Here is a 72,089-nt window from a genome sequence, read left to right on the forward strand (position 1 = left end):
GAGATGATTATTTCATTTTTTTCAATATGTTGTTAGGAGTGTAGAAGCATTTAGAGGAACAGTATTTACTTGTAGCTGTAGAATATGCTGTTTTCATTGGCTTCTGTTTTCTGGATCTGACTTCATTCATGGCATAAGCACAATGCAACCACGTAGGAATACAGACTTATCCAGTCCTGATGTGGGTCTTTTGAAAACTCTTGAACCGAATGAGTTATGAGTTCATGGTTATTAGAGTATTGCATTTTAACCTTCACATACAAATTAATAATCTCTAAGAAAAGGCATATAATAAATATAATTTTTTATGCCTGCTAAGACACATCTAAATATTAAGTATTAGTAATATGAAAAATGCACATTCATTAAATGGAAAACCTACTAATATTTATCTCTATGAAAGAGAAAGTTCAACAGAAAAAGAAAAAAATATTTAATACTGCGTTGGAATTCCAGGCAATAATATATTTATTTATTTTTTTTCCATATCCACAACATATTTGATTGCAAAGGTCTACATATCACAGAAAAAAAATAATAATACTGAGGTTACCTTAATTACATGTAATAGAAAACTGCCCATAGCAGTACCATGGTCATCATATTTCAGGCAATACACTCAGAACACATTAGCTCATACTGCTACATTTCTTGACAGAAGTCAATAGGAGCTGGATAACTAATTGAGTTTAGAATACTGAGAAACAGTTCGACTAGATCAACAGATGAAAGGGAGAACAATTTTATCTTCAGGCAATTAACATCTCAAATGGGCAGCAGAAAGTGCAGAGGAAATAGGAGACAGTGAGGAACAACATATATGTATCCCATAGTTTTAGTTGAAATTACAACGAATGTTTAGTTATTGAGCAGGTTTCCAGTAAGGCAGGCATTGTGTTGTGTTTTTTTTTGTTTGTTTGTTTGTTTTTTTATCCTCTTGATTCAAGTAAAATGCATGGTGTTGGGATATTTTGTGTTCCTTAAGAAAAGCAGATTTAATTTCAAGTGCAAATCATAAGGTCTTTCATGAAAACAAAGGAAGAAACATTGCTTTACAGTCACTTTAGCAGCCATAGCAACTTCTCTCCATAGCAACCATTTCATGATGCGGTGGTAAAAATGCTTACAGAATTATCAGCTCATTGAGCTCATCTTTCTGCTTGGTACATTAGGAAGATTCTGTTTCCTTTAGCATCCAAGCAGATAAAGAAAATCCTCCACTGGTATTTCAAGAGTTCCTTTTCCTACACCAAGGGAAAAGTTTTATTGGTTTTTATTTTAAGAATGACTGACTGGTGAGTGAAGTCAGTCCTTGTTAGGAAATCAGCCATTAAAAGGCTGAAGTTCTCTGATAGATCCCAAAAGGATTATACCACCTTCAGTAAGACAAAGAAAAGATGTGGAAAGGAGAATATGATAGAAAAGAAATAAATCCCATTATATGGGTGTCTCACCAGCTAGAGTTCCATTGTTCCTGAGCCCACATCACTCACCACTCAACAGCTCATCTTATAGTTCAGTCTGTATCTAGTAAGCAGAGGTACCCCTTGAGTATCTATTCATGCTATGAGAAATACAGATGAGAAAATGAAAACCAGGTTCTAAACAAAACAAGCAAATACACAAGATGTTCTCAGGAATAACACTTACTATGCTAAAAGATATGTTCTTATAAAAAATCCAGATAAAAAGAGATGTTGGAAGATAGTTGTGATGGTTAATGTTGTTTTCAATGTGCAAATCAAATTAGGAATTTTTGCTACCAGATTTTCATAGATGAGATGCAAAAATAGCATCTGCAAATTAAGTCAAAAATATGATATTTATCCCCAGAAAGATGAATATAGTCCTACCTCACTTGAAGGAGGAGTGGACCATGCTGACTCAGCCACCACCTCTTCACAGGATGCAGAAGTACCTCCTGATATGGTGAAAGCATATATTTTGTGAACTCTCACAGAAAATCTTCACCTTATGCCACATTTCCCAGGGCAAAATTGCAGCAGAAGGCTTGGCAGCTGATGGTGATCCATCAGAATATTTTAGCATGAGAAAGGAGAATAGTTGCTATGATTCTGATCCTGCTTCCTACCTATACAGCTCTGCACAGAAGAAAAGAGTTCAAGATACGGCAAGCATATACACATGGCTGCAGACAGATCTGAGTTTCTTTATGTGTGTACCAAGTAAGCTGGGCATAAATTTGTTCTGGCCTGGAAAGTGAAACAAAGATTGCTCCGTATGGACTAAGCCATTCCAAAACTCAGATGTCTAACTGAAAGAAAACAGGACTACTGTTTCATTAGGTGGGGCTTTGTGTTGTGTGTCTCAAGAAAAAATTCATATCATATGATTATGTCTTCATTGTCTGTTCTGCTTTTGTTAAAATACAGTGGCCTTACTGTTGCTGTGATAACGTGACACTGAATTGTTCTGATATGCTGGCATCACAGCTGTAGTTAGTTGGGCAAGCAAAAATTCTGTTCTTAAGACATGAGTGTGAATTTGAGGAGTTGAAGAATGCAGAATGCTGAGCAGAAAAACCAGTACTGAATCTTCTACATTGTTCATTTTTATATAAATTCCCCAGATTGAACAGTTAAAAGATTTTTAAACTAGTAATTGGAGATACTACATAAAAAGCATTGATCTTGGGGTAATCATGAAACTGGAAGTAATAACTAAGATAACTGACATTTACCCTATAACCTTAGGTTACAAAGCTAAAGACCTGAAGAGAACATCAGACACCTTTAAATACTACATTTTGAACTCTGTAGATTTGGGAATGCAAGGTCAGCAAGACAGATAGCTTTTCTACTATTCTAATTTGCAAAATTCTTTTTATTTCATGAGAAATGTAAAAGCGATTTTTCATGGAGAACTTTTCCTCCTTAAAAAGCTAAATTCTGGAGCAAATCTTTCCAACAAGGACTAGATCCTATATAATACACATGTCTGGAAATCAAATGGAAAGCTTAATTAATTAATGAGAGTTATGCTGGTAAGTTAAGAATGGATTTTATAGCGTACAAAAGACCAAAGTTAGAAACTTAAAGCACCGTGCAGCTGCTATTTTAATAAAATTAAAACTTTTTTGTTGTTGTTCTAGATATTTTAAAGAAGCAAGGTTTCAAAAAATAAATCCAAAAAATAAAAAAATAAAAAAAAATCCATTATAATCTTTGTACTTTAGAACCAAAATAACAGGTTAAATAGGTCAAATTCAGGCCGTCATTAGCATAAAATGCATGTGTCATCAGTTACAGATGAAAATCATCAAATGAAGAAGTGTTCTTTACTTGTCAAATTATAATATAAACTGTCAACACACATTGATGAGTTTTATGAACTTGCATGTAGCTCAAATTTTGTGGTATCAATAATACCACAACCATCAATAATACAGAGCATTTTCAAATGTGTGCATAAATCCTTTCAAAGGTACAATGTTCTGTTGCTGAGTCACAAGAGGTTTTTCCAAGTACTAATATAGAGCCCCAGGTTATGTGAGAAGAGGGTTTTTTTTTTTGTCATTGTTTTTTTTTTTTTTTTTTTTTTGTAATGGTGGCAAAGTACAGGCTGGATGATTAAACTGCTTTTAATCATTATTTGATTTGAATCATTGTTGGGAAGCACAGTTTAGAACTGAAGACTGACTCGTAAACATCTCCATCCATGTTGCTACAGAGCTTTAGCACTACTTCCAACGTTTTCATAGGGAGGAATATAATATCGTCCTCTCAGGTGGAGACTGATGGGGTGTCAGAGCCTGCCTTCTGCCCTCCTCAGCCATCAAGGTCCTTGTATAGTGTTATCTCCATCCAGGAAGAAATGGTATAATTATTGCTGTTATCCAGTAGCCCATACCGTCAGCAATCATCCCTTCTGAACTGATGAAAACAAAATAACAGAAATGCAAAAGAGAGGGTCAAAACAGGTGGGAACAATACAAATGTAGATACAAAGTATAGATCAGACAGACAAGATGAGGGCTGTATCATTTACTCTTTATATTTCTTTGAAATATAAATAACATAAAATCTTGTCAATAAGTAATTAGAGAGTCAAATGCTCTGAAATTCTAAAAAGCCGATCATTGATTAATAAATAAGAAGGTGACAGGTGATTTTCTAGGTCTAATATATCCATTTAGTTATTATACAGAAAGCTTGTGAACTTTGATAGGGGAAAGACTTCAGGCTAGGAAAGTATCTCTTTCCTCTCACCTCCCTGGTGGAAAAGGTGTTTAGCTTTCTCTGCACTATAAACTACAATTGCCCTTCTGTACATGCATTCCTGCTAAAGCAGAGACTAATCCTGAATGCTTTAACCTGATGAGTAAACGGCAACACAAAAACAGTGACACACCCATACACAGGGCACAGGAATTCCATTTCCCTCCCAGATGCTAAGGTCTTGTAAATTTAATTTAGTTCCCCATAACATTGGGGAAAACATATTCTTAGCCTTCCAACTGCTTTTCATTAAATGTAAATTTTAATAAATTACATAATCTTTACACAAAAGGCGCTTAACTGAGTGCTATGTTGGTTGAAAAGCTCAATTCTTAGGACATGACAGATTTACACTTCCTTAGACAATTGTAATTCCTTTGACATTGTGCTTGTGCAACACAACACTTCAGCTGCAAGACCACATATATTCACCACAGGGTGTTGTCTCACTCAGAACTAAAGCCACATAAGAAAATACAAGTACAATCCTTCAAGTGTTTGCCTTTGCAAAATTAATCTTTCTGGACATTTTCTTGTCATGTTTTTTCAGTATTCCTTTATACATATATTTTTGTAATTAACAGCAGAATATGTATATTATTTTTAGAATTTACACTCAGAATAAATTAAGCATCTTTGTTTTATTTGGTTTCACATAGTAATAACCTAGCACAAGCCTAGCAGCTGTGGGTCAAATTATTTTAATGTTTTTCTTAATGCCTCTAAAACTATGCCTGGGAACGGAACATATAATGCATTTAATAGAGTATAATCAGACCTAAAACATAGTCAGCACTCTGCTTGTGTTCTCTAAAACATGGCTTTCTTGAAATTTAAAGGTCATTTGAAAGAATTGTAAGAAAATCTGCCTGTACAAAAAATCCCTGTGACAATTCATTTCCAGCCATTTCATACTGCTTTCCATAGATCCAACAAAAATGTAAATAGTTAAAAACAGAAACAAAACCAAAAACTTCTCTGTGCTCACCAGGTAAAAAACTAAAATGATAAAATAGTTACAGTCATTAAGATGTTTTGATATTTCAGTGATGCTAGGGTATTCCTTTAACAGAATCAACAAGACTCAACAGTTGGTACTCAACAAGAAACTTTCCTTCCCAAGATATTAGAGTTATTAAAAGGTGCACAGGCTTATTGTTTGAAAACTAACATTACTATGTCAGAATATTTTTAGCATTTTTCTTCTTTCTTTGGAAAGAGGATATGTATGGAAATGTCATGATCTAACAGACAGATGCCAGCAGGAGTACCAATGAGAGCATTTACTATGAAATATCAAGATAACATTTACTTTCCTGAAGAATGTAGCAGAAAGCTGGGTCAAATTTGGGTCTGCTTCTGTGCATAATGAACTGCTGGTGCTATTATATTTTTCTGACCAAGGCAAGGATTATAAATTATTCTTGGGCATGTACTCTTACATTTGTCATTTGCATTCATTTTGGAAGTGTTTTGAACATTTATTATACCCATAACCTAATCTCCCTAAGCTGTTCATCCCCTGTTCATCGACTGATGGGAATAAAGAGCCTATGTAAAAGCAACAGAAGGAGTTTCTCTGTAATTGTACAGACTTTCAGCTGTACATCAATTGAGTTAGCTGTTTGCTTTATCTTCTCTATTTCCATAGCTTAAAGACTTTATGACTTAGTCACTTTTAATCTTCTTTCAGTTTACCATTTATATTTCTTCCCAGAGGCATTATCTTTTTGATGTTTGGATTTTTAAACATCAGATAATGGCTTACTCCCCCAATATTTTTTTTTTTTTTTTTCCTGAAATACATTCCTGCAATTCAGGCCAAAATTCTTCTAATCAGACATGGCTTGTAATTACCTTGATTTTTGAGTGCCTGTTTACGATTTTCTGAAGCACAAAATGTCATGACCCTGATAAATGCAATAGATGTTGTGGCAGAATGGTGCTCATTGACATCAGAGGCACACATGGCACTCTTATTGCAATGGGCCTTCATCCAGGACTCACTGCAGTTGGTTATCTAAAGATAACAAAGTGTTACTAAACACTTAGTTTATTAGTTTAAGATTAAGGTTTCATTGAGGTTTTCTCTCTCTCTCTCTCTCACACACACACACACTTTTCTGCTTGAAAAACAGTGTATAGTCCTAGCTGGTTTAAGATCTATCTACACTATGGCAAACAGATTGTACTGCAGGTATTTAGCTATTTGTCTTCCAGAGTATCTCTATGCTTACTGGTACAGCCTTCTGGATCACACCCAGGATAAGTCACATGTGACTCTGTAACCAGCCATTGCCAGGTTAGCATTTGCTAGCTAGTTTTTGGTGCAACATTGAACACTGCAGTTCCATTCCCCTTCAAAGTGGGGAACTAGCTTGAAGTTTTGCTTCATGCTAAGTGATTTTAAACATTTAGGTTTGGTCACTTTTTTTTTTTTTTTTCCATTTGTTTTAAATCCCCACATACTGCATTCAGCTCTGTCTCCCTCAGCAACCTGTTTGTGCAAGTAGGACATGTCAAGCATCAGTGTTTCACTGTGGGCATCACAGAGAGGATGCAGGAGAGGGAGGAAGGATGCCAGCTATCACCCATGTTAAATTAGGCATCTCAGAAACAGATAAAAATGTCTTGCAATTCTACTACTAAGCATTTATAAAAATAATTGTAGGGAGTTGCAGACAGAACAGAACTGTCTTTGCCTTGTGGAAGCTGCTGTTCTTATAATTTGCTCATAATTAAAAAAGGTCTCTAGAGAAACTGAGATAATATAGAGCAATCTGTACCTATACCTCCTTTTCTCCTTTGGTGGCTCTTCATTTAGTGAGGTTCATCCTACAAGCAGAAGGCAGATCTTCCCCTTAAAATTCAGTGCTTTCCTTCATGGCACATTTTGGGGAGGTCACCCAATGATTCTGGATACATTCACTGTCTATGACAGCAGGGTAGCCCAGAGTAGCCCTGATGAATATAAAAATGGGAGAAATAAACATTAACACCATATAAAAAAAAAAAAGAAAAAAAAAAAGAAAAAAAAAACAACGGGAAAAAAAAACACACAAATATAACAGAATTGATTAAAAAAAATGCTTATGAACCACAAAACAATGCAAAACAGTTCAGTGTACTCCTTACTTGTAGGTTTGTAGGTCTGAAATGCTTCCGAATTAGGATTTCCTTGACTGCTGCCTCAGGAGCAAAAAAGGCTGCATTAGAATTAACTGAAATTTGTGTTATATTTCAATGAAAAATGCTGGCCTTAGTAAAAGCATGAGATTTCAGGTTTATTTTGATGCACAATATTTTATCAATTGTGCAGGAAAAACAAATAATATTTTTCTGTTGTCCTTTTTATCTACCCCAGTTCTTCTCAATGATATGTAAAATAAAGCCAGATATTAAAGGTGAATTATTTCAAAACTCACAAATATAACTCATATGTAACAAAATTCAAGAGAGAGAAATAATTTTGAGTTTTGACATGATTCTTTGCCTCTATTTTCTGACTGAGACCTGAGACCGTATCTTTTAAATGCATTCTTCATTAAATGCATTCTTCATTTTAAAAATTTGGAGGTTTATAAACTTCTGTGAAAAGCACAGGAAAGGTAAATGGATAATGAATGTTAGAATCAAGTAGTATGTTAAATTGATTGTATAATTGCCTATACTAAAATACAGATAAGAATATTACATACTTATCAATACTTTCTCAAAGGCCTCTACTAACTCTCTCTACTGATGCATGAAACTATTTATGTGAATGCAAATCTTTACTACAACAAATTTGTGTGAAAAATCTTGGTTCCAAATATCATAAGTATTCAAGAAAATGAACATTTAAAGTCACCCAGCCAACATCATTCTGACAAGAACAGTTTACAGGACAAATCACAATACAGTATTTTGTGCCAATAATGCATTACATACTTCTTTGTAAAGACTCTAGATGTTTTACTGATGAGTAAGTCTATTACATATCCATTTGTGTTTGTTTATTCATTTTCTCTCTCTCTCTCTCTCTTTTTTTTTTTTTTTTTTTTTTTTTTCTGAATAGAATTTGAATACTTTTTGCATTGTCTGGTGTCTGTGGACATCTTGCAGTTTGTCCTGGTTGCTGGATTTCTGGAGATCCCAAATGAAAAGTGACATTAAAAGTGGATGTCACATCTACAGTAAAATAATGTTGACGCACTCAAGATCCTACTGAATTATTACAAATGTGCTATCCAGATGTTCTGACTGCTCAGTAAATCAGACATACTATATTCACTGTACTTAAATCACACCAGGTTTATACTTATTCTGTTATGGAAATCCTCATCATGAAAATGGAAATCATTATGTGCAACGAGAGGCATAGTGTACAAATGTGCTCCCTGCTCATCCCTTCACCTTCTGTGAACATGAGCAGTGATCCTGTTTCTCTGCTTTGGCTTGGTCAATATTACTGTACAGAGATATATGGAGTACTTTTGACACCTTAAGACTTGTTGAATATGAGAGAAACAATTACTAAAAATTTGCTTTTTTGTTTGTTTTGTTTGATTATTAATCTTTCCTAATAAATTACATTTCAATACACTATATCAAATTCTCGCAACTAATTGTACAGCCATTTCCCGTAGTCATACATGTTAGCCCTCCTCTACCCATATAACCTGTAAAACACTGAATAAATATGAAGAAAGTGTTACCTGCTTCAGCAGAACAAGTATAGTTACTTATTTTCATCAGGTCAGTAACATTCAGAAAGGTGCAGATCACCTTATTTGCTTTTGTTAAATGAAACTCTTCACTTTTGGATGCACAGATGTAAGTATTGACAATCATAACACCAGGATTTAATCTTATTGAAGCTTTGTCTTTCCATAACCAACCAGCTGAGTTATACTTACCAAAATGTGTTCCAGACACAAACTTTATTTAGACAGACAGAACTTCTCCCAAAGGAGTCTTGCAAGGTCTAAGGAGATTAGGTATGCAGCAGTTGTTGAATTTTTATGGGAGCTGAATATCTTATGTCCCTTAGGATTTATTTAGGTTGCTGGGGATTTTTTTATTTGTTCTCCTAGGTAAAAATTTGCATTGTTTCTAGTATCTTGTGTGGAATTTTTTCTTTCCATTGTTTGTTTGCTTGCTTTTCCCAATTTGAGATTCAAAAAGCCATGTAAACTTGCTTTATAGTTTGTGAAGTAAATTCCTTGATGCTTCTGAGGCAATCCAGTTGTATTTTCCTTCTGCACAGAACAGTGACACGGACAGATGAATCAGCAGTGGAGGCAAAGTACAGCGCAGCAACCTACTTCTAGACATGAATGTACAATCGCATTCTTAACCATGTGTCTAGCACAAAAAGCAGCAGTGGAGTGGTGTTTCTCTACCCATTTCAGCATGTCAGTTTGCTTCAAGAAATGTGAAGGAAAGTTGCCATGGTGCAGGTGGGGAAGCGTTTCTTCTTCCTTTCCATCCCATCAAACATAAAACCATATAACCTAATTTTAAATCTTTTCAAGATCCATCTTTACATAAAGGAAAGATATATGCAGTTATAATACTTTATCCATCACAAATAAACACTCTAAATTTGAACAGTTCTCCAAAACTAGTGGATATCTTTATATCTGTGCACCACCAATGTGCAGAATGTGTCCTTCAAGAACATCAGAATCAATGGGAGATTTTCAGGAGCGTCTAACTGTTGCCCAAATTAATACAACTATAGTAGGACATAAGAATATGTCTTAGCTAGGTAATCTTGCTCACCAGTCAGACCTGGACTTGAATTTATCAAGCTTTTTTTCCTCTGACTGAGGAAAAAAAATGTAGTTTTGGTAGACAGTGACTACATAAGAGGAACTCCTAGAAAATACAGAAGTATTATCAAAGTATTATAAAAAAAATAAAAATCTTTTAGAAAACATGATAATTTTAAAATATATAAAAAGCTACTGTAAAAGCAAGTAGCATTCTTCCTAGTCCCTGAGGATAGAAAGAGAAATTCTATGTGCCAGAAAGGCTGTGAAATCATAAAGAATACATAAATAAACACTTTCTAAAAAATATTGGGATAAACTCCAAAAGGAGCCTAAGAACAGTGTCAGCAGTGTCAGGAATCTGTCTGTCTGTCTATCAGAACAGTAGATGTGTCAATGAGGGATTAACCAAAGCACTCTTCCTTTCTCTGACTCAGTGATTTCTCCATTTTAACTCTCTATTATACAAAGAAACATTTTCAGTCCCTGCTGTCCCCACCTATCAAAGAGAAACCTTAGGTAACAGCTCTAACAGGTAACAGATCAGGAAGTCAATAGGACAATCAGAATAGCAATCAACAGAGGTACATCAGAGCAAAAACAGATCTGAAGATGAACACTGAGTCTTGTGTTTTCTAATCATAACATGGTATGCTTTTACCCAAGGCTTTTGTTAAGATCAAACGAAAATATGAGACAATGAGCTTAAGAAAATCTTTCATATGCTCAACCTTTACCTAGGGAGTTTATGCAACTGCAACAGAAATCAAAGGAAACCCAAGCTTTAGACTACCTAACTGGAAGATTTAAGAAAACTTTCTTTGATTTCCTATTCCCATATTGCAACTGTTCATAAAAAGACTCTGAGTACTTACTCACAATTGCCAGACCTTAAGTTAGATCAGACTGTTTCATGTCCAGTGACTTTAATGTATCTACCTTGACTGGCATGAGACAGAAATACGTCCATTTTGCTTTTACATAATATTTGAAGTGCATGATAAACTAATGATAAACTTCCTAGGTTAAATCAAATAGAAAATAACCATTTTTTTTTTCCTATTTCAAATATTTTTTTTTTCTGCAATCTTCACTTACAATTTAACTACCTTTAATTTCATCAAAGACCTGCATACAAGTGAAACTTATGCCATTACAATTGACCAGGAGAAACAAAAACAAACAAACAATAAAAGATTTAACATCCTACACTGTCTAAGAACACAAAAGAGGATAGTATGAGTATTTCTAATCTGGTCTTGCAGCATGAAGAAACAGTGCTTGAAGCATTATTTTGACTAGTTCTAATTTAGGGACAATGAGGGAGATGGGAAAGGAAGAACAGTTATACATACCATATAGGCCAATCAAAGCCGGCCGTGAAACAGTTAGCTGAGATACATAGCTAACACAGACGTGTCAACCTAAAATTTAGAATATAATGTGTAAAACTTGTGGATGACCCAGGGTGAATACTTACACAACTGACTGTACACAGACCTTCACAACTTAGATACCTGTATCTTGTTAGTCATGTAGTTTCCATTCATAACAAATGGAGACTCATCTAGAGCACAATCACCCTGACAAAGATGTCCAAACTGTCAGATGAATTATAATCTAGAAATGCCTAGTTCTCTTTATTGACTGTAAATAATAGCCTATGCTGATTAGCTCAGAAGTAAAGATCTACCAAGTACATATCTAAAGGCAGGTGACATAAATTCCATTATTAATCTGTTCTTACTACTTCAGCCATCTTGTTTACAGCCAGTTGGAACATCTCATGAGAGCTGCAAACCATATAAACTTTGTATTGTAATATCAGCTTCCTAACAATGAGAAAGCCACAGAGAAAAGCAAGCCAATTCTCTGAAGTACACACTGTCTGGATTGATGCAGCCTTTGAAGAAAAACTTGTGGCTTTGAAGCACACTTTCAATGAGTAAGACCATTCTAAAATGTAGTTCCTTGATGGGATTCATAATTAAATTCCCTCAGATTTTGTCCATTTTGTCCATATGTAGCTCAATAACAGTCTACTTGAATGTCCTAAAAGTTGTAGGGAGATTTTTGGTGGGAGACAGGCAGAACTGTCAGAATAATAATCTTTCTAAACATTGGAAAAAAGTACACTAGAGCTGTAACTGGTCAGCCAAGAAAAATTATGTTCTGTATTTTAGGAGACCAGGCAAAAAATAAATAAAGGAAATTTTTTTCCAGGAAAAAAAAAAAAAAGTAAAAGGAAAAAAAAATAAAAGGAAAAAAAAAAGGATAAAAAGGGGCATATATTCAGTTACAATTAGTATTTCTAACTTGTCTTTGAAACTCACATTCCATAAAATCTATTCCAGTAAAACCCAGTTATTCAAATGTTCACAGAGAATAAACACAAAAGGAATTTGAGCACGCTATTAAAAATTCATTAAAAACCTCTGATATTACATTGATGGACAAGTGCAAGAAGCTACACAGATATTTATGTTTAAAAATCCAACAAATCTTTGCAGGCTTATTTTTACATATTTCACCCAGATACTACTACCATGACTTCTGTTTAACAGAGAACTTATTGTTTCTCAAGTGTTAACGACTGTTTATCTAAAGCCCTTGACCTTCTTCAGTTCTGTTGTAATTATTTCTATTTATGTGTAACTTTACTATAATATCCATGGGACAAATAAATAACTTGGAAATCAGTCAACTCAGTGTTGCTTTTGAAGTGTTTGATTACTGTCATATCTAGTTTCAGGCAAGATATGCCTCCCCCCCAAATAACAATAAAAAATAGGCACTTTAATTTGAACTGAACCAAGTATGGTAAGGTATCAAAAACACTATATGGGGCTGGACTTAGGTCAGGAGGTATGAGAAATCTGTACCCTTCTGTATCATCAGCTATAGGCTGGGTAGACGCCCAAGAACATCTAAAACAGTATTAAACGCACCGCTATCAAGCCACTGTTCTAACTAAGAAAGGCAGCTTATTTCGAGGAAGAACAGTCAGACTGTCCCCTGGATGAATATCAAGTTGAAAGGTATCTGTCTGAAGTCCGTGGAAAATTTCAAAAGAGCAGTAGTCTATAAAGGCTAACAGAGGCTCAAAAAAGAAAGCTATACTTTGTTTATAAAAAAACAAAACAAAACAAAACAAAACAAAACAAAAAACAGAATGGAGAAGAGGAAGAGGCAAAAGATCTTCCAATTTACTCATATTTTAAGAAATTTATTAATATTTTAACTGATTATCTATTTTGGATCTTCTAATCTTCTAATACTTCTATTCAAATTTTATCTTAAACCAGGTAGAAGATAAAGTAATTTTAAGATTAGTAGGTAAGAGCAAGACGAGTGGTAAATATGTGACAAAGTAAAGACAAGTGGTAAATATGTAAGGCAAAGCACTGAGGCTTCCTAACTAGTAGAAAGATGGTAATGCAGGAGGCACAAAAAAGTCTTCCAGTGAATAATAATAATAATCAGTAAGGGACTTCATCATGCATTAAGATATTGATATCAGGTGCAAACTTACCCCCTCCTTGGTCCAGTTTTAAGATTGAGGTCTGTAGAGATAAGGCGTTTCTCAGACACAGTGGAAGGTTTACTCTATACGGTACAATATTTTACCAAGGAAAGTGAAAAACTTTCTCAAATGCAAGTAAAAGAGTTTTAAATAGATTTACATTTTTCAAGTTGTTTTTTTTTTTTTTTTTCCCCAGAATCACAGAATTGAAGGAGTTAGAACGGACCACGAAAGATCAAAAGATCATTGGGTCCAACCCTCCTGCCAAAGCAGGTTCCTTAGATCAGGCTGCCCAGGTAGGTGTCCAGATGGGCCTTGAATATCTACAGAGAAGGAGACTCCACAGCCTCCCTGGGCAGCCTGTTCCAGTGCTCCGTCACCCTCACCGTGAAAAAGTTCTTTCGCATGTTGGTGCAGAACTTCCTGTGCTCTATCTTGTGGCCATTAACCCTTGTTCTGTCCCTGCAAACCATTAAAAAGAGGTTGGCCAAATCCCTCTGTCTCTCACACCTCAGGTATTTATACACGTTGATGAGATCCCCTCTCAGTCTTCTGTTCTCCAAGCTGAACAGACCCAGGTCTCTCAGCCTTTCCTCATAGGGAAGATGCTACAGGCCCCGTATCATCTTTGTGACTCTTTTTTAGTAGCAGCTTATTTACATAAAGTCTCTTATTTCTTTCCTTAATTTTTGTAACAATTCTATAACAATCCTTTGGGTTTCATTTTTAAGTTTCAAGTTTGGTATCTTTTCTTTTTGGTAATAATTGATCGGTATCTATTACTGATGTAAGAGTTATTAGTGTGTGTACTTTCCTCAACTTCTAACTCAGATGTTTGCTTTCTTGCCACTATCAAAACATTTCTGTTTCAGCCTGAAAGAGTATAAATCACCAAGCTGCTAAAGCTGCTTCAGCAAGCTGCTAAAGTTAAACAAGCTACTGAAGTCAAATGTAGTTTGAATCACTGCAGTTCACTTACTGTAGAGTTCATTTGGTAAGGATTTCTTAGAGGACAAATTCCCCAAAATTATTTCTGAAGAGTTCTGAAGAGTTTAATGGGAAATTTTCTATTAAAAGCCAAAAAAAAAAAAATGAGTCCCACCTCCTAAAAAGGGCAGAAAATAGTACAATAATTTTTTCTTTTAGGAAAAGGGTGAATAATTATGGGAGGACAAGAAGTTATGAAGAACAAAGTAAAGAATTAAAAATCCACCTAAACAATGGCTGAAATTTTCCCCTGCTGCTTTTCACAAATAAAAATAGCTATCTATGTTTAAAAGTTTGATTTCAAATAACCTGTAAATAACGAATTGTTAACTGAAGGAGAATAAATCCAAACAGTAAAAGAAAAGTGAATTAAGGAATTAAATAGAGTAATTTTTCAGAGAATCAAATGTGGATTAAACAATTCAATAATTCAGATATAAATAACCATTATTTAGAATTCCAGGGTTATACATTATACAAACATAATAAGATTTATTTAAATAACCTAAGTAGATATTCTAATTTAGTTATATCTTCACAACTAACCATGCTCACTGCAACGGCATTTAGAGTGCTATTAGCAGAAAATTTAAAACAATTCTGTCTCTTGTAAAATGACAGTAAAAGAAACATGTTAAATGAATTAATCAAAGAAGATACATGCATGTTAAACACTAATATGTGTAAATGGATAATGATTTTAACTTTCATTAGATACTATGATTTATGCAGATGATTAGATGCCACTGATAGAGAAAAAAAATGAAAGGTGACAGGGCTCAGTAATATCAGTGCACTCAATGCACTGATAAAATGAGCTTCTGGCTAGCTGCAATTAAGTATACGAGATTATCAACTACAGAAATTCTATTATTTCCTACTTGGAGTTCATCTCTGAGTACCTGGCTCAATTGAGCACTCTTGTAGATTATCTGGTAAATTTTACACAGTTTTGCCCAATAACATGCAAAGCACTAAAGCAGATACTTAGGGTCTACATGCCTATACAAGGCATGATACAGAACATGAAGCTCAGGGCCAAGGAAAAAAAGAAATTGTATCTCTGACTTCCAGCTCCCAAGAACCCACAGTAACCCAGAATTCCTAAAAACTATGCCCATGAGGGCTTTTTTCCTTTTTTCCTTTTTTTTTGTTTTTTGTTTTTTTTTTTTTTGTTTGTTTGGTTTTTTCCTATCATTTTCCACCAGCACAGGACCTGCAACAGGAAGTAGTTACCTATTATAGTTCTCTGAGGAAACATTCCTGCTGCAAATGTAGTGTTGTTTTTTTTTCATCCTCTATATACAGTTACAGCACTGAAAAGGGACAAGGGCAGATTAAATTCATCCTCAAATGCACTCAAGAGCCAAAGAACTTCCTTCTGAAACCAGTGGGATATGAATGTGTTATAGCTATCTCAATTACAGCTAATTGCCAGAGCTATGGATCTTTTCCCAGCTTTATAGTTTGAGCTCCTGCCTGCTGCTACACCAGTGTACAAATCTGAAACAAATCAGCAGAGGTGCCATTTCCTCATATCTGTTGTGTGAGAAAATGGACTGGATATATCTGTAACACTGTAGAGTACACCAGGAGGGCTGCCTAGCTAATGAACCAATCTAGCCAACGTCTGGCATGAAGCAGGGCACAAACTGCTGAAAGAGGTGCACATCACCTCCTGGCAAGCTGGCATTCAGTCTGTTAAAAAACTATCTATCATGTTGTCAAAGGTATCAAATCAACAATGTTGTGGATAGATCTTTGTCATTATGACAGAGAAGTTTTCCTAGAGTTTAGTGTCACCTACCTATTAGACACCTAGCTTAGCTTTAATTTTTGGTCCAACACATACATATCATTGCTCTTCACCGTTGCAACTGTTCCTTCTTCCATGCATTTTAGAGCTGAGAAGTGGGAAACATTTTATGTTTGTTAATTTACCACTCAAGTCAGACACCACTATGTTAATTTTACTCTGAAAATTAACTGGCAACATGAGATCTTTGAAATCCATCATCTAAGCAGAAACACGGACATTCTTTTTGTGCAGGCTGCTGAAATATCTTAGAGTAAAACTGAGATATCTTTTGCAGGTAATAAATCTAGTCTACTCTGATGCTGGCACAATTCTTTATTATTATTATCATTATTGTTATTATTACAGGTAATGTAAAACTTATCTTGTTTACAAGAATTACCCGAACAGATATGTTATGACAGTTTTCTCTCTATTTTAATTTCAAGGTCTACAAAGAAAATTCATGAAACACCTAAATTAGATTTGAAACATACATCTTTGTAATTCTAAAAACAACCATCATAGCTATATTACAGCTAAACTACTAATTCTAGAGTCCATTTGAACAAACAGAATTTCCAACAATGTATAAGACCTAAACATATTAATGGATAAATTAATTTCCAATGCAGATAAAGACCTTTAAATAAATTTAAACAGGACTCTCTTGTTATGATGGATGCTATAGGAACTATCTAGCAGTGTAATATCAACCTATGTGTGAGAAGGAAACAAACAGTTTGGAAGCTGACTGTGCAAAGACAGATGGGTCTAGTGTTGCATGGATACCCACTGGAAATGCCTTAGTAGGTAGACATCACAAAAAGTCTTACTTTGAACCATTTATCCATTTGTTTGTCTGGTTTGAGAGTGCCTTTGCTCCTGGCTTGTGTCCTAGATTGGAGAAAAACCTCAGTGTTTACACATTCTAGTCAATCTTCCAACTGACAAAGACAGTGACCTCTGGCACTTTTCCCCTCACTTACCCTTCCCACACAAATTGCAACTTCAGCTAGTTGCATCTTGGATATTGCCTCCTCACATAATATAAGAGCAATAATGGACAAACGTCCTGTTTGACACACAGAAAGGGCTTTAAAGACATTAACACAAGGCTGATGAATCTTTAGTTAAAGAAGGAGATAATTAACATATTTATGTACTCTGTTTTTTTGTGTGTGTGTGTTGGGGGGAGGGATGGGTTCTGTCACAAAAACATGCTGAAAATAAGATTCCGCATTTAGTATAATTTGTTTAGGAATGTTCTGTTCAAAATCTGGTTTTATTACTCCTAACTTTAGAAAACAACTTCCAAAGCCAAAATCTTTTCTAAGGTCCTTCTAGAATTTCAGTTTTTCTTCATTGTCTTTCCAGGTGTTTTCTCTTTTCCTGTCAAGTTTTCTTTTCCTCTTAAGCTTATCAACAACTTATTAACTTTCAACAGACATTCCAATATTCTCATTTAGAATCAAGTCCAAGAAACTCCTCCTCAGAAAAAAAAAAAAAAAAAAAAAAGGAATAGTTTTCCACTTGCCTTACAGGTCTTTGTCCTCAAACTCAATGCTTACTGCACAGTCTATCAGACTTTTCAGTCATCTAAATACACCAACAGCCTCAGTACTAGATAATGAGGTTGCCTACATACCTGCCAAGTTGCTCAGTGCACATGCTCAGGACATTATGGATGACTTGTAGGTGTTTAATCTCCCATGCAGCCAAGAAGCAGGTAGGGATATATTGAAAGTTTGTATGAGGACAATGGAGTCTCGTGCTTCAGTCATGTCTGGGATGTTTGTGTTGCTCCCATATTCTGGGGCTTGTCTGCTTCCTCCAAAGCATGCACGGGAATGTAACCAAGAAATACAGAGCATCCAAACACCATACGCCTTAGTTGGAGAGACGAGTTCTCCTTTTAAGCCTTTTGAGTTACTCTTTGGAAGCATCTGCCACCTTCTCCCATGACTGTTTACAGAGATTAAGTTCCCAGTTAGCATTTACTCCACCAAGCCAGATACTTTTTATTAAGAGATGAATAAAACATAAACTAAAATCTTTGAGTAGATATTTAGAATACAACCTGTTATGTCAGCAGACACTTTGCTTTGACCATTTCACCAAGATGAAGGGTAGTAGTCACATTTACTAGCACTTTTTTAAAAGTCTAAAATTACATATGTGATAAAGACATGCTTGCCAACAGCTAATATCAATCTCCAGCAGTCTAATAGTCAAAAATCTGACCCAAATTGCCTACCATAAAAAAAAATCTAAAAAAAGAAAAGGCATTAAAAAATGTGCAGTTTTAAATGATTTTAAATAAAAAGCATCAATTATGTGTAAGCGTTCATAAGATCAGGGCTAAAATGTTAACACTTGGTGTTTATATTGATAATCATAGACCAAAATATAATCTAAACTGTCATTCAGCAATTAAAATTCTTTAGAATTATTTGGTCTTTTAACATCTGGTTTATCTGATTGCCTGACACATACTGCAGATGATCATTTAAAGCACAACTAGTATTAAGTGCTGGGGTAATAGTTCAGTCACTTATATATTGATAGCATGGGTATCATCCTTCTAGAACAGCAAATTAGATAAAATTAGCACTTACAGATGAGATTTAGATTACTGTGCATAGAATTAATTATATTACATTACAATTTCTTGATAAAACCTTGCACATTTCATGCTAAATTAATATGCACCAAATATATATATGTGTCATCTCTAAGATAGTAGTGTGTGCTGCGTCAGGGGACAGAGCACACCAGCTGTACAGCAGTGGTCACAAGTCTGCGCTGTGCCCATGTGCTGTGGGGAGGCTCCAGTGCAGCAATGCAGCTGGCACCGCCTTGCAACTAGGCAGATGAAAGGGCTGTTATCTCTCAGATGACTTTGCCTCATTGACACCCAGTGGGGTAGCCAACACAGCCCCTTCATCCTATTCTGTAATTTATATGAATATATAAGAGAGGAAAGAGAGAAAGAGAGAGAGAGAGGAAGGGGGAGTGAGAGCAAGTCAGTTTTGCTAAGAGTCAGTTTGAGAAAACTTTATTAGAACTAATTGACTTTGAGATTCCTTGACAATCTTGGGTAGTATAGCCAAGGGTCCTCTCCCCTCTCTCACACACACACATATTTACTTTCCTGCTTACTACCAAATGAAATAAATCAGCAGAATGCGTTAACATGAAAAAGGAAAGCAAAAACTTTTCTTCCTGCTCCCAGGTGAGTTCTTTTCTTCCCCAGATGTTCTCCCTTCTCAATCTCTTTCTCTAGTTCTTGCTGCCTAGTTCAGAAGTGAAATTAAAGCATCTCATATCAGCTTAGTGGTTATGGCATTCCTGGGAGCTAAAACAGCATACTCAAGGAGAAGATGCTTAAAATCCACATTTCAGTTTCCAGGGACCTGCTCTAACTTTTTAATTGTTTTTATAAAGATATTAATTCCTGTGCTGTTTTTGTCCATATTCTGAACTCAACTCAGATGTCTCCACCTTGACTGTGTTGGCATGATGAAGTGCCCAGTCCAAGAATCCTTGAGGGTCGAATCTCTCTGACAACTGTAACAGCTCAGGAGTCACATCTCTGAACCGTAAGGGAGTTTCAGTGTCACGTATCTAGCTGGTCAAACTCTAAACTATGAAGAGTTACTTATTCTCAGGCACTTAGAGAAGTATGCATCCTAAAATAGAGATGGCTTAGGTGTTTCCAGGTAAATGACAAAGGATAGTGCATGGCCTGAATAGTTTTCTCGGACTAAGATAACACAAATTTATGGTAAGCATTAAAGTTAGGCCACCTCCAGTTTAACTTAGATTTAACCACGAGCTCTATCATATTTCATAAGTAGTGAAGTATTAAAAAATCACGTTTCTGTTTTGTATAAAATGGTGTTAGATTAGCATATAGCAGGAAACAAAGTGATGCATATAGCATTTGCTGTATCACTCACAGGCAGAAGAAAAGGTCTTCTGACTTCCCAGAAATTTCCATGCCTATGTAAATATACTTTCAAGCTTGATGATATGATTTCCCACAATTTACCATACCCTTGCTTTTCTTGATTTCTATTATGTCACTCTGACACAACTTTAAAATCCTTTCTTTATTAAGCTCTTTTTCATAGATTTTGTCTTTTTTAAAAAAACTTTTATATACTAACAATTTAATAAACACTTTACTTGAGATTAAATTATGTTTCTTCACATGATAACTGAATAAGCAGCAAATTTGTGAAAGCAAATAAGTCATCACAATAAGCCATCTCACTAAGAAGGCAATGTGTTACTATGTCATTCTGAACAAACAACCCAGGTTGCATTTTTTTGTAGCTATTTCGGTCTTCTTGTTAAGCCACACAGAAAATCAGAAACCTTGGTAATAAGAAACTTACTGCTTCTTCATTACATCTCTCAAATGTAGCCATTTCTTTGCCTCCCCCCCCCCCCTCTCCCTAACAGAAAAAATAGACATTTGAATGTGCATAGTCAATTTCCCGTTAGCAATTAAAACACTAAATAAATATGCAGAGATGACATACCATCTTAAATGACAGCCATGATGTCTCATGATGTCTCCCTGTAAGAATACTTTGCCCTGCAATCTGAGCTGGCTATGTACCTTATCCTTGTTTGACCTTGAAGTACGTGATCTTCTTGCATCCTACTACAGCTCTGGCTTCAATGTAATCTCTGACTAAAGTTTGGGCTTCACTCGACCATCCCTGTCATACTCTGTATTGAACAACACTGTCATTTTGCTACATATACATAAACTGTTGTTTGGACATAAACTGGCTTCACAGGAAGACTATAGTCCTGAAAAATAGAGGGCAAGAGGCAAAGGGGCAGGATGGATTAATGGATTATGAAAACAAACAAACAAAACAAACAAACAAAAACATCTCAAGGAAAGTCTGATTAGAGGTACAGTGCACTGGCAGGAAGTCAGTTTTACTTCCCTCCCCGTTCATTTTATGAAAGCATTTAGTATGTTGGTAATGTAAGCAAAGAATTTTACATCATATATAAGCAATCTTTCCAACATAGTGATCACTCTAAAACTAAACTTTCTACAGCTATTGCATCAAATCAAAGTGAGCTCTTGAAACTGTAAGTTTTCAGAGAAATAAAGACAGAGAGAGAAATGGTACTCGGAGTGAGAAGTACCAAAGCTCTCAGGCAATGCTGGAGGGTCAATATTCAATCAAAATTTTGAATCCATGCATAAAGAACTAGACTTAAAAGTAGTCACAAAAGATATTTTTGTATATAGCGGTACCTAAAGTTATCTGTTTCCTTATTAGTATGGTACTAAAAGAGAATGGGATGACTATCTGAGCGTGCAGGAATAAAAATGTATTCCTAAGAAAAGTGAAACTTTTAAAGGACATCATTGTTATCATATGTTCTTCTCAAAGAACGGAATTTCTTTCATTTATCTAAATTTGAGGAATGTTTGACAGTCACTTAGCAAGTCAGCCATGTAATTATGGCATACTGACTGATTCCATTAGAAGAGATCAAATAGTGATTGGAATCAAAGATATAAAGCTACTGGAATGACAGCTACATGATAGAAACCTAAATCAGGAAAAGCAGTAAGGACTTGTCAAAAGGAAGCTAGAAGAAAACTGAGATGCAGTTACACCTGATCAAGAGATTATCACAAGGGGAGACTTGGAAAGTTGAAAGACAAAAAAAGTAGGAAACTTCACAAAGAAAAATTATTAGCTGTGGGAACACACACCAGTCGAAACATTTAACATCTGTGTTTAGATGACATAAATTCAACCATTTTGCAATACTTTTCAATTTAACAAGCACATCAATGCTCTGTATTAAGAGAATAAATGTTTGAAAATCTAAAGTGGATTTCTAGAGGTATCCTGAATCTCCAGAAGCTGAAATCAGGGGCAGAAGGCTGAAGTCTTTCTGTACACACTGAGGGAATATTTCTGAATTATAGATTGGATATTGATATCTATCTGAACATGGGAAAAGGAAATGTGGTTGTTAGCTTTTGACTTAGAAAACAAGATCACTAAAATCCCCATCAAAAATACCTTAGAGAAGAAATAATGAATAACGTGATCTTGAACTGAAAATCAAAAGTGGAAATAGAACAAAGTAGTTCAGTGAGATGGGACCTTCAAAGATCTAGTCGAACTGCCCGATCTCTTCAGGGCTAATGAAATGAAACTGGTTGTAAACATGCTGTAAATGTTATGCCAATAAATATGCTAAGCATTTACGAGCAAGTTTAATTCAAAAGAGTGAGGAGAGAACCTGAAATTCTAGTACAAAATTGCAAAATTGGTCTATATTTACAGATACTGGCTAAAACAGTTTGATGCTACATTATCATTCACATTTATTTGAAAGTGGATTCTTAGAGAACCTAACATGTTAGTGTATACCTGAAATATAATAAATAGGCATAGTGTAATACGTCATAGTGTATATTAAATTTGTATTAGTGAACATGACATTCCAGAAGTCTTTGTCTGGTGATGTTTCACAGTTTAATGAGGCTCTGGTGATGATTCTGTTGGGCAACCTGATGTAGTGGATGGCATCTCTGCCCATGACAGGGGGATTGGAACTAGATGATCTTTAAGGTCCCTTCCAACCCAAGCCATTCTATGATATGGCCTGATATGAAAATGAACAAAGAGATAGTGTCTCTTGCAAACTGTTTAAACTTCTTTTTTGTGAGATTGTATTTCAGCATTTAACATTACAGGTATGTGACTGAACAGTTTGATGAACAAAGAAATGAAAGCAGTTAAATGTTATTCAAAAGGATACAGAGGTTGGATGGGTTTAGCTCTGCTAAACCTACGGGCATCACCTTTCAGCACAGTACAACACCACTGAAATTGTGTTTCACGTGGATTCTTAATTTAGCAAAACTACAGCAGACAGAAAAAAATTGTAATGTGCAGCAAGAGAAACTGATAGAGACACAAAAAAGGCATGATATAACAGGGATCTCAAAGTATGAAATCCATTATAAAGTGCAGTTACCATTCATTTTTACATAGGTATTTCATGAACTTTAACACACTACAGCTATCAGAAAGGTTACTACTAATTTCTGTGAAGTATGTGAAACCTGAAGATGAGGTTTTGAGAAAAACAAAAGGCAGATTATACATGTACATGTACATGTAACTAATTCTTAGTAATAAGCAGACAGACAGGTGGAATTTCCAGAGTTAGCTCCCACTTTCCCCTCCCCCCCCCCCCCAAAAAAAAAAAAAAAAAAAAAAAAAAAAAAAATTAGATATACACCAAAGAAAAAGTAGCAGAAACTGCAATGGAGCAGAAAACAGGAATATTTCATACCAGTTCAGCCGGAATTCAGGAAAGATTGATTGCATATTGCTAAAACAGTTAATGTAGCTGTAGTTGTGTTTGGCAAAAGGCATATGCTCTGGCATTTTTAGTAACTGAGCCACCAGATCATTAGCAGGCAAGTCAGACATAATTAACATAAATGCCTAGTCAGTCTGAGCCCGTTCTTAAGATACACAGATTGCACAATTCACAGGCAAAGAGAGAGGCATCAGGTTCTGTTCCCTTGTGTTTTTATATCACGTTTAATGGGAGGCTTGTCTCACATCATCTTTTTCCTCTACTTAAGTTACTACACAGTCTTATCAAAACTACCCCAGACTACTGTTTTCTTTGGTCAAAGATGTCTTGAGTTTTGGAGCCTGATTATTTTCCTTTATTCTGCTCCTTGAGATGTGACTTGCTGGCTCAGCTACCCTTTGCTGCCAACTAACAGAAGACTGTATGACTCCACTGCTGACTTCAGGCAGGCAGTTTTGCTGCCGGATCAGACTTTCTTGCCCTGCCTGTTGACCAGCCAAGTTGCTTTGTGTCGCTGTCTCAGCTTACTTTACTCTTTCTGCTGACTTTTGCTGAATCCTGTCAAATTCCTCTCAAACTTTGACCTCAACTTTAAAAGAAATGTAAACTTTTCAAAAAAAAAAAAGTTATAAAAATTTGCATTAATTTTTGCTGTGAGCTGTGCCAATTAGGTAATATATTTGGAACCTGAAAGACCCTGGAAATGCGCTCAAGTGTACTAATTGTTGCAATATTTTCAAGAGAGATCAACAATCTAGGCCTAGATATGTGTGAAGAATCTTTGGGAAATGTAAATCTATGCATAATTCATTCTGCAACATGGAGAAATTGAATTAGCATGAGAATATCATAACTGTGACAATAAGTGTGTGAAATTCCAGTATTCATTTTCAAAAGCCTTCATTTTGAATAATGTATTGCATGTGATAAAGGTTCCAGTATTTGTAAGCTTAAATATCTAAGTAGAAATGTATGGATTTCATAGTAAGTGAAAACACCTACTTCGACAACAAAGCAGTGTGCTAGCCCTTTGGAACAGGTCTACCTTTATGCAAGCAGTGATATTTTTCAGCACAACAGACAATTGGTATAGAAGGGACTACAGCTGAACTAAGAAAAACAGAGAAAAAATCATGTACAGCTGCATCTGTGTGCATTACAGTTGAGTTAAAAGCCATGCTAACGTTAAGAAATACTGTAGATCTCTCCTGTCTGAAATATAGGCATAATGTATGACATTTAAGATTACTGTGATGCTAGTAAATATTAAAATGTATGTTTTAGTTATGATCACCATATCATTAGCCATGACACAAAAGTTCTAAATCACAGTCTGAGTCCAGATGCCACAAGCATTACACTTGAAGACTAATGTCATAGAAAACAACTTGTTAACCCTTTTTCCTCCCTTTCCTTGGCTTGACATGACCCATTTCAGTAGCAGGCATAGATCTTTAAACCTAGGGTTTCATCCTTGACCCTGAAATTCCTACATCTACTTTTTTTTTTTTTTTTTTAAATAGAAAAGTAAGATGTGGTTTGGTTTTTGTTTGTGTTTTTGTTTATCATATTTTAATGAGCTTTACATGGTTTATATGTTAAAGTATTTCATTTTTATTTAATTTATTTAATTTGCTTATTCTAAAGTAGTGAGAGATCTCAATATTTTTTGCAATTCCAAGAACTGAGCAAGAACTATTATAAATAGATAAAATTCAGTGATACCTATATACTGAACTGTGGATGTTGCTATAAACATCTACAGCAGGTAGAGTCATACTGTGTTGTCTATAAGAGAATGTCATGCACCCATCAAGACCTCTAAGTCCTTTTCTGCTAAGCTGCTTTCCAGCTTGGCAGCTCTCAGCATATGCTTGTGCATGGAGTAACTCCTCCCAAGGTGCACAACTTTGCACTTTCCCATGCTGAACTTCCTGAGGTTCCTGTCAGCCCATTTCTCCAGCCTGTTGAGGTCCCTCTGACATATAGAATCATAGAATCATTAAGGTTGGATGAGACCTTCAAGATCACCTGGTCTAATCATCACCCTACTACCAATGTCACACACTAAACCATGTCCCTAAGTGGCAGGCCCAACATTTCCTTGAACAACTCCAGGGTGCTCCTTCCAGTTGTGTGTCACCAGCAATTAATCAGATTATTAATGAAGATGTTGAACAGGATTGGATCCAGTATTGGGTCCTAGGGAACACTGTTAATTACTGGCCTCCAACTAGACTTTGTGTTATTGTTCACCACCCTCTGGGCCCAGCTTTTCAGACAGTTTTCAGTTAACATCACTGTCTGATCATCAAGCTCATACTTCAACAGCTTCTCTATGAGGATCTTATGGGAGACAGTGGCAAAAACATTACTGAAGTATAGGCAAACAATAACCACTGCTTTTCCCTCATCTAGCAAGCCAGCTATTTCATTATAAAAGGTTATTATTTATGCCAAACATGGATTCCCCTTGTTGAATCCATGCTGACTGCTTCTGTTCTTGTCCTTCATGTGTCTGGAAATGGTTTCCAGGATTAGTTGTTCCATCATCTTCCAAGGAATCAAGGTTTAGCTAACCAACCAAATGCTTCAGAGTAGTATTGTTTTCCTCAGACTAAAATATTAGTTCCTGGTAGCAGAAAACAGCTCTTTTAGTGATTCTTTATTGTTATTATAGGACAATGATTCCAACTTTTCTGCTCATGTTAGTTCATGCCAATTTATTTGTTATATTTTAAAATATCCCTTGTCTCTCTCTGACTTCCAAGCCCTAATTCATAGGCATAAAACTTTTTTATATAGGAGAGCTAACTAGGATGAATACCCCTGTTTGCCAGTAACATTATTCACATGCATAAAAACTCTTTGCAAATATTTGTATGAACAAAAAGTTTGCATGAATTTTCAGCGAAAAACTGAGCAAACAAAGGTGCATGCATTACTGAACCACAGAGAAATCGGAATTTGTAAAAATGATTAATGAAGAAAATTATTCGTATTGTACCTGACTTGAGATAACAATTCTCTAAACTTAATCATTTTTCAATAAGCTCTGGACTAAATTTCTATGTATTAATTATCTCAAGATCAGTAGAAATTTCTCTCTTACCTGAAAGTTTGGATAATCCTTAGGAATTCTAGAGTCACTGAAACTGTCTGTACAAAATTCGCCTGTGAGATATTATCAAATCTCTTTATTCAGATGCCACCTCTAGATCAGGAAATTTGTAAACCATCATTAATTTGAAGATGTTCCACTGATGTCTCCACCCATTTCGTCACATAGCTCTTGGGCCATACAATTCCTGGATAAATATTTTGAACAGAGATTCAAAGAAAAAATCCACCTTACAGATCAAGGGATACTTGAATATACAAAAAAATAATGACAATTAAAAAAATCTTTCATGATGGATCAAGTTCATAAATCATTTGTATGATTTACAATTACTTTCTCTCTCTAATAAGTGAAACTTTCAAAAAAAGAAGTGAGGAAAAAGAGAGGGACAAGAGTAAGAAGAGGGGTTAGTAAGACTGCAGCTGCTCCATCTGGTATGAGGAAGCTGGAAGTTTAAGCCAGGAAAGTTCAGGGTTTTATCACATATTGAATTACTTACAAAATGTGGGAAATCTCCCAAAAAGTTGAGTAAGTAGATTTTACTCTGTGATGATAAGTAGCCTAACAGAAGCATTACTTGAAACAAATGTAATGGATTTAAGCATCTATTGTGAGTAAGGCATTCCAAATGTGATTCTCTCACCTACCAAGTAAATAATATGAGCATCAGAGCATTAAAGTACTAGGCTAGTCTGAGTCTCTGCTCCTCTCAACACTTCACAAATTATGGGCCACCGAAACATGACACACACATCAAATAGACATTCTTGGGATTTGATGTTTAGGTATTAAAAATAATAATAATAATAAAATAAAAATAAAAAGCGCAAAATGTTTTCCATGAAAATTCACAGCTGTCACTCCTGCATAGAACACTTCATCTGTGTCCCTTTATTTCTTTACAAAAATTATTACCTTGGAGGGAAAGGAGGTGCAATTCCTCTCCAAATAGCTCATATTTCTTCCTTAAATCATGTTGTTACTTCAGCCTCTGTAATTATCCGGCAGCTATGACCAATCCTTAAGTCAATACTATTTGCAATCCTAAAGTCAATCTCTGTCTTTCTTTGTAAATCTTTCTGTGATTTTGAATGTTAATAGGAAATGCAGTCTCTCTTTTTCTCCTTTGAGGAACTTCGCACATTACCAGAAAAGTGAAACTTGCACCATTTTCTCTGGCATCACCTTCAGCCATCCTGCCTTCTAATCTTCTGATGAAGATTGATGTATACAGCACAAGTCCTCTCATTATGCCAAACCCCGTCTTGGAACAGACCTCTGGGAACTATTAGCAAGTTCACACCAGCCTTGGAGCAGTCCTCAGAGCCCAGTTTGACAGCAGGAAGTGCTACATGCGGTACCATGTCATGCACCACACAGCTATTCTCAAAAAGCTGGTAGTTACGTTTGAACACACATAGTATCATGGAATAGTTTGTCTTGGAAAGGACCTTAAAGATCATCTAGTTCCAACATCCTGCCATGGGCAAGGACACCTCTAACTAGACCAGGCTGCTCAAAGCCCCATCCAACCTGGTCTTGCACTTTTTCAGGGACGGGGCATCCACAGATTCTCTGGGCAATCTGTTCCAGTGCCTCACCACCTCCACAGTAAATTTATTCCTAATATCTAGTCTAAGATATATTTTAAAACCTGTTTTTAGTTTAAAGCCATTACTCCTTCTCCTACCACCTCACTCCCTGATAAGGAGTAAATGCTCTGTAGTTTGTGTGCAAAATTACTAAATTTTGCTTTGCTTTAATGAACAGAAGTCCCTGAACCAACTGGCCCTCATCAGTGTTGAGAAAGAACATTTTATTAGCAGAGTTCACAAAGACATGGCTTGGGAACACCTTCTAACTCTTGGTCTAATGGAGTAACATTGGTTAGTGGTTACAGAATTGATTGGGTTTATCAGGAAAATTAATTGGCCATGAAAGAGAAGAAAGGAAAACCATACGCTTCAGTTAAACTTCAAATAAAGTAGACTGAAAGTTCCTTCTATAGGCAGCAAAACACTTTAATGAAGTTTTCAGTGCTAAAGTGTGGAAGATAATTCAGAAAACTGCAAACTCTATATTAAGTACTACTATCTAAAGCAGGACAAGCTTTTCTAGTCTGACTTTCAGACCATTTTTCTGTCTTCATCTTTTCTTCAAGAACTGCAAGTAGAAGTGAAAGTATCATAATGTATTGGAAAGTGCTTGTGATACACTGTGGAACATTGCCTATTTCCCAAGCTGCAGACAAAAATATTCTAATGGTATCACAGCAGTAGTCTGAACTATGAATTGAGCAATACTACTGTAATTCCAACTAATACCTCTAAAGTCAGTGAGTTTAAGTTTGACAGATTAGTTCAAAAACACAACAGCTAGTCCAAGGTTTGCTGAAGCTATGCAAATAAAATATGCTGCTTTTGTTTAAGTGATAGAAGTGGGAAAAAAAAATGTTTAAGTTTATTAAATGCTTTTTTTCTTTTATTTCTTCCTGTGTTTTTTTTGTTTGTTTGTTTGTTTGTTTGTTTTTCACTGCTTCATGCTGAAAATATGAGATGGCAGCCCTAATGGCTTGCTAAAAGAGAATAGAAAACATTGTATTTAATGCTTGCCTACAGCTGTGGAACACTACACTCAATGACTAATTTTTTTGAGTCTCTTTTCCTGTGTAAAAAGTTAAAACAATATTTTTCAAAAGGATTGTTATTACCAGTGAGAGGGATAAGAGCTTTCCATTCTCAATAGTTGAACCATGTATTTAGGTGCTTAAATATTCGGTAAAATGTTCAGCTCGGGTGACCAGTGAACATAGACCACTCTGGCAGATAGAAAGGTTGTCTGCCCTTTGCCCAGTTGTCTTTGCTCTCTAGAATACGTAACCCATAGCTTATAACCAACTGTTTTAATGGACACAACAACTCATTCTAATTAGTATAATTCTAGTTGGTTGTGTTCATTGTATTATATTTCTTAACTGCTATTGTGTTGTTACACAGACAGCTTTTGTATGTTTTCTTGATATTTTCTCTCATTGTACACTTCTAAGATGAATGTAAATGTGATAAAGACTTATTTTTCACACTAATGAACAACTCACACTATTGAGAAACGTCTGAACTGTTGCCATATTCACATCAAACTCAGAATTGCTTAATTTTATTTTATTGTGCTATGCAAACTGTTTTAAGGTTGCAGAGAATGCCTACTGTATGTATGATGCCTCATGGAGGTTAGACTTTTATCACACTTTAGCAAACATGGAACGATTGATCAATATTGTTACTACCACTTGATTGTGGTAGGCCTTATATGTGTACAGAACCATGCCCAGCTTTTCAAATGGCTCACAAAAGAACCTGAAGTGAAAACAGCCTCTGCATTCATGCCTGATGCTCTTAACAGCTGTGAGGGAAAACAAACAAACAACCTAACAACAAAACGTAATTCCACTGACATATTTTCACAGAATCACGAAGAACAGTTGAGGTTGGAAGGGACCTGTGGGGGTCATCTTGTCCAATGCTCCTGTTCTAACAGGGTCACCTAGAGCAGGTTGCCCAGGATCGTGACCAGGCAGCTTTTGAATATCTCCACATAGGGTGACTGCACAACCTTTCCACATCCACTTAAACCCTTTTACAGCCTGAAAATCAGTGATTAGAACTACTTGCAGATATTAAAATAAAAATCCCATCTCAGATTAATTTCTGACCTATTCATTCAATCCATTCTATATGCATAATTATGTGTCTAACCGCAGTGTGTACTGGAATTGTGACCTGTTAACATTTGTACTATATTTAGACTTTTGCAATGAAAAAGAAAAAGCACCAGTATAGTGTGCCTTAAGCAACAAGGCATTCCCTTTGCATGTACAAGAGATGATAAAGTGAAATTGCGATACACACAGTGCTTCCGCATAAATTTTTCAGTATTTGTCATGAATACTGGACACACGGGCTTCAACACTATTTATCCTTCCTGTTGTCTGAAGTCTTTTTTTTTTTTTAAAAAAAAAAAACAAAAAAAAAAACAAAAAACCAAAAACAAACAAACAAAAAAAAACAATGAAGTAATCAGTGAAAAGTTTTGGTGCTCTGAAAATCTGTGAGGAAAAAATAAAAGAAAAAAAGAAAACAGTGCAGTTTCATATCTTACTTTTCATTACTTTGTCAGAGGCATAAATATAGAACCTATCAAACTGTACTGGCAAGAGCTATATTGCACCAAATACCAAATACTAGACTTGCTATCATCTACTGATTTTACTGCAAGCTCAGTAAATTACCCAAGGTATAAAAATGTTGTCCAAAACATCTGCTTGGGCATTTATGGTGAGGAGTGAGTTTTTCCAGAATATTTGAAAAACTCAGGGTCCAACAGTGCTTTCATTAAGACCAATGTCTAAATTCTACTTCAAAGACATCTGGAACCATGATGCATTAACCAGAATAAAGAAGACTTAACTCAAATAAAAGAGCCTAAGCATACCTGAAAATCAAAAGGTAGCTCCCTATTCCTCAGTGATAACGAGGTGGCTCTTTTGTTTGTTTGGTTGGTTGGTTTTGGAAAGATTTCTCATTTGGTAGCTATTCAGCTATTCATACATTATTATGTTTATATACTACTTATTATTCAGATGCTAAAAATACAAGTGTAGAGAACAATGACAGAAGGGTCTGCTACAATAACAAATTGTAGCATTACTCATGAAAATAAGTGAGTATAAATGCTCCCTAGTGCCTGTGGCAAAATGCCATTTTAAAGGCTATTCTCTCTTCTCCACTTGGAAGTGAGATCTCTAGGAAAAGTTAAAAAAAAAAAAAAAAAAAAAAAAGCTTTAAGAATTGTATTTGTTTTTGTGGTCCCCTTTTTGATTGTTCTCTGCCACACCTCCCTGAGTATGAAACGGGTTAATACATGCTTTTGGGTATGATCAGGTTCTTGCAAGTCAGATATTCTGCTTATATTTAAGATCATCATACCCATTCCTGCCCTCACTCTTTTCTTTCTCCAGACCTAACTTATTACTGAATAAACAATACAGTTCCCTGCTGTGCAACAATAAAAAATTATTCTGACACTGTAATCAAGGAGAGGAAAAATACTTTTGCAGAATTACAAAGATAATATCCAGGAACTTGCTATCTCAGACTTGCAATTCATTTAGTCTAGTGGTGGATTATTGCATATAATGTTGCATATAACGGAGGCAGCTAATAGAGGCATCAATTCATGCAGAAGGGCACACGGGAGGTGGTGTGGCAGGGGATGACCTGAAACTCTGCTGAGGACATTATATGTATTGCTCAGCAGTGGTGGTGACACACTGCAGGTCACAATCCCCAGCAGCCCCTTGCAGGGGCTCAAACATTGCAAAAAGACTGATGAGGCTTGAGCCTTGGACAGTTATCTCTGCTGCTCTTCACATGCCAGAAAAAAACCTGAAGCATATCAAGTGTGACTATACTATGTGGCGCTGGGGGTGACAATCAAGAGCATGAGACACAGAGAGTTTTCTCCTCAGCCTGCTGGTGACCCACAGATGTTGTGAGACCAACAACCAGTTGAGTAGCAGGTGTTGGAAATAAGGATTATTTATTTTACTCTGAGACTCTCTTCAAAAATTGATGAATTCTAAGGACAGGGTCCCCCTTAAAAAGTGGGTCAAAACTATTTTTGCTGACAGGCTGTGCAAATTAGAGAGGTGAGCTTTAAAGTTGGAACAAGGGAGAGGGGCAACAACTCACAAGCAAACCATGTTGGCAAACAAATATTGAAGGGTGATGTGAACTGGAGTATCCTCATAATCAAGAAATCAGGGCTGAAAGAGGTCCATTTCAAGTGTAAGCACAGAAATAAGGGAGTGCCTTCAAGAAAAGAACGTATCATGAGGAAGGCACTTGTACCTTTTCTGGGAAATGAGCACAGCTGGGTGTCTCTCTGAAGTGACTGTACAATAAAGTGTGCAGCATGGGGAGCAAACAAGAAATTAGATGTCAGTGTGCAGTTGCAGGGGTATGAACTTACCACAGAGGCAGAGTGGGATAATTCACACAAGTGAAGTGCTGCAGTAGATAGATACAGATTCCACGTTAGGATGGACAGGATGGGACAGCAAGAAGGGAGGGTCAGCCTTTATGTGAGAGAAGCAGGAATCCATAGAGATCTGCCCTGAGATGGATGATGAGGCAGCTGACAACTTGTGGGTCAGGAATAGAAGGCAGACCAAAGTGGGTTATGGTGTGTGTGCCTGCTGCAGACTGCCTGATAAAGTAGGTGAGACCTTCTTCAGACAACTTGGAGTAGTCTCACATTTGCAGGCTCAGGTCCTCACGAGGGACTTGAACAACCAGAGTATTTTTGATGAGACAACACAAAAGCACACCAGCAATCCAAGACACACCAGTGTTGCACCCCAACCGTCAGGGGGAACAGAGAAATCTCATGAAATACAACAAAGGGAAAAACAAAGACCTGCCCCTCTGCACCTGCAGAGGAATAACTCCTTGCACCTGTACGTGCTGCATGCTAACAGGCTGGAAAGCAGCCTTGTCAAAAAGAGCCTGTGGGTCCTGGCAGACAACAAGGGGAACATAAGGCCCAGGCCCATGTGCCCTCATGGCACAGAAGGCCAACAGCCTCTTGGACTGTGCTAGGAGGCCAGCAGGCCGCAGGATATGATCCTTCCCCTCTGCTCAATCCTAGCAAGATGCCTCTGGAGTGTCTATGTCTCTCTGTGTCTAGGTCTGGGCTCCACAGTACAAGACAGACATACTGGAGTGGGCCCAGCAAAAGACTGCAAAGATGACTGAAAGACTGGAGCTTCTGTCATATGAGGAGAGGCTGAGAGAGCTGTGACTGATTATTCTGGAGGAGAAATTGCTCAAGGGTGATCTTCAATGTATATATAAATATCTGATGGGGGGAGTAAAGAAGACAGAGCCAGACTTTTCTCCGTGGAACCAAATGATAAGAGGCAATGAGCACAAACTAAAATACAGAAAAATTCTGTTTAAACACAAGAAAAAAAAAAATACTGTGAGGGTGACTGAGCACCTGCACCAGTTTCCTAGAGAGTTTGTAGAGTCTCTGTCCCTGGAGATACTCAAAACCTGACTGGACACAGCCCTAACCAACCTGCTCTCTCTCAGCCTATTTTGAGCAGGAGTTCAGAGGAGACAATGTCCAAAGAGCCCTGCCAACCTTAACTTGCTCTATGATTCTCTTATATAGTAGCAATGTTGATACATGCAGGCTGCCAAGGTACATGCAGGAGTTTGTACAGTATAAACAAGTCTGGAGCCTGAAAAAAAACATTTACAACAGTAAATCTATAGGTGAATACAATATACCTGAAAACAAATATAGTGAGAAAATGTCACATGGATTATAGTGGTAAACTGTTTAAACTACTCTTAGAGTCAGAGGGGAAGGGCAAGGAGAATAAAAAGAAACAGTTATAGCTTGCCATCAAAACAGACACAATCAACAGCTTGAGTTTATCAGGTGTCGTGACAGTAATAAAAATGAAGTATATAATAGGGTCTATTTTATCACACATTTTCCTTTTTATAAGCTATGCTATATAGAAGAGATGCTGCATGCCTCCCCCCTCATCCCCCCACCAAAAAAAAAAAAAAAGGTGCTGTTTTCTTTCTCTGCGTGCCTCTATTTTATGAATTTTCAGTTCCTGAGTCACCAGTCCCAAGGCTTCCCTTATGCTCCCTAATACTATGCACAGCTTCAGAAAGATGCAAGAAAACTCTCAGGGTGGTTGTTTGTTCTTGTTAGGGAATATATATGTATAAATGCATAAACATAAATGTATAAATTGTACACAAATTTTATGTATATAAAATGTATAAATATGACAGGACAGGTTTTAGTGGCCAGCAGCTAGTTAAACAGCTACAAGATATAGATAGATGTTTTCATATATAAATATAAATTATCCATAGATATAAATAATATATATGTCTAACAAATTTCTGAATGTTTCCACTCTTACTATAAATATTTGATTCCTTTCTGAACCCCACAAATCTATTTACGATAGAAACACTTAATGACAGAATGACAGAGTTCCGTGGGTTAATTGCAACGTGTACAAAGTGTTTACTGTAGCTTTAAGCAGATTGCTTCTGTATCACTGAACTAGAGCTTTTACTGTGTAATGAAAGGTAAATTAAAATATTCTTTTCCTTCCCTTTATCCTTTTACAACTCTACCATATAGTCTTTACTGTAATTTCTCCCCACCTCTTTTTCCATATCTTTAACTTTTCCATGTCCCTCCATATCATCATATATTATCTCCATATTATACATGTACATCATATTCCTATGATATTTCATCATACAGCACTGTATCCTCTGGATTACTTTTTCTAGAGACAGGATAATCAAAACCAAACACAGCACTCAAGACAACTGCAAAATGCATATGTTAGAGTTGCCCCATTTCTGAAGAACACAAGGATATTAGTTTGGGATCACTAATACACACTGAGCCAACATTTTATGAGTTGTATAGGTGTGGGGTTTTTTTGTTGTTTGTTTGTTTTGTTTGTTTTTTACACATTGATGTAGTTAGCATTAAACAGGAATTTGTATGATTTGGGATTAGTGACTGCAAGCCTGCCGTTAGAGTCAGATCACACTCATTCAGCTTGCAGTGTATGGGCTATGCTAATTTACCTTGTAAACTGGAAACCTCAGCAAAGTGACAGTTGTCTTTACTTTTGTCCTTCATTTCTTTCATCTGTGAATTTTCAGTTGTCACACAAGCAATCTCAGAGCTGCCCTTAAAATCTTCACATCATTCAAAGCTGGAGAAACTCATGTAGAGCTACTTGGTGCACCTCCAGGGCCTTCGTACAGCTTCCTGGCCCTCTGTTTTTTTGCTTGCACATCCTAGGAGCCCTCTGTTTGAATAGAAAACACACATAATTATGCTTAGGTCGTGCATATGAGCACTCACAAGTTGGCTGAAACTGCACATCTTGGATGTGCACTAATATTCTCAGCCTCATCAGCAACGGGCAAAGCCACAGCACTGAAAGATACAGAAAGAAATTAATGCTTTTATATTTCTAACAATCTAGACAATCAACATATAATAACGCATTCTTTCAGCAATAAGTAGATGTTTGATGGGAAGATATGAACAGAGATAGTAAATGTTGCCAGAATAAGAAACCAATTAAGCAATGTCCATATGGATTACATTGTGAGCACAGCAAGATGCAGAGCAGAGGGATTGAGTGCCATATGGAGTGTAGACGGTGATCCCATCTGGGTGTTTTCTTTACTAAAGAGACCCACAATTTTATTATACTCATTCTGAGCTTCAAATTATACACATCTTAAAAATGTTTGAATTATTTTTATTTTATTGTGATTCATTTATGGATACACACTTCAGTTGGAAGCGTGCAGATTTCAGTTATAAAGAATAAATCTCTTACTGAGATTCAGTAATGTAGGGTCAGACTGAAAGTTCTCTGGCAGTCAGTAGAAAGAGAGCAAAAAGCTGTAATACCATGGGAACAGAGCAGGAAGAAAATTATGTAAGGGCACAGTTATGTCCCTACATCTTTTTACACTCCAGGGGGAAATTAACCTGCATTTTTTTTTTCTCAACTTGCTCCGTTTCTTGCTCTACTTTTCTAGTTTCTCTATATCAGCTTTGTTTGTTGGAGTTAATTCTCCATTCAGCCATATACTAAGGTGAAAGGGAAGGAACGACAACTCAGTCATCAAATGCTCTGCAATGTCTTTCTTAGGTGTCCTGCCCAGAAGAAAAATAAAACCCCATACACCTACTTGCACAGGATAAGCCACAACCTTTTTCCTTAAATAAAGCAAGGGACCCCTGTATCTCCAAAATATGGAATGCACTTTATTTTTATTTATTTATTTATTTATTTATTTTTACACGGAGGACATTTTAGTGAGCCCATTTAATTTTGCACTGCAGCAGAATCACACAATCAATTACGTGTCTCAGCTGAACTTTTAAAATCAGCATACCAGGCTCTGAAGCACTTACCTGATCATGCCTGGAGTCCTAACACTTTACTTATTGCTTAATGCTTTACTTATTGCTGGAGCTTCATGTTTCTTAATGATAAATTAGTGTGTTGCCCCTAGACAGTTCATTAACATAGGGGCTGAAAAACATGCATTTTCTCTTTCAGCACAGAATGTATACAACCAATTTTAGAGCATTCAATGTTGTTAGCTTCATCCATTCTTACATGCCCTACCCACCATCAAAAGGAACACAGAGCAGTGAAGCTAAATGGCAAAGATCATACTTACTTGCTCCTATGACTAACCACAGGAAGTCCTGCTTCTGTGTCCAGCCCACTTTCAAGGAATTAGTCTGTGATTGCTCAGAGACCCAAAGACCAAGAGATAGAATGGGTTTTGTGGAGTTTTCACCACCACCAATACTTATGTCAGGGTAAATATAATGTGCTGAATTAAACACGTTTATCTTCATTCAGAATTTCTTCATTTTCCAGACTTAATGTGGTTTCTGTGCTCATCGACCAAAATATATGCAAAATAATTCCCTGCTTAAAAACAAAATAACCAAATGACACTGTAATATCCAGCTACAACTGCAGTTTGAATTTCAGATGACTGAATTTCACTTTTCACGAGCTCAAGGGCATCAAAAACTTTCTGTCTTATGCTTCTCATTTCAGTGTGCTTGATAAATTGTAGTGGACAGTAATAAGAAACTGGAACTTTTTGAATGTGGCACCATGATAATGTCAAACACAGTAGGAAAGGCAAGTAGTGGGCACATTTGCAGATAAATTTCAGAAAAAAAAAAAGTCTAGGTTCAACTTGACAGCAATTGCATCAGTGTTGCTTTCTATAAACACAGCTGCAAGAATAGTAATCTGACTGCAAGCTTGAGGCACTACAAATTTTGCATCACAAAAAAATAAATTTCTTTCACATAAGTAGTAATGAGTTTCTAAACAGAAAAAAATGTTTTGAAATAGGAATACGGAGACCATTCTTACATAGTTTTTCTGTAACAGAAAAAAAAAATATATGAAAGCAATTTAGGAGATGTATGGGGGAATATGCATGTTATTCTTGTTACCTTATTAGAGTGACCAGAATACCACAATAAATCATTTATAGATGTGTGAATCCCTTGGAAACATCTGTCATTCACAAAACATGTAAAGAAAACTACTTGCTACATCTGTAAGTATAGCAACTAGTTTTGCAAACACTTGGTATTCCTGTCTTACAGGCTTTCAGCAGGTTCCCTAGGCCCAGGATCTCTCTCATCTGTGCCTTCAGCCTGAAGAAGGGATCTGTCTAGACTAAGTTTTTCCTTTATCAGAGCAGGTATGATGTAAGCCAGAGGCTTATAAACTAGCTTGAATCCTTTGAAGTAACTGGAAGAAAATTCCAATGGGATTTGCACCAGAATCTAAGCATATCCAACATATTACCATTAAAAATCCCCACTGATACCGAGTACATTTATATGGTACTATATTTATCCTTCAAGTTAAAATCTTTGTGTTTATGTTTTCCTATGATTTTAATTTCAAATAAAATACTCAATAATTTCTCACGTAAAATCTCATTGCAGAAGGTCTCCAGTTTTACTAGTTTTCTTTAGCCATTTGAAATGTCAGGTGGATCTGTTTTCTTGCAAAAACTTTTCATATACAAATCTGTACTTATGGTTTTCCAATAAAAACTAGCAAAAGTAGTTATCATATGCCACTATAGTACCCAGAAATAGGTAACAAATATTATCTATAAAAGTATTGCATTATTTGTTCTGTGTATTGTTTTTCTGCTATGTCATAGAATCATAGAATGGTTTGGGTTGGAAGGGACCTTAAAGATCATCTAATTCCAACCTCCCTGCCATGGGCAGGGACACCTTTCACAAGAGCAGGTCACCCAAAGGCCAATCCAACCTGGTCTTGAACAATTCCAGGGATGGGGCATCCACAGCTTCTCTGGGCCATCTGTTCTAGTGCCTCAGCACACTTCACAATAAAGAATTTCTTCCTAATATCTAATCTTAAGCTACCTTATTTTAGTTTAAAGCCATTACTCTTTGTCTGATCACTACACTCCCTGACAGAGTCCCTCCCCAGCTTTCCTGTAGGCCCCCTTTAGGTACTAGAAGACCACTATATGGTCTCCCTGGAGCCTTCTCTTCTGCAGGCTGAACAACCACAATTCCTTCAGCCTGCCTTCATAGGAAAAATGTTCTAGCCCCTAGATCATCTTCATGGCCCTCCTCTGGACTCATTCTGATAGGTCTATGTCCTGTTGGGTGCCCTAGAGCTGAACACAGTACTCCAGATGGGGTCTCATGAGATCAGAGTAGAGGGTCAGAATCACCTCTCTTGACATTCTGGTCGTACTTCTTTTGATGTCAATCTACTATTCTGCACTTCCTATTGATTGTTCTATTTAGTTCATATTCCTGAAGTTTGGCTGCTTCAGTTTTTGTTGTTTTGTTTGTTCATGGGGTGGGGTTGTTTGATTTGTTTGGTTGTGGTGTTTTTTGTTGTTTTTAACTACAGAATAAAAAGCAAGTTTCACTCTTTAGAAAGCATAACCATAAAAGGAATCAGCTGGAACATTTTAAGATCAAATCTATGACAATAGAAAACTAGGCCTGCAAAGAAACCAGAACACTGCCATCAGAACCATAGAAGGAAAAAACTCTCAAAACAAAGAACAGAATGTTAAAGACGTACGAAATTTTTATCACTGAATATGAACAAAGGTCATATTCCAGGCCAGAAAACTATGAGTTCAATGCAAAATTACAGACATACTAGGCATTCATTTTGATGACTTCAAAAAAAAAAGTTTGAACATTACCTAAAGCAGTTCTAAGTTCCAGTCTAGTTATCACCCAACAACAAAACATCTTACTGAATATGCAACTGTAAAAGCAACACAGAAGGCTGAAAATATACTTTGTTGTGTGGTGTTTTTTGTTTGTTTGTTTGTTTGTTTTCCCCTAGCCTTTTCTTCCTCTTTTTCTTGCATTCTTTACAATGAAATTATTCCAACTGTGGTAAATGTTCAGGCATGGATCAGCAATATATTTTGCACTTTGATGTTCACAAGTATACATTTCTTTCCAAAAGAACATTTATTGCATTTTGATTGGCAGTTAGTGACACATTTACTGGAAGAAATATGTTTTATATTTAGCTTGCTTTCCCAGTTTCTACTTTTCTTTAAAACTACATTATCTTCCTTTTTATTTATGGGTTTGTGTTTTTTTTTCTCCCCCACTTACTTGTACAACTTCAGCCTTACCTACTACAAACTACCATTCCAGCTCTTTCATTTATTTTCTTTAGGTAAAACTGTGAATCAAATTCTATATTTTTATTCTAGTAATTTCATACTTCTTCAAAAAAACATCAAAGCACACTTTGATCAAATGGAAAATGATCAAAGACTACGCTTGTTTAAAAAAAAAAAAAGAAAGAAAGAAAGAAAGAAAGAAAGAAAGAAAAAAAAAAAGGTGCTTAGCTCCCTGCTTTGATTATGTGTTATATTGTATAAAAAAGGTTGATGGTCGAATAACGTAACACAGAAATCGAGAGCCAATGGAAGTATAAATATTACTGAAGTGCTTGACCATTTCACGGTCATGTTTTTAGTGCAATGCTGGCTTGTGGAACAAAAAGAGTTATACTTCTCACGTATACACGTAGGTTTCCACCTCAGGTTAAATGGGACTTTCATTTCAAAAAGTACCTACCAGTAGTAAAATAATGCTGCCTGTACATTCCTGTTTAACCCTGTAATGCAATGGAGTCCCAAGGACTCCAAGAGGATGATGCAACCATTTTGTGTTGCTAGTACTAAGCTAGCCTGTGGATTTAGCCTACACAATTTCTATGTAGGTCTAACTCTACTTTTGCAATACAGAACCACAGAATCACAGAATTGTCTAGGTTGGAAGAGACCTCAGGATCATCGAGTCCAACCTCTGACCTAACACTAACAAGTCCTCCACTAAACTATATCACTAAGTTCAACATCTAAACATCTTTTAAAGACCTCCAGGGATGGTGACTCCACCACTTCCCTGGGCAGCCCATTCCATGCCTCACAACCCTCTCAGTAAAGAAGTTCTTCCTCATATCCAACATAAAATACCCCAGCGCAACTTTAGCCCATTCCCCCTCGTCCTGTCACCAGGCATGTGGGAGAACAGACCAACCCCCACCTCACTACAGTCTCCTTTAATGTGCTTATAAAGAGCGATAAGGTTGCCCCTGAGCCTCCTTTTCTCCAGGCTGAACAAACCCAGCTCCCTCAGCCACTGCGATGTCAAGCAGGGACCTGTCTCCATTCCTCCTCAACTCCTAGGTCCCCTGCCTCTGCCCGACAGCAACAGGGCAGGGGGTCCACCCCCATTTGGGGTGTCTCACCCCAGGGCCTGCCCTTCAGGCAGCACAGGGAGTTGCTCCACAAGTCTATCTCGCGCTCACGCTCTCTGATATCCCTCAACCTGTCGACCTCCTCCTTGAGTTCTGCCACGAGGCGGACCAGGTCATCCACCTGCTCGCGCCTCACTCACACAGTCTCTCCGCCCCCCGCAGGTGGTAGCAACAGGCTCAGGCACTCCCTGCACCCGGAGACCTGAACTGCTGCAGTTTTGAGCAGGCAGTTGGTCTGGGTGTGTACAGACTCCCTGGAGAGCACACTGTGCCTGGTGTACACCATTGCAGCTGAGCTAGCAGTAGACCGCCGTTAGAGGAGGTGTCCGTATGGGCGGGGGTAGTGCTCTGCTCTCCCTGCTCGCCCTGCCTGCGCAAACTGCCGCGCCAACTGACACGCCACACCCTTCTGACGTGCCACTCCCTGTTTTCCCGTCCTGGTCGCCACGCTTCTCAATACAACCACTTGCATTGCAGCTAAGGTCACTTCAGATGTTAATTCAAATATAGACAGTTTGAATTATCACCACAATGTAAATAAGCCATAAAACTGATAAATAAAAGGAATGAAAAGTAATTATTGGTTATTTTCATTACTTTCTTAATATGTACTTTTCTAGCCCTGGATTAGAGTCTCGTATCGTTGTTTTTTTTTTTTCTAAATGTACATGAAATCAAAATTGCCATATGTTCTGTACATAATTCCTACATGTATATATTACAAAGAATGTTTTAGGAAGTAATTAAAGCAATCCCTTTAAATAACAATAGAATCAACACATTTCTTATGTGGAAGAATTTATATTTTAGTCTTGGCTTATGATTTTTTTAGATGCTTGCCAAACATTACTATATCTTTATTAATTCAACCACAAAAACAGAAATTTAGGATGACATGTGAGGGATATGTGTCAAAACAAAGTGTTCAGGCAGGCTTACTCACCTTCTGAAAATGATCTGAATGGAAGAAAACAGTTATTTTGTAAATCTTCAGATTTTCAGAATGTTAATGAAATTTAAAGTTTTTGAACAGGTGTTACCTACACAGCCAAAAAGTTCAGGGTGACTAAGTAGTCAAATAAACACATAAACAGCAGGGAGGAAAAAAAAAAAAAAAAAAAAAAAAAAGCTGTGATTTTCTCTAGATTCTTTATTTAGTCCCAGCAGAGGACTAGCATTGCCGTACTCCACTCTTACCTTGTCCTGTCACATTTTTAGTACCACTTGTCTCTGAATCTTACACCTTAGCCCATCAACACACTTTTAACCCTTACACTCATATTTCACAACCTTGATCATCCTTTAACCACCATAATAGAACTGATTTAATAATCTTTTTCTTCCATGCCTGGATGGGAAGCAGTGAATAAAAACAGATGAATTCACAGTGTATAGCGGGGGATAGATCTTTGCTGGGAGAATTCTGTCTGATTTCTGAGATGAAATGCAGTTTGAAGGATGACCTGATCATAGTTTCTAAGTATTCATCTAAAGAAAAAACTGGCAGTTAATCTAGCAAAGGGAACATACGAAAGAGAGGATTAATCACCAGAGTCAGAAGAAAAAAACAAACAAAAAAAAAACAAAAAAAAAAAAAAACAAAGTACAAATTATTAACCATGTTTTATGTGCTGTAATTAATTACCAAGGAAAGTTATCATTATCCAGTTCTTAATATCTTTACATTATACCCAGTAACTGCTCTTTTGGAAAATGGCCTCAATCTAGTGCTATCAATTGTTGGCAAAATACAGCGATAACTGATTGAAATGTAAAATCCTGTGATATACAGGAGTCAACAAAATACATTCATACATAGAAAAAGATCAGGGAAAATGTGAATTTGGTAACAAGTGGAGAAAGGTATTAATATATTTTAGTGAATGCTGAGAAAGCTGAAATGTGTCATGTCTTTCATGAGCCTTCTTTAAAACAATAATTTGCAAGCATGTAGCTACCTAATATTAATTAATAGTAACAACAAAAAAGTGGTAAGGTATCAGGAAATGAAAAGTTTAGAGTTACATATTTTCAAAACTTTGTGACTTGTTGAACTTCTTCCTGAGATACTTAAAGGACATGCTGAAAAATATTTTTGCAAAATCATCAAGGAGGAGTGAAGCACAAAAAAAATGGGAAAATACTAAATTATTGTTAGAAAATGTTAATGTATTATTAGTGAATATAGTAAGTAAAGTGTTAATGGGTGGGAAAAAATGAGCATAAGGAAACTAAAGAAATATAGCCAGCTTGTGCTTAGTTCTGAGAAAACCATGACATAAATATTCCAGCAAGTTATTTGCAAACATTCTGCAGAAGCAATACATATCATATACTACAATATTATAAAATACTCTCATAAAAAGATGGGAAGCTGAGGTTGATTTAACTGCTAGATGCGAAACTAGTTGGATAACTATAGTCAGAGAGCATTTAACATAGTGAAAGAGTGTTTTGGGGGACATGCAGAAGCCTGTACTGAGTTAGGATCTATTCACTCACTTCATTAATTTACATGGATGGTGGAGCAGAGGATGTTAAGTGTATTTGCACCAAGGTGAGAGGGACAGCACCTAAATTTCAGGACAATATACTGATAACAAAGTGAAAATTGGTGCTAGCCAACAATAGCCACATACATATAGGACAGGGGAGACAGGATGGAAAAAAAAAATGCCTAGTTAGCAGACCTGCAGAAAGGGAGCTGAGAATTATAGAGCATCATAGGCTGAACACCTGTTCCCTGCTGTAATTATCAAGGCTACAGCCCTCATACAAATAATGCAGGCTTGGTAACTGTGGTCCAAGAAAGTGAATTAACTGGATACAGCTTAGAGGATATCAGCAGGCGGTCAGAGGTCTAGGCAACAGAATATAAGATACAAGATTGGACAGCTTTTTAACCTTTAAAAATAAATAAATAAATAAATATGTATATATATATATATAAAATGAATCAGGTCATGAGGATAGCTTTAATTACAAAAAAGGCTGTGGAACAAGGAAAAAGTAACTTACTTCCTGCATTACAGTGTTGTATAGGACAAGAAAGGGTTGTGAGGCACTGGAACGGACTGCCCAGGGAGGTGGTGGAGTCACCATCCCTGGAAGTCTTCAAAAGACGTTTAGATGTAGAGCTTAGGGATATGGTTTAGTGGGGACTGTTCATGTTAGGTTAGAGGTTGGACTCGATGATCTTGAGGTCTCTTCCAACCTAGAAATTCTGTGATTCTGTGATTCTGTGAAGAAGTAATGGAGCAGCAAATCTGCAGCAAAAAGGATAGGATATTATGAAAGAACTGTGATGGTGAGTACTGAGGTACTGGCACAGGTGACTAGTGAACTCACTATTAGAATGATTCATTGATTAGATAATGTTCAGGTTTTGGATAAAGCTTAAACTTTGATATAGGTGATATTGATATAGTTGATGCAGCTTATGTAGCTATAATCCATGAAGAAGTCCGCAGTACCTAGGAAGATGAGGTTTTCAAAGTTTATATAGGTATAGTCACATCAATTGCATTTTAGTTTATGTAACAAGTAAATGCTGTGGCAACCTTCTGGAAGGTCAAGGGGCATTTTGTCAAACACACACAGCAAGCAAAGGATCATAGATGATATTCATATGACATTTCCACAGAACAGGAACTTAATAATAATAAAACTATAAAATCCTGTTAAAAGACCTTGAAGAAGACACCTGCAGAGAGCAGTTTTCTGCTAAATATGCTAAAGCACTGGATTCACTCATCTGTATTTTATTAACTGAAGATAATTATATTTAAGATAGGCCACTTCATTAATAAGATGTTTTACAATTACCACTCAATAAAAGAAGAATTCAGAGTTCTTCATAAAACTGGGAAAGTTTGACTTTGAAATTCCAAATACCAAAAGCAACTAGAGGAATATTATTTTTTTCTCTCAACTTTTTGATGAAGAATTAAAACTTACAAAGTTGTATATCCACTATTTGACACAAACCAATTCAGTATGATTGAGGAGATATTCTGTGGTTTTCTGCATTAAAAATGCAAATAAGATGAAAAAGGTGTGCATGATGACCAAGTGATTTTTTTCCAAGTACATACTTAACAATATAGCAAACTCAATTATTCCTCCCAATCTACATTTCATGCTTATATACACATAAAATCCATTGTCTAGTGCCCTCAATGGTTTTCAAAGTTGTTATTTACAGATTTTCAAGATGACATCAATGTAGCTATAACTTTTTGCTGGACTTCAGTTCATTAGTCTATTCCTCCCTGTGGTAATTTCATTATGTCTTCAACCTATGTTCTAACTCCCACTGCTACAATTAGGTGTGAAATTTAGAGCTACCAGATTGTAAAGATATGCTACCTACTACCTACTACCCAAGGGTAATTTAAGCATTAATTAGTGGAGCAGCAGCTAACATTCCTCCCTTCTACTGAACAAGATCTTCAGAGCTCAAACTTTACCTCATCTGTAGGTGTATACTTTGTTAATCTCAAGGCTGAATGTTCCCATTAATCTCACACTGAATAAGAAGCCTTAAAAGCACCCTTTAAATTACCTCATAATTTCAGTGGAAATAAAATCTAGAGAAATGGAATGAAAAATGCCATGGAAATCCACCATGGAGAGCAGTACCTCTATGGTTCTGGATGCTTTCACTTTGCTGCATCTGTTCATGGATGAAAAGCCTGAAAGACTGTACGCTGCATAAACACAAATATAAATTTTGTTTTTGAATTCAGTGGAACTACACTGATGAAGAATAAGTTTTTGGGGACTGGATTCTTCAAAGGCAGGGGAAATGAACAGGAAGACCACTTGCTCCTTCTGTTCTGATGTTGCTATTTGTCATCTGTATTTTACACATACAAAGCTTGCAGAGGGTTGGGAGTGGGGAGAATGAGTTGTGGTTTCTTTTTTTGTTTGTTTGTTTTTTATTTAAAGTATTTTTTCATCTTGTGGAGTTCACAATCCCATCCAAGCTGCCTCAACCCTTTTTGTTAAGGATATAGACAGGAAGTCTGGGAAAAGGAATTGGAAAACCCACTACCAGAACATAACAGAATATCCCATGTTGGATGGGAGCCACACTGACTTTCAATTCCAACACCCAGCTCCATACAGACCTACCTAAAAATCAAACTATACATGTATGTCTAAGAGCATTGTCCCAACGCTTCTTGAACTCCATCAAGCTTGGTGCTGTGACCATGTTCCTGGTGAGCCTGTTCCAATGCTAAACCACCCTCTTGGTGAAGAACCTTTCCCTGCCTTTCCCAGCTTGACCCTCCCCTGCCCCAGCTCCATGCCATTCCCTAGGGTCTTGTTATTATTACCGATATTATATATTACCTATCCCAACAATTATAATGATGCAGTAATTCTTGGATCTTACTTTCTCTCCCCACCTCTGTCTTCCCCCTTTCCTTTCCTTTCCTTTCCTTTCCTTTCCTTTCCTTTCCTTTCCTTTCCTTTCCTTTCCTTTCCTTTCCTTTCCTTTCCATATCCCCAACCTAGTTTAACATCCAAGGCCAGAGACAAATAATATATTGTTTGGATATTGATGCAGACATAGTGCTAAACTCATAGTAGACATCAAGCCTGGAGGCTTGTGTTACTGCCATTGTTTCTGTGGCAGTAACATTAGACTTAATCTCTTCAATCTGAGCTGTTTTCTTTCCTTTTTGATAGGAATCTTCCATTTCTACTGAAATGACATGTCTCTTCTACCAGAAAAAAAATAAAATAAAATTACCTACACCTTTTTTCTTTCCCTCTATTCTATACAGTAGTATACTTATGGAAAATCCCCAAAACTATTCATAGGTCTATGAATCATAAATGGTTAGTATTAATAGACTGTGATTTTATACAAAGTTAAAAAAAAAAAAAAAAAAAAAGGTTAGGATGTGATAATGAGGGCACTTACCCCTCAAAATACAAGAAGAGTCTCTGAAAAAGGATGAAGGTGAGAATCTACTTTAGGCAAAAGAAGTTGGAAAGTTAGATTCATGATCTCCAGGTACTTGAGCTCAAGATGTCTTCTGTATTAATAGACTGAACTCAGTTTCAAAAGATGGACTAAGGTGTCTAACCACAGGAGAGAGAAATGCTTCTTTTCCTGACACTAGAAAAACACTTCAAAAAGCATTAAACATGTAAGTCCACTATACAAACAAAAATTTTTGTTTGGCCATTTTGATACATTACCACACACCATATAAATTTTCATAACAATTTACTCTGCTTCCTGAAGATGAACAACTATTTAGGCCTGAAGGAACTATCATTTTCCCTGAACCAAGTAACCCAATGTCTCTGTGCCATCTAAAGTTTGGATTCACAAAATAGGCCATATTCATTGGGGAAAAATAAGTAAATAAATAAATAAATAAATAAATAAACATATACAAAACAACATAAGTTTACTTAAACATAAGTTTAAGTAAACAACATAACAAAACAAACAAACAAAAATCCTCAGATTCCCAGAGAATAATGAAAACATTCTATGTAAAGTTATATTGCTATGCTATTTTCTCACTGTTACTTCTGTATGAATGATGCCTGACACTGGAACCTATGTTAGTTTATACAAAGACTTTCTCTGGGGCAAATTAAAAATAATTACATCTTCGGGGAAATTCAGGTGCACAGAAAAGAGTGGTGTTTCTCCTCTGTACATCTATAGATGCTACTGTTCACTGCACTGAATTTACAGCCATAAAAACACCTGTGTTACAAGCATACCTAGGGTTGGATGCACAGCCCACCTTTTCTGTCACAGCACAGAGAAGCATTTGCCCAGAAATTCAAGCATTGATTCTTACTCAGAATGTCTTCATTGTCAATAGTACATACTTTGTCTTCTTTTCATGCAACTTCAGTGCAGATTTACCTAGACTGTGAACTGTTCCTCAGTCTCTGACCCCACTGTCTATACTTCTTATGTATTTGAGAAGGAAATAGGAATAGGAATTAGTTAGTCCATTAATAACTCCATTTCATGAATTAAAACCAGAAACAATACATCACTGGTTAGTACCTTTTGCGATTGTCCTTATGATAGTTATAATCTCATGCTACAAAATTAATTACATAGATTTTAGAAAAGACTAGATTCCAGAGGAGTTTTTCTCTATGTCCCCCCCCCCCCCCATTTCTTCCCCCCCCCCCCCCCCTTTTTTTTTGGACTCTCCATATTATCATGCATAAAACCTTTCAAAAAAATCAAATATACCCTGTGTTCCTATTCAAAAAAGCAATTGTTATCTCTAAATTTGAAGACTCATATACCAGGTCATTCTTTCAGGTCAGTCTGTGCTTGGATGTTACTTTGGATACATTTATTTTTCTTTCTGCCCAATAGGACTGTTTTCCATTTGACTGTCTATTAGCATTGACATTTTCTCCCTCAGGCTTTGTTCTTGTGCTTTTAGAACTTGATTGGAAGAATTTCATGGAGTTTATGAAGCTTTTATGCCAAGGAAAATGTTCCATTTTATTTTGTAGCTATTCTGCTCCTGACATTTCATGACATTTTCTCTTCTTGTTGACAGTTTTGTATTTCCTTAATGAGTATGCTAGTCCTAGTGAAGGTCTTTAATTTGCTTTGTCCAGTCTTTACCATATCCAGCACATACAATACACTTCATTCTTGTGTTAGCTTTCCTCTCTGCTTTTTTCTGCACATTTGTTTCCTTTACAGTCTCTGCATGGAGTACCTTTTACTTTGGGCAGAATCTGAACATGTATTTGCTGCTAGCCTTTAAAAAAAAATCAAGATTGTAGCAGAACATTTTGTAGATTTTCACTTTAAAAGTGTAACTAAACAAATCTTGTAACAGTATGATGTTGGAAGTTCCTGTTGGAAAAGGTCAAATACAGCCTTTTTGTTTCTCCTCTGGCATGCCAGTTTGAGTGATTATTAATCTTTACAGAATATTTAGTGTGCTGACTAAAATCCAAGGAATTTTTTCTTTAACAGCTGCTGCAAAGGTGAGCTAGAAGAACAGACTCCTGTGCCAAAATGGATGTGATTGGACCTGCAGCTGCACTGCTAATGACAGGAAATATGGAATACTGCTGAAGAGCTTTCAAGCAGAGATATACGATGTATTTCTCAGCCACCAGAGATGAAATACCTGCCAAGATGCAAATAGCATTGTGTCTTACAATTGCAGGATCATAAACAACTGATGTTTATAGCAGCATTTTTAAAGGCTGTTAAAAGTCTGAGCACTAAACAATAAAAGTAATTGGTTAATTGCAACTCAGCTATTGAAAATTAGAAGCTTTAAGGTTAAGTTTTCCAGAGGTGATACACGCTTTCTTAATCGATTAGATTTCGGAATGACTTTGGTGGGGAGAGGGAAGATGACAGTGAATTATAGCAGTGCTAAGGAATTAGAGATGATGTTTTTTGAAAACAAAGGCTCAGCCACATGGCTATATTTTTAGTTATGTCATTTGGTTTTTAACCAATCCAGGTTTTGCAGTTTCAGATTTTCACATTCAATACAGAGCAAGTGATCACCCACTGTGTATGCCAGAAAGAGGCAAAAAATTTGAAAGGGAACTGGATTTTCCATACATTTAAAATTTTACAAAATTTTCCAATTGTAACATAGACTAAAATCAAAAATTTTCAGAGCTTTTTTCATGATACATGTGTTTTTGAGTGCAGGTGGCAAGACTGTGGTAGCTGGGGCAACTGCAGGGGTGGCCTCTGTGGGAGGAGGCCAGGTCTGCCCCCATGCTGGACACAGCCTGGTCCCATCAGCTCTGCAAGGGGTCCACCACAGGGCACAATTGAGCCCATCAGTGAAGCTGGTGATACCTCTGTGAAGACACATTTAAGAAAGGGCATAAAATGCCAGAAGGAGAAGAGGAGGGAACAAGAAGAGCAAGAAACAGCAGAGGAAACCAAGGCCACAGGAGGAGAAGGAGCTCAGGCTCCAGCTCTGTGTCAGAGTAGATGTCTCCTACAGCTTTTGGAGACCCAAGGTTGGAGCAGAAAATGTGAAGAGGAAAGAGCAGTAGAGAGAAACCACTATGTACTGACCATAATCCCAAACCCTGCAACCAGCTGGGGAAGTGGCAGAAAAGTAAGCCTGGGAATTTGAGCTTGGGAAAAGGGTAGGAGGAGGAGGAAGGGTTTTTTTTTTAAAGAATGAGTGCATGTGTGTCCCTGTTATCCAGATTAGTAATTAAATATTTATTTTAATTAGCAGTAGATTGGGTTGTTTTTCCCTCAAACTGCAAGAAAGTCAAAACACATGGCACAAATTCATGCAAAGCATGATTTCAGTGTTAGTTTTATACAGAAGTAAAACAAACATTGAGCTATTTCTCTTTTCTATATATAGAATATGTGCATTCGTTCAAACTTGGAACTGACAATCATTTCTCAAGTCTCAAATTTTCATTTGATCAGTTAACAAAACACCCTTTTCTACAGATAATCAGAATGTTTCAATTTCCTAAAATTATTTAGTAGTTACAAAGCATCTTTCCATGTTTATCATTTTGCAACTCAGATAATGAGGATTAAACCTGTAACATTTCTGGATTTATCTGTTTTACGGTATACTACAGTTCAAATCAAGTGTAACTAAATTTTAAAAAGTGTGTCTCTCTCTCCTACTGTGTTGTTGATTTACAGGCCTTAATAGGCTATTAAAGTGGATTGAGAAAGTGAGCATGTTACTCAAAAGACGGTCCCTGTTTTTTATCTCTGGTTGGGTGTTTTGTTGGTGGTGGTTTTAATCATTTCCTGTTTTCTAACATTTCCATTTCTTAACATATTTAGGGTTATTTTCTGTGTGTTCTCAATTCATGAATTGCTAATAGCTCTGAGAAAATGACAGCACCCATCTGCCTTGCACTCCTGTCTGTAACACCAGTGGCAACACTGCATGGCTATCAGCATAGAGATGTATCCCACAGTAACCCTGTTCAGATTTTGACAGAGACAACCAGCACTGAAAATTAAATACAGATTGGCTTTGATTAAAGCTACAGAGGCCAATAACATGGATATATTCTTGCTTGTGTAACTTAGTTTCCTGAGCAATAGCTTACCTTGCATGAAGCCACCAGTAACTGAGAAACTCCAGGTACCATCCCTGTCTCTTCTGCTGGTGGCCATCATTTCCAGCTTACATAAAAAAAAATATAACTCTGCAGAACTACTAAATATCCTTCTCATTCTAGCAAGGAGGCAGAACACAGAAGTGTTGAAGACTTCATATCTTGGGCCCTCCAGAACTGAAGCTGCCATTTGACAGGATGCTGAATGCATGGAGAGGTTAAAACCTCTCAGGAGTTACAGTTCTACGGTTTCACAAAGAAGTTAGAATGTTATTGTCCAAGACTGTCCCAGGTTATTTCATTGACAATTGAACTTTCATTTGCTATGGGGCAAGTTCATATATTGATGATCTGTCATATAATCCTCACATAATTTGTGCATATGGAAAATTAATGTATTCATAGCTGCAGTCATGTTACAAAATAGTTAACTATCCAAAACTCTCCTACACCTGTGACTGCCAATTTAGACCTACGCAGAAAAGCTGAATGCTTTCCTCCCCATAAACATTTCTCTATACCTTCACATACATTCCCACTCTGAAAATCATCTCTGAAATAATGCTGCTCCCAATTCTTTTACTAGTCTGTGGTAGAAAACTGCTCCTTAGATATATGATCCCATGAAGTTCAAAGACCCCAGAGATACCATGAAATGTCCAATGCTGGTATTAAAAAAATAACTGCAGTAAAAAGGGACTTTGTAGAGATGTTACGAGAAAGAATTGATGACTGGAATGTGCAATGTGCTTTATACTCTCTTTAGCTTTAACTTTGTTTCTGTTTTCTCATGGGAAGTACAAATTACATCCCTGGCTACCATTCAAGTGACATTTTGCGGATCATATAGAGCTAGATAAAAAACCTTATAAAGTGCATTTTTGGAGCAGGTTTAATTCAAGCTTGATCCATTTTAAGAAATTGCATTCATTCGCTATAAATCATGATTTATAGCTCTCCCTATTAAACCTTAAGGTTTCTGCAACAGCTGCCTGTTTTTAATTGCAATGCCTTTTCCAAATGAAAGCATAACTTGCTTGTTTTCTATTAATGTATATTTAAGCTGATCGGTAATTTACCTTATTATTTTTGGTATTATCAAATAAAGGCAGACATATTGAAAAACTATCCAATATTTACATATTTATTATGTTAAGGGTGGTTCTGGAAACAATTAATCACAAGAGTTTTCACCTTAAGGTACTGCTTAAACACTTTGTGCAGCTGTTAGAATTCAATTGCCACACATAGTGGAATAAAAACCAATGATATTGTACTGAATTAATTTGTGATAAAAAACTGGTAATATTAGACTGGTTGCAATTTTAACTGTTCAGCATATAGAATTAGATTTTTCCAAAATGATTTCCAATCTGGACTAAAATTCTTTTAAGTGAAACTGGTAATTCAGAAGAATTAAAGGTTTAAATCTTCTTTGATTTAAACTTCTACTACTCTTCCACTTCATCAGTACTCACGTGGGACTCAATCATCAGTGTGCTTATACCACTGCAAGATATTACTGCACTTGTAACATCAGTTAAATTGATAGGGTTAAATGAGCTCCAAAAACAATGGATTCACACTATAAAAATAGTATAAATTTGGTACAGTTTCTCAACTCTGGAAATTTATCATTAAAGAGACAAATATCTACCAGAGAATAGCCCAGAGCTTCAACAGATTTATATTACTTAAGTGGTATAAGAAAACTCATTTCAATTTCAATTCCTGTCTAAAATCATGTATGAACTATTACAAACTTCAAGCATCAAATTTGTGCATATACATCCTCCATCTCTGTGGTATTCTTAGTAATCATCCAAAACAGCTATATCATTTTGATCAGATATGTTGGCCATTCAGACTGAACACATTCAAATAACTTTTTCTTTTGTAACACCAAATTTCATGTGAATAAAGAATAATAAAATAAATCTTATGCAAAATCATGGATTATTTTATTAATCTGGCATCTCATGGTCCAGCTAACATTACTGCAGTTAAATACAGAGAATATTAGAATATAAGAATGTCTTTGGGGTCTTAAGATGTCTGACATGCATTTTTTGGCTATAACTGTCCTAGGTAAAGCCAATACTGTTCTTTGCTTCACATCACCCTTTCCTTCCTATTAATATCTATTAGATTCTTCCTATAATGTCTGTTCGCTTAACCTAGATATTGGCACTCCACATTAGCATAAGATAATAGTAGTTTTTTTTTCTAAGCCAGATAATTTTACAGTAGCAGGTTGGTGATGACTGAGTGTGCTTAGGTTGGCAAACAGAAGTGGTGATAACTCTTAGAGGTGATGACATACTGGGAGAAGCTATGAACTAACATTTTCAGCCATCTGAGCTGCATCTAAACCAACAAAACTTATTTCAAACTCAGAAAGACTGTGAGTTTGAGAATAGCTAGTAGCTGCATCTGTAGACTGTAGAAGATCAGCTGTGTTCATTCTAGATAACACTCAACTGTGCCACTAGATAAAGAAGTATTTATATTTTATTTTTAATGATTTATTTGTTGGGAATTATTAAATGAATTTAGATTTTTTGTTTTTTACAGTGCTCAAGGGTCAGTCCTATGTATTATATATGTATGTTCTGAATATTCACACTTCAAATGTGACAAGAGTAGTCATTGCCAAAATAAAATAATAAATTTTATTACATGATTGCCAACAATAAAGGTTTTGACTTATTAGTCATTTATAAATAAAGCGAAAGATGTTAAGCTCTGATTTTATTGTATATAACCATCTATCATTAACACCTCTGACATCTATCATTAGTACCTGTGGTACTAAATGTCACAGATGCTGTAAGTGATATATTATTTTTATATTTCAGTCTAGACATATGGCTGGAAAATGAAACAGCTGTACTTGTTTGAGCAGCCTGGAGGCACTGCTTCTTAGGCAGCAAAAATTCTTATGATGGACAAGTTGAAATTTCAGGGACAGCCCTACAAACCCCTGCTGCAATAAATGTTCTTGAATTGTTCTACAACCCCAAGTAATATCACAAAAATAAAGACATGGGAATCATTTTGTGCCAGAATGAGACTTCCAACTTGCTAAGGGCTGCTTGTTGCAAGCATTTGATTAAATCAGATAAGGTTTCAAGGTAACCAAAATTAATTTGAGACCAACATATTTATATACGTACATATATATATATATATATATATAAATATATATATATATATATCATCTGAACTTGGAGATTTTATAAATGATTGAAACATTTGAAAAATTATATGCATGCACTCTCCTTGTTCCAGAAGTTCTGATATCTATTTGCTATTGTATTATATTTAAATATCTTACCCTCTGAGGTCATTGGATGAGAACACAGATCTAAGCATGTTTGACCTTAATATGACTTTTTTTCAGTCCCAGGTATGAAGAATTTAATAGCTACATTTAACATCATTCTGAGAAATTTGTGCATAAATTTAATAGGACAGAAAGGTATCTGATGTTTTTTGTGAAAAAAAAATGTTGACAAGAACCCCTACAGAGTGAGTTAGAAAGAAAAACTATAGCAGAGTAAAGGTGCTTTTTTATTGTAATGAAGCACCAACAGTGATGTAGAAAATATATGGGTTCTAAAATGTCCTTTAGGAAAATTTAATGAGAAAAACAGCAGCACTAATGCTTTGTTAAGGCTGTAACTGCATGGTGCAATGAGTGCTGGGTGAAGTAGTAAGTTTGAAATTGATTACATTGATTAAGATCAACAGTCAAAGTATTCTTATGCTATGTAAGAGAAAAAACAGGAATTTCAGAACACCAAAACCAGTTAAAATCTTGGTACAAAAGAGGAATCAATGAAGAACTTAAAAATCATTGGAGTTATAAACATCATTGCTGTAAACAGCAATGATGCAAACATCTAGATTACATATTGGATACAATGACAGAATGACTCATTATTATGGCTTTTAATGAGAAAATTATATGAAATCATACAAAATTCCCGCTACCCAACCAGGAAAAAAAAAATCCCCAAGAGTCATGTTTGACTTTCATTATTATGTAGGAATCCTGAATTATAAAGCTTCTGTGCTTGAAAGAAGTCATATCAAAATCTTTTTCTTCTAACTCATTCCTTAAGTATCAATCTCATACAGAGATGAGTAGGATGAATGTCATATGACTGGATATCTGGGGCAATCCAAAATGCAACTGCAGAAGTGCGAAAGTCACATGCATCTTTTGAAGTGCATCTTATATAGGCTATTTACGCAGTTGGGCATAGAAACCCAAACTGTTTAAGCACCCTTTTTAGTTAACCTTCCAATTTGTACAGCGAGTTCTTCATGACTAGCTAAAAAGAACTGAATATTTAGTGTTCAGTATTTGAACTGTGTATGAATAGGAAGAGAAGTCTAGAAAGGTAGTACTTGGTCTACGTATACACTTCACAGGGTCACAAGCTGCAGTGGTGAGGATATAACAAGATGAGGTAAGGCCAAGAGTCAAAGCAATGGAATGAGACACTATTAAAGTTTTAGATTATAAATGAAAAGAGAAATTACAAGAACATGATGAGGGCATAAAACAAAGAATGAAAAATAAAGGGTTAATGCTTTGATGACTTTTAGGAATACCAAATGTACATTTGTTCTACCTTAATGATACGTTAAGTAAAAACTCACAGTAGATCATGATATTCTGAATAGTGCATCTGATACTATCAAATGTATAAACTAATACAAATCAATGTAAAATGCCTATAAAGGGAGACTTCTGTATTACTTTTTTCCACCGCCATACACCAATATTTCCTCCCAGATTAATAGTTGTTATTCCTATATTGAAATAAAATCTAAAATAGGCTGCATGAGAACCAATGTGAAAAATAATTAAAGCATTACCTCTCAGTTTTCTTTGCTATTATTTTAAATACAGACATATAGTAAGAGAGAATCATTGTCTACAAGTTGCAGCAACCCCATGAAATAGCTGAATAAGTTAGAAGCACATACTTCAAAGAAGATAGAATTCCCCTGTATAAGTGTATCAGTACTCTACTACTCTATTTAAGTCATTACATTTGAGAAATATTTTCTTCTATTTGGGCTTTCAATAGAAGATTAAATCTGTAAGGTAAATTATGATGTTCTGTGGGTATTTGTGTCACTGTGTTTTCCTCCCATAATGTTCTCACATATACGCTACGATAATATGAATACATGCTAAACAACAACAAAGTCAATATGATATTATAGGATAAATGTTTCATCTGAAATTTTATATCTTTTCTTGAACATATGAAAAAGGGAAATTAAAATCCAGATGTTAAAAGTTATATTTGCCCAGCTAACTCTTAGGATGGTAATCAAAGATTAAGAAAAATCCATCTCCCTTCCATAAATTATATTTGCTACTCTTTTGTTATATGAAATTCTGTATATAGTTATAGTTCATAAGGCTGTACAAAGAAAGATATTTCTGGATCTTTATGCCGAATATTCTCATGTATATATGGTTGTACATGAACTTACATCTTATGGACAATCCATAGGTCAGCAATGGACCAGAAACAACTTTTTGATGAAAGCAGTCATTAAATATTCCAAATTGTGGACAATTAATACTAAAATTCTAATGAAAATTATAAATAATAATTAAAAATAATTCTAGACTGTTATTGTATAAGAACAAACAGTTTGGCAGAAAGAATTGTCCATCTACTAACTATTGAATACGATTTTTTCAAGAATCAAAACTAATTCATACAAATCAAAGAGTTCATGAACAGAAGAAAAGAAAATTCGTCAAATAAAAAACTTTAAAATGAACTTTTAACCCACTTATATCATCTTTCTTGATTTCATGTTTGGAAATGCAATCTAATGAAGTTTTATCATTACCACTTCGTGCTGATTAAATACCATAATCCTCTTATTTGTGCAGATCCCTAGTGTTCCCCACTTTTATTAAAAGCAGGGTTCTAATGAAGCTCATGAGGTATCACTGGGTAATTACTACTTACAGTCTGAAACGAAACTAGGTTCCAAGCCATTTGCATTTATGTGCTAAAACTAAATGATTAATGTGGATTTTCACACATTTTTAGGTTTAATTTTTCAGTCTAATGAAACCATAAATTTCAAGCTTTCAGAAATATTCCTATCTCTTATTTAATTCAATATGTAATTGAGAACATGCTTTTGCTACAGATGGAGAGTCCTTTTCAAATTTGAATTAATTTGGTGTTCTGCTGAGCTGGTAGATTAAGTACTACAGATTGCCTGATGTTCACTATGCTAAATCTTAGCTTTCAAAGTAATGAAATGAAATTTTAGAATTTCACAAAGTCAAAAATATTTTCTGCAAAAATGATAGAAATAGTTTTTGCTCACACTGTCTGCGTTGAACGATGCCTGCAAAGTGGTGACAGCTGGAACAGTCAAAAGAAAAATTCTACTACACCAAAGCAAATAAGGTCCAAGATCAGCACTGAAATTCACTATATACAATTTATTCAGGAATTAGACCTCATTTGAAAGAAGCATATATATTTAGCTCATAGTACTAACAACCCATACAAAATGATTACAAAAGTGTTATCATTAAAGTAAGGGGAAGTTTACCAAATTACTAACACCAGACTGAAGCTAGAGGCTTTTGGAAGGGAATAAAAGAATACTAAACCAAAAAGAACTTTAAAATAGCCACATATTTAACAATAAATGAAAGTCAAGTATAACTGCCTCAAAACTTGTTCAAATAATTCTGCTGCTGATAAAATTCTCAGGCAAGTGAACAACTGCCAAGATAGAAAAATACCTACTCTTTCTACATCAATATTCAGCACTGTTGAAGAATGCTGTTTTCTATGGCTCACATGGGCATTCAGCAAGTCTTCTGCTCTTGTGAGCTACAGGGAGTAAGGATATGTAATTATGTTGGCTATCTCAACTTTTACCACCAATATCTACTGAGTGTTCATGGAATTTTTGCATGAGCATGATGAGAGGTGCATGGCACATAAGTGTCCCCTGACTCATACTGTCACTACTAAAGTAATGCCCAACTCTCTACTATATCTACTATATACAGTGTGGATATAGTAGACACTATATGCAGTGTGTACAGCAGCCTAAGGGCTACTTTATCTATAACTATACAGGGATTAACTCATAAATCTTTCTGTATAGTGACATTATCCTATATTTACTCCACGAATAAGGCAATTGCTTGATATTCAAAACTATCATATTTTGTCCCTGACAGGAGACAGTAGTTATTAGGAAAATGTTACAGGGTTAATCACTAAATCCCGTTGCAAAGTCCATTAAGAAAAAGCGTCCAAAATGTTCACAGCAATAATGGTAGATAATAAGATTGCCATGGATCTAGAGTCACCCAAATTACAAATCCCTGGGATTTTCTTTTTTTTTTTTTTTTTTCTTTCCAGTCACAGGGGTATAAAATTGAGGGCAGTACTTCAGTTTTGCTCTATGATGTCTGTGACAAATTGTAATGGATTGCTGACAATCTAGTGATTCATGAACTGGAAACTCCTTCCTGTTTATATTGATGCAGACATTCCTTGAGGATTCTGCACAAAACACCTGTCTGATCACACAGTATGCAGAACATGAGACATTAGCTATCTCATAATTCTCTCTCTCTCTTTTTTTTTTTTTTTTTTTCCTTCTTCTTATTTTTTAAAGAAGTGCTAGCTTTAGAGAAGCTGCAGTATCTATTTCACTTTTTGTCACTGGAATTTAAAGACACTCTCAGCGTGTGGAAGCAGCAGACTGATAACCTCAACACTGGCGTTCTCCACAGGTCTTTGAAAGATGTGCAGCATCACATGTTATTCAAATGGTTGCTTTGCATTTATTTCACCAACCTCTTCAGATTCCCTTTTCAAAAACACCCTTACCTTCTGCAGAATTATACCTTTGAAGCACTGCTCACAGCTATGAAACCAAGAGCGTGTCAGTTGCTCCTAATCCAGAAAACACAAAGGCCCACCTGGCTTCCTATAGACAGCATGGAAAGAAATTAGCCACCTGCTGAGGATAATCCTAATGGCCCAGCTGGTGAGGAGAAAGCAATCAAGAGCAAGCCAATGGGAAATTATGAACCCATGCCTGCATCTAACTAAAGCAAGATGCTTCTGCCCATTTTGATTTCTGCCCAGAGCTTATTGAAGGTCTACACTCATTTCTTTCTTCTCTTTTATTTAAAAAGAACAATAATGTTCCTGCTCCATGATCAGTGGTTGCTGGATTCCTTCTAACCAAGGAGATATTACAGTGCTGACCTGAAACCGTATCATGAACCCCCCCCAGTCACACCTAGCAGGACTGTACCAGCAGTGCTGTGTCAAGGATTGTGTGGCTACTTCTGGTGTGTCCATCCTGTGTGGAAAACACATATTAGATAGAGTTTCTCAAGTGATAGTCATCCCACTCAGGCCAACTTCTGGACTATTGATGGGCCTAGCTTTTTAAAGCAGAGCAGTTCTGGGCCTGAAAACGAGGCAGCACTAACTGGGCTTTTTGCATATTCCATGTGAAAAAGGCAAACGTCTCATAAATGCAGGCATTAATGAGCAATTTTAGGAGGTTAGCATCTATATAAACAGCTTTTAGACATGGCACTTGGCCAGATTCCAGGCTGTCCAGAGAGGCTGAAGAATTTCTCTAATTCCCCCTTTCCTGACATTTGAGATGATGGCAAAACTGTGAATCTCTTTCTGAAGCCTCTTTGCCTCATAAAGTGTCCATAAACAATGTCATAAAGTGTTGAACTGATCAGTGTTGATATGATGAAGCAATTGTGGTCCCATATAACATCAGCAGCTTGATAACTATTTGTCCCGGAAGGTTTCCGTTGGAATTTAGATATCAGTTTTACCTTCTTAACCGTAACATGACATTTCTTTTTGTCACATGTAAGTTTTTGTGCTAACATTCCGGTTGTGTTTCACAAAAGAAAAAATCAAAGCTGCAGTCCTTTGTGAGGCACTACCAGTATTGGAAGTAACATGGCTGTGGAACTGCTACGTCAACTATCGTTATTGGGATAGTTGAACAATTTAGGGCTATACGCATTCCAAAAGTTTTGCTCTGTATATGTGGTATAGCTGACTGACTTGCATACCTCATTAAAACAATAGAAAGATCTCATTAAAGTATTTGCCTGCTTTTCACTTGTAATGCACATTGTCTACAACGCTTAAATAACAGAGCACAGTTTTTATTCTGAAACCTGTAGAGATGGAAAGGTTGCAAATAAAAGATATTTGACACCATTTCTTTACAGCTCTGAAATGGTTGAGAATGAATTTGATGTAATGGGACGACTGCTCATAATTGGTGGAGTACTTGGGCCAGAGGGACAAATTTCTGGTGAAAATACACTTCATCTAGAAACTTAAATTATGTTACTTTAACATAGGAACTCCACCACCATGTTCATATCATAACAGTCTGCCTCTGGGTTACCTATATTTCGTGGAATATATGAAAATAAAATGAAAATACTAGAAATTCAGTCTAAGACAAATTACCTTCTCTACCACTTTTGTAATAATGCACAGCACAGAAGATGACTGATAAAGTATGAATTGCACTCCTTACCCCCCACTCAGAGACACATTTGAACACTTCCTTTTATCTTTTTTATTTATCAAAGCACAAAAACACGCTATTCCTAAGGCAGGAGCTGCTACATCAGCTTTGTTGTGAGAAGTATCTCTAAACCTACTGTAAGATTAAAACAGAATCAGTAAATGGGGTTAGGATTTTGGCCAGTGATTATATCTAGATTCAAAATTCTGCAACTTCTTTCACATTCCAAGAAAAGCAAACTAAATTTGGTTTTCTGTTCCTTTCATAGTCTGATAACAAAGATCCTAAAAGGGACTGCATTAAACTTTTGTCATAAATGAAAACTTATTCTTGTTAAGACCTTAAGAATAAATAACATGCTGATGGAACTGAGAAGAGATAACACTTAAAGTAGGTTACTACAGTTTTCAGATTTCAAATATGAAATTTCTAAATTTATTAAATATTTTTTCAGCTATATAAAATCCATTGAAATTTGGGGCAGTTGTTATATCTAGAAATAAATTCATATAGACTTATTGGAAAAAAAGCGCAGTAATTAACATACTTTTCTGAATTCCCTATGCAGGCATCTGCTAGGCTTGTTCTTTGAGCTTGTGGTGACTCTGGTGGGCATGCCAATGTTATGGCAATTAGGAAAGCTGGTTTTAGGAATGTGAGTAAAGTGATATTCAATTTTCTCTTTCTTGAGATGTTGGGTAGCACTAATAAAATAAATTGGTTCATTCTTTAGATAGTGGCAAACACAGGAACATTATTTTTTTCACCTGAGTACTTATTCTTTTGCATCTTACAGAAATTCTCACTTATTTCAGGGATAATATATGTTAAAAATAGAAATTAAAAATTAAAACAGCAAACACCAGCTTAAGCTAAAAAGAGCTCTGTTAAAGAACTCATTAACAGTCGATGCAAGATTATGTCACACATGCAATGCACTGTTTCTACATCCCTTAGTGGTTTTTGATAATATAATGATTTAATTTTGATGATTTCTTTATGCTGTAAGTTATTTTTTCTAAACAGAAATTGAAATACATTATTTATTTATTTATTTAGAAAAACAAATATAAAATTACCATCTAACAAAACCACATTTTAACTTTTCAGAGAGAGGTTACCAAAATCAATAGCCTAGAACATTTTTAAAATAAATACAATTACAATGAAAGTTTATAGAGTGCTGCATATGAAATTATATTTCAACATAAAAGATTCAGAATTAAGACTCCTACACAAAGCTTTTTTTCCCCTAGGTTCAATGAGGATTTCATTTCCATCCTGGCTAGATGAGGCTTTCATAGAATCATAGAATTTTCTGAATTGGATGGAACCCACAAGGATCTTTGAGTCCAACTGCTGGCTTCCCACAGGACCATCTAAAAATCAAGCCATATGTCTGAGAACAATGTCAAAACCCTTCTTGAACTCCATCAGGCTTGGTGCCGTAACCACTTCCCTCGGGAGCCTGTTCCAGTGCCCGACCACCCTCTTGGTGAAGAACATTTCCCTAACATCCAGCCTGAACCTCACCTAACAGAACTCTATGGTGTTCCCTTGGATCTTGTTGCTGTTACCAGAGAGATCAGTGTCTTTAATTATTAGCAGGTTACCACTACAATTGTAAGCAGCCAGCTCAGATAATTTTCACTTTTTTCCTATTTGTAAACTATCTAGTTTACACAGATGAGACTATTTTAATGTCTCATTATAATGTCTCAAAATAAGATGAGAAGTAAACCTATTTATAATTCATATCCATATGACTGTAATCCATATCTCACATCAGAAGCTATTTCTGTATCTGCTAGTTCCCAATTTTAAGTGTTAGGGTTATACAAACATCTCTACAGGCATGCTAAAATTCAAAAGGTGGTTATTTATACTCAACAAAGTCGTTGAGCTCTGTCTTAGTCAATCTGAAGCCTGTGAATGTTGCAACACTACATGTACAATACCATCAAATACTACTGTTTCAAAAGCTATAAAAGCAATCAATAGCATTCACCCACCTTTTCATCAGCATAGTACTCAAAAAGCGTTTGCCAGTCATTTCTTTATAATCAGAGTACTCAGAACAGCTCTGCTTAAAAAGGATGGTGGTCCTTGTAGGGTACTCACCTTGTACCTCCTATCTTTTCCAGGCTGTGAAGCTTCTCACACCATATGGGCACTTCAAAAAAGCACGTGCTCAGGTACATACACACAAATGAAAAAGCTTGATTTGAAGAGGGCTATTACATGAATTCCTGTAGAGGGCCAACATTTAAATTAATGTTCCCTAAATTAGTATCTAAATTGTTCTCAAAATGGTGTTTTTGCATGCCAAAACCAATGTCCTAAAATATCAGTTTTAGTTTCAAACAAGAAAAATGTAGCTGTTAAGGACTAACAATTTTTTGAAAAACATGCAGCAATCGCAGAAACATTCCTCAGCTTTTATAGAGTCAAGGATGATAAATAGTGCCAGCATACAACATATTTGTCTACTGAGAAGAAGTTTGCTATTTACAAGCCATCATAAGGAAAATATTATTTTTGTAAACAATATTTGTTATAAACACCATGTAGAGCCATTAGTGACATTAAGGCCTATAAGCTCCTGAATAGGCTACTGAATAGGCTAGGTATTCAGATCTACAGAAAAACTCAGGGGAAAAAAAATACAAAAATGAACAGAAAAGATTTATGAAAAAAAAAAAAAACATCTGTGCACCCTGCCATTCCCTAAAGAGCAAACCAGCAAGAGGTACTTCTCTTCTTCTCTTTGTTTATGACTAGCCTGTTCTAGACTCATTGCTTGTACAATTTCTGCCATGCATTATATCAGACATAGATTGCTATTTACTTTTGATAAAGAGCATGGAATTATACTGTGGTTTCGTTATAAACTGCTTTTTTTTTTTTTTCCTTTTATAAGTTTAGAAAAAAAAAATATAGCAGCATACATAGCACTGAAAGTAATGCAGAGCACAAGATTTTTGTACTACATTCACATTGGTGCTACCATACTGGCTACAAGAGCATCCTTTATTCAGACCTTGATAAGTGTGCTTGTGACTAGAAGACAGAACATTACTTTATTTGAGAGATTTCATAAAGAACTGCTCCTGAATGATTTTCTAAATCTATTTCAAGGAATTTGCAAAGTTTATGCTCCTCTTCCCTCTATCCTACATTCAGAATAGCCCATACTTCATGTGTTTACCACTTATGACTGTTCAGCTTTGATGCCACTTTGCTCACTCTCTTTTCCTGAAACATGACATGCTATGGCTCAAAATGCAACTCTTCACATACTTGGGGTATTTTGACTCACAAGAGCCCAGACATAGTACAATACAAAGCAAACTAAACATTAACAAATATTGTTTTCATTGTTTGTAAAGCAACTGAAAAAAATCCACATCTACAGTAAGCAGCTACAAGTGTCTGCCTGATACCCTGCTCTTGCCTGACTGGGAGAGCTCTGGAAGTGCTTTGTAGGATATGATACAGCACTCTTATAAAGGTAAGGAACAAAAGCGAAGTAACTAAAGGCTTGATTCAAAATGCTTTGAGTCAGCAAAAAGACTTCCAGCAACTACTACTGGTTTTGTGTCCTGCCATTAGAAAGCAATCTGTACCAGACAATGTATTTTTCTAGCATTTGGAACTCTCCTGTCACAGAAACTACAGTTTAAGTAACTACTTAAGTATCTAAACTGAGATTCAAGGTTTGAAGTTTTCATTTTAATTAATTAATTAAAATGAAAGTTATATATTTTTTTTGCAATTAGCATAATTTATTGTGTTAATATTAAATGTTAATCTTGTCCTGTTACAAAAGTTTACATATGACTTACTGCTTTTGAGATAGCAGAGAATGATCGATACAGAATGGCAAAAAATCATTTCTGTGTCACATCCCATTAATTTGTTATCAATAACTGCATACAGAAAGATGAAGAGATGAGTGTAAACTGTGTCATGCATTAGGGAAAACAGAATCATATCGCTTGCCATTTTAGTGTTTGAGTTCTTCAATTACTGATTTCCTCTTGGTATTAGATTAAATAGCCAAGGAATTGTGATGGCCAGCAGCACAATACATGGGTGCTACCTGCCTTATTATCAAAGGACACACAGGGGACACAGAGGAGGTATGAGAGATATCTTGCCACTCTTGTTTTCCACTTTTTGTTTCTTTGTTCTTTGCTACTGCTAGCGATACTTATTTTATTTGTATTTACTCATGTTACGTTACAATAAAATACAGCTGTCAAAAAACATGTTGCTGGATGCTTTTATTTCTAATTCTCCTTCCCTGCATATCTGTGTGTGCTGGGAGGCATGTAGGCCAATTAGAGCACAAATAAAACAGACCACTTTCTTTCCTTTTTTTTTTTTTTTCCTTTCAGACAAAACAGTGATCCTGTTTCTGTTGTATCAATTTGTTTAAGAAACAACTGTTGTCCATTTTGAAATTTTAAAATGTCAACATTTCTAACTTCACTTTAAAGTGAACTCTACTTGTTTATTCATAGTGTGTTTTTAAAATATCAATATCTATACATATCTATATATTTAGATAAAAAAATATATATAGCTTTTTTTTTTTTTTTACCTTTGTGGCTGTGATTCCACTACAGAAGCTCTGCATTTTCTCATGCAAAGTGTCAGACATGCCTCTGGAAAAATCAGAAAGTATTTGAAGGTGTTGATTTTAGTCTATTGCATACATATAAATAAGGATAAAATGATTTTCCTAAACTATTGTAATTCAAATGCTTTAAAGTGCTACAGGCAAAAAGTAAGAGGGAACTTTTAAATCTTTAAAATTTGTTATAACTTGTATAAACCACATGTGGGAGAATTTTCCAAAAGACAGTCTGAGGTAAGCAGCATCAGTAGCAGACATTCAGGCCAGGACATTCAGAGGAAAGAAATAAATGCAACTTTCTATAGTTAATTGAGCACTTGGGCATCATTCTGCTCTTGAAATATTCTCTCAGTCCTCAATATGCTAAGGTAGAAAATGAACATTTAGTCAATGACCTTTTCAAGATCTGCTCCTGTAATATGTGCTGTTTTCACTGTTCTGTTCACAAGATCAGACAGAAAATCTTCTGATAGAACAGATTTCCTCTGGTAACGCTGATTCAACAAAGCTGAAATCTTCTGTGGGAACCAGTTTGTTTTCCAAATTTTAATGCAATACCAACTGACTCGCTTATAGCTACCAGCTTCTCTGTTCTAGAGACCGAGTACTCCAGGCTCTCAACAAGTTGTTTTGTGATATATTTGGGGAGACAGGGCTCCAAATGTTTCCCACAACCTCCACCATAAGCAGAAGTGGCAGAAAGATGTTGCAGAGTGCCCTACACATATTCATAAAGATCCCAGGCACCCAGTTTGCTTGTTAACCATAGTAGTCTGGGTAGGCACAAATGGTGAGTCTCAGAGCAGAGGAAGCTGATTTGTGAGATGTTATAATGCCCAAATAGTTGTAGATATTGAGAACATGGTAACTTCAATAGCCCCGGTTTTGTGGCAACTTTTTTATGCATAAGCTGCTGAAGGATGTGGGTTGCTGTTCTGCTTGCCCACAGCCTGGCTATGCAATGTGATGCCACTAAGAAAAGGTAGAGAATAAATGTTTGGACAATCAGAACTGAAAATCAAACCACATGTCTACATCTTCTGAATGGCTTGTACTAAAAGCTAAGAGCACAACAAAAATAGCGGCTCCAATTACATGTATGTTTAGTGAATTAGTTTTATAAGATAAGAGCTATAAAAGCTATATCAGGTGAAAATATTGTAACGAGCAAGAAAAATCACTTCAGCCAGAAAAACCTGTTTAAAGGAAGACATTGAAATTTAAAGTACAGGGAAGTGCTTGGAGAAGGTATTGACTGCAAAAGGACACAGGCAACATGAAAAGAGCCATAGCTGTATCTGCACTGTGGCTAGATGAAAGGTTCTGAATAAAAGCAGGACAGAGAGGGTGACAGTCTTGAACAAAAGCAAAAGTGTATCAGAAGCCTGCTGTGCCTATTTCTGAAAGCCAGCATTCAGGAGACAGGGTGCTATTAAGTAGTTATCTCAGCTGCAAGCGTTACTGTAAAGGTCAGTATAACTAGACATTAAGCATCCAGGGTAAAGTTCTTCTGACAAGTAATAATTAACTGGATTGTGGAGTTCATGACTGAGTAGTACCCTTTAGAAGTTATTTCCAAACAAGTCAGCTGGTCAGTGTCTTAGTGAGAAATATCCAAAGCAAGCCTTTGGTGCCAGCTTGTTTTAGATGTCCATTTCCTGGGCTAATTGGTTCTTGATGCTCTCAGGCAACCTAGTGGCCCTGCAGTTTAGGGCACAGGCCATTGTAATTCACCAGAGGTATTTCCAGTAAGCTAAAAAATTCCACATCCACAGTTGCTACTATATTTGGGAACCCCATGGAGGAAGACATTGTGTTTTTATTAAATGAGAGAAAGAGAGAGAGACAGAAACAGACAGAGAGAGAGAAAGAGAAAGAACAATCTAAAACAGTCTTCTTAACTGTAAAGATCTGTGCTTTCCACTTAGCTCTATTGTCCATCATTTCAGAAAGATACAACTAATACTCAAAGAAACATACAGTACACTTCACTAGCAGGGGATAATCCCTTTAATTATGATAGTTATATGGAAATCTGAAGTGTTTAAATTCACAGGACACATTTCACAATTTTGTCGCATTTCAGTACTTGGTTGTTGCTAAACAAGTTGATGATGAGATAAGGGACATCATCTACAGCTTCTAAGCCCAAATGGATACATCTTGAATAAAAAGCTTATCATCATTCATTATTTGTCAATTTCTCAAGACCCCTTGGCCAAGTATTCCTAGGGAGGTTAATCCAAAGCCACAGACAAGATATATATTATTATTTTCTGCTTGATTTTTAACAAAGCTTTTTGCAGTGTGTAGTGAGCAAACCCACAGGATTTTTAGGAAATAGAAGGGGATATAATTTGAGGAGCATGACAAAACCTGAGCTTGGGAGCACTTCACAGTCTGTAGAGGCATAACTGTCAAGCAAGTATGATAAATTACTTACCAGGATTGTTCTTTTTAAAAGAAAAATTCTTGATGATAAGCCTGTCCTCTCCCTCTGCATGCACATGTATGCATACACATAAATAAAACCCTATTAATTTCTAGTAGAAGGTGGCATTGAATATTTTATACTATGTATATACTGGAGCTGCACAAGTAGCTAATATACTATTTACTTACGCTTCTTCAAGGATGACAGAAAAAGTAAGAGCATGACTCAAAGAAATTTGGTAAAGTGGCATGTAGCCATATTGTGTCCTTGTGCTACCAGTCTACAAATCAGATTGATTAATCCAGTGTATACAGCTGCCCATCATTCTCATCATCATCAGTCATAGATGATAACAAGAACTCCTCTATCCCTGTTCTCCTCATCGGTGATTTGTTCAGACAGCTCCTAAGTGGCTGTATAAATATGACTGAAACAGCATATAATAACAAAATAAAATAAAGCCTAACTTGAGTACACTGGGTACAAGTTTCCTTCAAATCCATTAGTAAAATATGAATTAACATCAATATGATTTTTAGCAGGGTAAATGTTGTTGGACAATTCTACCAAGGCATACTTTATCACTTTGCACTGTTTCTGACCTGTATTTCACAAGCAAACTTGGAAAAAATCAACCCATTCCTGTCCACTATCCATGCCTGCTTTCTCTCTTGCCTGCTGGGTGATAGCATTAGCAGAATGATCTTGATGCTGAAAATACAACTAACTTGGACACCTTTTCTAACAATTGTCAGTGTTTACCTCTGGTTTAGTCTACCTTTTTCGCATAACAGTTGAATTCTTCTGGATTACTACATTGGCTCACCTCCAGCAGCTTCTTGCCTTGAATTAAGAGGGGAAAAAAAAAAAAAAAAAAAAAAAACATTTCAGGAAACTTTCAGAGTCACAACATTAGTTTCCATTCTGCTTATAGACAAAGGCAAGGTCGTTCAAAGCTTACAACTCAGAAAGAGTAGAAGAAAATTACACTTTAATGTATCTTAGATACCATAGCTCATAGATAAACCATTAATCCACAGCTTCAGTGGACTGAGGAAACTTAAGCATGGCCAGGAATGGGTATCCAGCTTTTCCAGAAGTACAGAACTCTCATTTGTCAGCCAAAAATCTTAATTCTGTACCAGCTATGAGCTCAGTGAAATGGTGTGGTGATATACACATAAATATTAAATACATAGAATATTAAAAAATTTTTAAAAACACCACCAAACAAACAAACAAAAAAAAAACAGTCATCAGAATATTGTTGTAATACACCATAACACTTTAAGGAATATAGATATGAACCTTGTTGCACTAGCCCTAAAATTTTAAGTGGTTCCTGCATCCAGCTAAGGGCTGAGTTTGGCCTACAGATTTACTTACTGCTTTAGAATTTGCTGTTGAAAATGTTTAGATAAAACAATTTAGCAACTGAAAAGATCCAGGTTTATACACTTTAAATTTGCAAAGATTTAAAACATTTTCAAGGTTTCCTTTCTTAAAAGTTTGAAATTTAGAATTAAAGATCTTGAATCTAAAATAACCTCAAAAGAAGTATTATGTACAGAATTATTAATTGATCTTCAAACCCTATCAAGACCTATTTCTTTCTTTTCCATGAGGTGTCGTTCAAAGACACTACCAAGTTATCATACACAAATGTTTACTCCGTCATATGAATACTGCTCACACAAGATCACTGGGTGGAGGATTTTTAAGTACTTTTAAGAATTAAGCAGAAAAGCCTCCTCCTATTTGTTCTGCACTTCCTTCATTAAACATAGATTTCTTCCTACTATTGGATGGGTATTATGTAATACCTGGTGTTAAGCATTACTGTGCAGCAAACCCTGCAAGTGCTACTGTGGGATTAGTAAGGGAAACAACAGAGCTGAGTGCTGGGGTTGTGGGAAATGCCCTCATTATATTGGTTTAAATTTTGATCACAGGACAAATCCAGTCTAACATTCATAACTGAGCTTAATATAGCATTTTGCTTTGCCTAGCTACATACTATAAAAACTCTGAACACTGAAGATTAGCTGCTTCTGGAAGTAGCAAGTGCTAGATTTGTCTTTTTGTGCAGCTATCAGCTATTTTGTATAAACATTGAAGCTACAAAAAGGTATTAAAATGCTTTTAGTTAGGAGGGGAAAAACTTTTAATCTGAAGCAAATTGTGTTTATTACTTCATTATACCACTAAATGGAAATTAGACCTTAACACTGGCTCATTTCCAACACTTTAAATTCTATCAATAGAATACAAAAGAAACAATAATGAAACAAGGAGTTTCTGTTAATTTGCCAGCTTGCCTAATATTAGCAGCATGGTTTCACTATGATCCAAAATATGTGTTTCAGAATGAAATTAGCCTTCAGTTGATTTTCCAGTTTTCAGTGACAAGGTAAATGAAGTGTCTTCATTTTTCTAAACTTGCTGAAACCATTTAACTGTAAGCTAAATGTGCTATTTTACTCTTTTTCCTATGAAACAAACCTGAGAGCAAATCTTTCTTTGCTAGCTAGAAGTGGTATAAATTCCCCAGTGTGTTATGCTTTCCATTGCCCTGAGCCACGTTGCTCTCGGCTTTCTACTAATACCCACAATGTACAGAATATAATTGTCTGAATTACACCAAACTGTAAAACAGCTACTAACTAACTCCATTTATTGTGAGAGAACAGTAGAACACTAATGTGATCAAATTAAAGCTTCCATGAAGAGATAAAACATTTGGACAATAGAATAAAAAGAGAATGAATACTGACAAGAAAAGCTATTCCTCAGAAGATATGGGTCTTATCCTTGTAAAAATCTCAAAGAAAACTAGTCCTCAACTCCTGTACTATCAGCATTCAAAATCCTAAACCAGACTTCAGTGATACCAGGTACTTTTTAACACCTTGCAAGAGTCTAACTTGAAAAGATCCTTTGATATGGCTAGCTACTGTTCTAAGATAAATCATATGTATATCTTTGCATAACGAATGTGATACTCTTGAATTTTTAAAATATGTGACTCTATTCTCTCTTACATCTGCATTTGAAAGTTAATCTAGTTTCCCATTTTGACATCCTACAGATTTAAGCTTCACTTGGCTCCTGCTTGCTTAATACTACAAGAAATAAAGTACTCATGGGAATTCTGCCTGAAGGAAGAGTTCAGTGGTGACCCAGAATTATCATCTGAGCTGCAAGAATAAAATACATTGCAATTTTACAGAAAATATAAAAAATAAAGTCCTCATCCTTTATCACCCAGATACTTCAAAAAGGACATCACATATGATAATGAACTGTTCTAAATGGTGAATTATATTTTGTATTTATTAAAACTATAACACAAAGTGTGGCCTGTTTCTCATTATAACCTAGTTTACTTCTTAACCAAGCTGAGACTGCATGTAGACAGATTGGCCAACCTGATGTGACTTTCCTCTGGAAAAAATGAATTAATTAATTAATTAAATAAATTCAAGAGATGTTATTTCCTCAGTCAACTTTATAACCATACATCAATCTTCTCTACACAATGCTATGAAACATTGCACCAGTCCTCTTAAAAAGGATATTAAGATAACAGGGACCAAATATGGGTTGATTGATACATAACAATCTATTTTGAACAGCAGAGTGAATCCTTACTGCATTGTTTTTTGTTACAAGCTAGTTGGATGTGTGTTCTTCAATTTATGGCTACTGTTTTTTGGGAGTGCTACTAATCTTAGTTCAGTCCTTAGATGCAGTAGTAGATTTGGGGGTTGCTTGATTCTCTTCATAGCTATATCTCTAGAAACCTTCAATATATCCTGCAAAATAAGATAATGTTCCAGGAGCTAAAATCAAAATTATTTGTGTCTGTCCTTCACCTAATTACCCACCCTTTGTTCTCCGAGGTAACCACATAAGTCCAAAATATAATGTACCTTAAAAAATGAAATTTTCACTGATACTTCAATTTGAAATTCATGTTCATATACCTGATTTGGAAATACAAACATGAATCTAGATTAGATAT

General features: G+C 35.9%; 2 long non-coding RNA genes across 4 annotated transcripts in view; both read right to left on the reverse strand.

The window, feature by feature from the left end:
- Positions 1 to 461: 461 nt before the first annotated feature.
- Positions 462 to 59,426, reverse strand: LOC106016067 (uncharacterized). 3 transcript variants are annotated; one of them, XR_005265743.2, is made up of 5 exons: positions 59,294 to 59,426; positions 35,509 to 35,735; positions 7,374 to 7,423; positions 7,031 to 7,199; positions 462 to 3,893 (listed from the first exon to the last, which is right to left on the reverse strand). It is a non-coding gene; the product is annotated as an uncharacterized lncRNA (long non-coding RNA). The 3 variants fall into 3 exon arrangements; XR_002400657.4 differs by lacking the exon at positions 7,374 to 7,423; XR_001188498.5 differs by lacking the exon at positions 7,374 to 7,423 and having other exon boundaries at positions 7,025 to 7,199.
- Positions 59,427 to 68,743: 9,317 nt separating this feature from the next.
- LOC119716860 (uncharacterized) overlaps positions 68,744 to 72,089 on the reverse strand; it is an 11,911-nt gene continuing 8,565 nt past the window's right edge. Inside the window, exon 3 of the long non-coding RNA XR_005265605.2 lies at positions 68,744 to 68,908. This is a non-coding gene — a long non-coding RNA (uncharacterized lncRNA). The remainder of the gene's footprint in view (positions 68,909 to 72,089) is intronic.

Source organism: Anas platyrhynchos, chromosome 4 (assembly GCF_047663525.1).
Source record: "Anas platyrhynchos isolate ZD024472 breed Pekin duck chromosome 4, IASCAAS_PekinDuck_T2T, whole genome shotgun sequence".
NCBI lineage: Eukaryota > Metazoa > Chordata > Aves > Anseriformes > Anatidae > Anas > Anas platyrhynchos.